The sequence below is a fragment of the Melospiza georgiana genome, chromosome W (assembly GCF_028018845.1).
Source record: "Melospiza georgiana isolate bMelGeo1 chromosome W, bMelGeo1.pri, whole genome shotgun sequence".
NCBI classification, from domain to species: domain Eukaryota; kingdom Metazoa; phylum Chordata; class Aves; order Passeriformes; family Passerellidae; genus Melospiza; species Melospiza georgiana.
Genome location: NC_080464.1, coordinates 18,242 through 90,330, shown reverse-complemented (window position 1 = coordinate 90,330; position 72,089 = coordinate 18,242).

The window sequence follows — 72,089 nt, the reverse complement described above, 5'->3', positions numbered from 1 at the left end:
TTTAGCTGAAGTTTCTGAGATCAAGAAATGTAGTTTCTCTTGTGAATAGATCAGGACATGCCAGAGATGTGCAGCCATCTTATCTACAGCATTTTTTGTAAAATATATGAAAGAAATTAGTTCTAATTACCACACTGAGATTCACTAGAATCTTAGCACTAAATGTTAATTTATTTGATAAGGCCTCAGTATACTTCCTTAAGAACAACGTGTCCTGGAATTAGAAAATATCTGTGATATAGACCTGCAGCAATAACTTCAGACCTTTCCAGTGATCCTCTCGGTATGAGATATTAAACATGATATCTATAATATCTGTTCTATTGCGTCTTCTTCAGCTCTGCTTTATTTATCCATTAGGTATGCCAGGCTGCCATTAAAAAAAATAAATTGAATGCCAAATAGATGCTTCTTTTCAAGTTAAGGATACATTGCTGATCAATCTCAGTCTAAGCTAGTGACAGCTTGTGGCATATAGTTTGTAGTTTCAAAGAAATAGATGGACTTTAAATATTTGGTGTCCTTTCTTTAGTAAAAATATTTGAATGTCCATATCTAGGCATATCTTCCTTGACCACTGTGAGGTTACTGCAGTATGTCAGTCTTATTTCCCAGGAAATAAATATGGTTCAGTAGCACACATTTATTCATGTGGGTCAAATTCTTGATCTCAGAGTTTGTATTGGGCAGTACTTCAACAGTGTTTTGCAACAGTCTGATTGTCTTGACTGTATTGTTTTGCATCTTTGTTTATTGCAAAGAAATTATGTTGCTGACAATTATCTGTCCACCTCCCGTAATCTGAATATTATTGTGCAGTACTCTTTTCTGCTAGAAATGTGTAAGTAGATGAACAAGATACATTAGGAACCTCCTAGATGTAGTGTTTTTATGCACTACTTAAACATCATTTTCTGAGCTGCTCCCTATTGTGTTGGATTTGCACAGCCTGGTTTTTAATAGCGGGGGGCCCACAGAGGTGACTTCTGTGAGAAACTGCTAGAAGCTTCCACCATGTCTGGCAGAGCCAATCCCTGATGGCTCTGAAGATGGACATGCTGCTGGCCAAGGCTGGGCCAGTTAGAGATGTTGGTAATGCCTCTATGATAACATATTTAAGAAGAAAATCAAAACAAAGAAGGGCACTGTTAATTCCAGCTAGAGAAGAGGAGGAGGTGAGAACATGTGAGGGAAACAACATGGAGACACCAAAGTCAGTGGAGAAGGAGGAAGAGGTGCTCCAGGTGCTGGAGCCAAGATTCCTCTGCAGGCTGTGGTGAGGACCATGGTAAAGCAGGTTGTCCCCCTGCAGCACATGGGGATCCAGGTTTGGGACAAATTTGGAAGGGAACTTCCAAAGGGATGATTCCCTAAAGGGCAAAATTTTGTGACCCTTCCCCCCACCTGTTTGGGAGATAAACCTCCTTCAAGAAAAGTGGAAAAAACTGTTTATTTAACAAGCAGAGTATTCATAAACATGAGAAAATGAATAATATTAAACAATCGAACCTCTCGTTGTGAAGAGATGGCAAATTCACAGAGAGGTCTTTTTGTGGGGTGTAGCTCAGCAAGCTCAGTCTCTTATCAGTCCCTCCTGTGCTGGAAAATGCCGCATCCTGGGCCCTGGTGGGCCACAGGTGTGAGCTCCCGGTGTTTTTCTGGGTTTTCGGTCCAAAGCAGGACTGAACAGTTCCAAGAAAAAGAAAAGCCACAGTCTGGGAAACTTCTCTGCCTCACTAGCTAAAAAAACTAACAAAAAGCAAAACAGCTTACTCCTGCTGTCCATGCTGCAGACAACACAGTCCGCGAGAAAGAATATGGGAGAGCAAGTGCAGTTTCTGCAGATGAACTTCTCCCTTCGCTCTCAAAACCAGTCTTAAAGGCAAAGAATCACAGCTTCACTAGGTTGGAAGAGACCTTCAAGATCAAATCCAACCTATGCCCTAACACCACTTCACAGAATCACAGAATCACAGAATCAACTAAACCATGGCCCTGATTGCTACATCCAGTCTTTTTTTAAACACATCCAGGGATGGTGACTTCACCACCTCCCTGGGCAAACCATTACAATACTTTATCACACTTTCTGTAAAAAACTTTTTCTTAATATCCAACCTATATTTCTTTTGATGCAGCTTAAGACTGTCCTCTCATTCTGTCAGTTGGAGAAAGGCATCAACCCTCACCTGACTACAACCACCTTTCAGGAAGTTGTAGAGAGTGATAAGGTCACCTCTGAGTCTCCTTTTCTCCAGGGTAAACAACCCCAGCTCCCTCAGTCATTCCTCATAGGACTTGTGTTCCAAGCCCCTCACCTGCCTTGTTGCCCTCCTCTGGACATGCTCAAGTGTCTCAACGCTCTTCCTAAACTGAGGGGCCCAGAACTGGACACAGTACTCAAGGTGCAGCCTCACCAGTGCCAAGTACAAGGGAAGAACTGATGCCTTGAGAAGGCTGACCTAGAACAGAGGCTAGACAGAGTTAAAGAATAAAGTAGATATTTATTCAAAGACCTTAATGGATACACCTTGAGCAGTACAAGAGCCTGTCCAGATCTACACCCAAGATGAACCCAAAATGGTCACAAAAATGGATGACCAGTCACAAGGTCTCACACCCCTATAAGTTTTGGTCCATTTGCATATTAGAGTTAATTGTCCAATTACAGCTTTAGGTTATGAAGTTCCATCCTCCTTGTTTTTCTTTCTTCAATTCACTGTTGTTTATACTTTTTGGGCCTGGAGCTTGTAACGGTTGTCCTTGGTCAAGGTAGAAAAGGATTGTTTTGTCCACCTACCCTGTGAAAAGAACTTGCCAACACCCAACATGAAGCCCAGAGCTACACACCAAAGCAGCACAGAATCTGAAAAACATGAAATCTAAAACTTAAGGCATCAGAATTACTTCCCTGATCCTGCTGGCCACACTATTCCTGATACAGGCCAAGATGCCATTGGCCTTCTTGGCCACCAGGGCACACAGCTGGCTCACGTTCAGCCAGCTGCTGACCAGTACCCCCAGGTCCCTTTCTGCCTGGGCACTGTCCAGCCACACCATCCCCAACTGATAGCATTGCAGGGGGTTATTGTGGCCAAAATGCAGGACTAGGACCTTGGACTTATTAAATGACATCTTATTGGATTTTGCTTATCCATCCAACTGTTCCAGGTCTCTTTGCAGAGCCCTCCTACCTTCCAACAGATCAACACATGCTCTCAGCTTAGTGTCATCTGCAAATTTACTAATGAAAGACTCAATACCCTCATCCATATCATCAATAAAAATCTTGAACAGAACTGGCCCCAGCACAGACCCCTGAGGGACACCACCGCTGACTGGCCACCAAGTGGATGCAGCACCGTTCACCACCACCCTCTGGGCCTGGCCATCCAGCCAGTTCTTAATCCAGCAAAGAGTGCACCTGTCCAAGCTTTTCCAGGAGTGTGCTGTGGGAGACAGTGTCAAAGGCTTTGCTGAAGTCCAAATAGACAACATCCACAGCCTTTCCCACATCCGCCAGGCGGGTCACCTGGTCATAAAAGGAGACTAGGTTGGTCAAACACAACCTACCCCTCCTAAACCCATGTTGGCTGGGTCTAATACCCTGGCCATCCTGTAAGTGCTGCATAATGACACTCAATATAAACTGCTCTATTACCTTACCAGGTACTGAGGTCAGGCTAACTGGCCTATAGTTACCAGGATCCTCCTTCCCAGTCTTTTTGTGAATGGGTGCCACATTGGCCAGCTTCCAGTCATCTGGAACCTCACCAGTGAGCCAGGACTGTTGGCAAATGATGGAGAGCGTCTTCACAAGCTAATCTTCCAGCTCCTTCATCATCCTGGGATGGATCCCATCTGGTCCCATAGATTTATGAACATCCAAGTGGCTCAGCAGTTCTCTGACTGCCTCCTCCTGGATAACAGAGGGACCATTCTGCTTCCTAACACCATCTACCAACCCAGGAGGACAGCTGTCCTGAGGACAAGCTGTCTTCCCACTAAAGACAGAGGCAAAGAAGGCATTAAGCACTTCTGCCTTCACATCTGCAGTTACTAAGTTCCCTCCCACATCCAATAGAGAACAAAGGTTGGTCTTACCCTTCTTTTTACTATTAATATATTTGTAAAAACATTTTTTATTATCCTTTACAAAAGCTACCAAATAAATTCTAACTGATCTTTGGCCTTTCTAATTTTTTTGCCTACATGCCCTAGTGTTGGAAAAGAAATGAAATTTAGCAAAATATTTAATTATAGTGAGTTGTGTGTGAACTGGTTTGTTAAAAAGTAGTTTTGTAGCCGTTGAAAGTGTGTGTTGGGTTTTGTGTGTTACCTAGCAGGTAGTCTTAGGGATTTAATAAATAATTAAACTAGCGCAGGAAAGTAAGAATGCTAACCTGTCTAGAGGCAGCATACAATGCTCTTAGAATAAGATAAGCAGAGGATTAATGATCTTGTTTGTGAACCAAGGAATGTATCACAAGGGGTCTGTGACCAGGCAAGGGGAACGGAGGACTGTTTCTTGGAGGCTAGGCAAGGGGAACGGGAAACTGTTTCTTGGAGACTTTGTTGTGAATCTCATGTATAAGAGGGAAGCATCCATACGTGAATTTGGGGGCTCGGACTTTAGGGACGTGAGTCCCCCAGTTCCCCGGGCCCTTAATAAAGCACCCACAAAACTTATCCGAGTTTTGTGTCATTTATCAATCGGGCAACACTAGCAACCCCCTTAAATAATTCCTTAGAGACCTGACCCTCCTTCCAAAGACGATACATACTCTTTGTATTCCTAAGTTCCTTCAAAACCTTGTTGCCCATCCAAGCTGGATGTTTGCCTCACCAATTCATCTTTTGGCACACAGGGACAGTCTGTTCCTGTGCCCTCAAGATCTCTGTTTTGAAGCACGCCCACCTACTGGGCTCCTTTGTTTTTAAGGGCTGCTTCCCAAGGAACTCTCTGAATAAGTCTCCTAAATAGGCCAAAGTCTGCCCTCTGGAAGTCAAATGTAAAAGTATTATTGGTGTTCCTCCTCATTTCAACAAATATCAAGATTTATAATGTCATGATCACTATGCCCCAAGCAGCCTCCAACTGCCACATCTCCCACCAGCCCATCTCTATTTGCAAACAACAGGTCTAACATAGTCCCTCCCCTGGTGGGCTCCCTCACCAGCTGCAACAAAAAGTTGTCCTCCACACACTCTTAAAACTTCCTGGACTGCCTCTTTTCTGCTGTATTAAGTTCCTAGCAGATGTCTGGTAGGTTAAAATCACCTACAAGAACAAGGGCTAGTGATCCTGAAACATTCTCCAGCTGCTTGTAGAATAAGTTGTCCACTTCTTCTTCCTGGTTGGGTGGTTGCTAACAGACTCCCAGTAGGATATCAGCGTTGCTGGCCTTCCCCTTAATTCTCACCCATAGGCATTCAACTTCACCATCACTCGTTTCAATACCCATGGCACCAAAGCCTCCCTAATATAAATTCAATATCCGGCATAAGCAGAACAGATGATTGCGGTACAAGCATCATAAAGTCACCCTAGGACAACAGGGGATACAGAGGTCCACCTGCAGCCCATGGAGGAGGTGCCTATGTCAGAGTGGGTAGATGCCTGGAGGAGGCTGTAATCCAGTGGAAGACCTGGTGGAGAGAGGGGGCCCTTGCTTCCAAGCTGGAGCAGCCTGTCCTTGGAGGACTGCACCCCATGGAAGAGTGACCCATGTTGCAGCAGTTTTGGGAGGACTGCTGCTCATGAGATTGGAACCATGCTGGAGAAGTTCACGGAGAACTGTGTCCTGTGAGAAGGGACTCCACAGCATATCAGTGGAAGGACTGGTCTCCCAGAGCAGCAGAAGAAAACCTCGGGTGACAAACTGACCAAAACCCCCATGCCCTGTTTCCTGCACTGTTGGGGGGAAGGAGGGAGGGGTTGTGGAAAGAAAAGGTGTTTTTAAGGGCTTATTTTACTTCTCATTATCCTCCTCTGATTCTGTTAGTAATAAATTCACTTTGTACCTCGAAGTTGAGCCTGTTTTGCCCTTGGAATGTTTTCTTCCAGTCCTTATCTCACCTCATGAACCATTCATTACTTTTTTCTCTCCTTTGTCCAGCTGTGGCAGGGGAGGGTGAGTGAGTGACTTTCGTGGGTGACTGGCTTTTGGCCAGTGTCAAACCACGACACCTATGAAAATTAAACTTGCACATATTTGCAATTTCTTCATGTCTCCCATTCCTTCTGAACATATTGGCCAGTTTTATGCAGATATGGAGGAATAGGAGAGTGAAAATTGAAAATTTCTGGCTAGGTAAAGGAGAGACATCTGAGTTGGTGATGATAATTCCAAAGTTGGAGCACTGTCAAATATTATATACAGTTGTCAGCCTGTCAGTCAGCATTGCTAGAGTTTTCAGAAGAATAACCAAAATATTTGCTTTATTTTAAGGGAGTAGCATAAAAGACAGAGAGGGGAAAGATACTTGAGTATATTTGGATGTACCGACTGCTTAGGGCACAAAGGACATGTCTGAATGAACTCTGAAAAAAAAAATCTGGATATCCCTAGAAGGAGCAGAAGATTTCCCCTTTGGCTATGTTCAATTAATCAATACCAATTCAGTTTTTAATTGTGGTCTTTCAAATTTTTGATTTTTGAGTGTCTGTTAATGGGTTAGTACTAAAAGAAATGAGAGACAATTGCATCTATGGTTCTTTAGTGCCTTTTGTCCAGCTATTCTGCTACTGTAAATGGGGAAGACTTCCTCACTTGGCAGTTATTGTTTTCTAGGAGGTTCAGATATATCTCCTGAATAAGCAGATTGTCTGTCACAAAATTCATTCTATGTTGAAAAATTGTCAGGGGGACAGAATATCTGCTGAAATGTAGGTATCTTTGTTCTAGTCTTGTTAAAGCATGAAGAAATTATCTTTTTAAAGAAGTTAACATATAATAATATGATTCCCCTGCAGTGGTTTTTTTGGTGTTTTTTTTTTTTGGTTTGTTATGGTGGGGTTTTTTTCTTTAAATACCGGTAATATTTTGTAGGTGAACTGTCTTTTGTGCATTTACCACCTTAAATGTTTAAGAAACCGCTGTGCTCAACTAGGAACTGAATAGGGATTGTTGGCTTTTCTACAGAAGTCTTTCAAACATTTTTTGCACCAGTTGTCTATAAGTGTCATAAAAAAAATAAACTTATTGATCAGAACAATCTGTCAATGCATATATTCATTTCAGTTTAAATGTTTAACAGATTCCAAAGACAGATTTTCAAATCAGTGAAAATTAATTTACTCAGATCTTCATGGTATGTTACTAGTACATCAGAATGCTTTGGGAACGGAGAAAACAAATGTAGATATACATGCTACACTGGTTAGCAATAGTGTGTTTTGATTGTTAGTCTTTGTAATCACTGTATGTGGATAATATGTAGTAAGTTAGGGAACTCCAGTTTTGTGGAAATTGCTGCAAAGAAAGGTGTGGATTTTGGTCAGAAATCTTGTGTTTAAAAAACCCCAATATACTGAGTTCTCAAATCTATAAAACTCTGATAGAAACTACTGTTAATTAAGCAAAATATATTGTTAATCACAGTAATTTTTAAAAAGTGTCACTCAGTGGTTATTGCGGTTTAAGTCCAGATGGCAACTAATGTTTTTTCTCATGTTTTCATTGCAAATATATTTGATTTTTTGCTGCTTTGTAAATCCCTGGTATTTTGATGGTGTTAGGTTGGTGATTGTTATGTCACTGTTCTGACTCTTAGTAAGGAATATTACATGCAGAAGGGAGCAGCAGAGAGTATAGGAAGGAAGAAATTTTACCAGTCTTTTGCAAGTCATGAGCCCTGATATGTTTACAAAGCCAGGGACTGGAGCATTGGTTTTGAATATTTGATACCGCTCACATCACTTCTGGGGTGTGTGGTTTCAGTAGGAAAGGTTTGGGGCCAGAAGCCTGAAGGGGGCCATCTTGCCTTGTAGTCTTCGGGGAGAAGGTATCGGGGACAGTTTAGCAGACCTAGCTCCTCTTAGCCATTGGTGGTCCCTTTCCCATTCCTCCGAGCTATGGCTTTTGTGGTTTGGTGCTGAAGGACAGTGATGGCGAGCCCAAGACTGGGCTCCGAGAAAAAGAAACAGTGAGACAGTGCCAGTGGCCCATAGCAGAGCCCAGCTGACCCTTGTGAAGCCCAAGCCTCAGTGGAGCCCAGCCAAGACATGTGGAGGCCAAGCTGCAGTCACTACTGCCATGGGATTGGTTGCCATTTTCCCTTTGTTTGGAGATCATGTCAAGTGCTGTCTTTGAAGAGTGTTCTTCTTTGTTCCCAGTGGTACATTCCTCTTTCTGGGTAGGGCATCTTCTTTTTGTGTATTTTTTGCTATTGATGTCAGTGTTGCTATTTGTGATTTTAGTAAATTGGTATTTTAATTTATAATCTCTCCATATTGTCCCTTCATTGTCGGAGGGGGTGGGGGAAAGGGGAGTGACTTTTTTAGAGTTTAGTTTCCCTGTTGGTTCTCAAAACCAGCACATCAATTAGCATCTCAATGTGGGGCATGAGAGAGAAGGTAAAATAACAATTGTGGTCAAAGCATTTGTGTATTAGGTCCAGAACTCCCTGGTTACCATGTTTCTTGGTCTGTTCATATGGGTGTTGCTCCTATCCTGTATACATTTCCATATGTGCTCTTCATGATAACATTTGTCAACATAGGGAGAGGGATCAGGATTGCTCTGGTAATGTACTGTGTGATGTTGATTTATGACATGATAACATCAAGGGCAATGAGGGCTATTTGGGATGTGTATTTAGTGTTGTTTGCCTGTACTGGCCTTGGCTGCTATCTCTGGGGATTCATTAATAATTGTACCCAGCCTGTTGGGGGAACAGGAGAGGATTGTTTCTCCCAGCCTTCCATGTCCTTCTCCTCCTTCAGATCTGCTACAACAGTTTTTGAGAATGTTGAATTCCCTCTGGATTTAAAGGACAGCATAATCTTGTTGTTAGTTCTGCTATGTCTCCTCTGTATGGTCTACACCATGTTTAGAGACAGGACAAAGATTTGCAGGGAGGTTGTCCAGAGACCTGCCCTGGGGGGTGGATAGTCATGAGTGGCATGGAATGTGAGAGTACACAAGCCAGTATTTGGAGGACTTCTCCAGAGGTTTTGAAGTTCACTCCTGAACAACAACAGGACGCTGTTAAAGTGATAAAACGTGTGAAGGAAAAATGCTGTGGCAATTTCAGAGGTGTGAAGTTATGCAATGTGCTGGGCCCTGACCACTGCCTACCAGACACTGCTTGTTATGGTAAAGCACCTTCAGGAGAGGGTAAGGAAACCAGATCAACAAGCACTGTGGCCACTCAAACTGCAGCTGAACCAGAGGGACAGTCCAAGCCAGTAGTAGTTGCCCCTATTCAGAAGAGGAAATCCAAGACCAAATCAGTTTGCGTAGTGAGGGATGAAGAGGATGCAGGACCCTCACAACCAGTGGAAGAGAAAGGGCCAGAAATAATCACCCAATCCCTATCCTTGTGTGAATTGCACAGTATGCAGAAAGATTTCAGCCACTAGACAAGTGAGTCCTTATTGACCTGGCTGCTCTGATTCTGGGATGCTGTGGCCAAAAATATAAACCTCGTTGGTAGTGATGTCAAGCAACTGGGATCCCTGTCCCAGGATGTGGGTATTGATGAGGGCGTTGGGAGAAGACCAGAACCTCTAAACCTCTGTAGGTGACTCCTGTCAAGTGTGAAGGAAAGATTCCTTTGCAAGGAAGACCTTTCAGTGTGGCAAGGCTAGTAGGACACCATGGAGCAATGTATCCAGTGTCTGAGAGAATTAGCCATGCTGGAGACAATTTATTAAGATGACAAGCAGTTCCCTACTAATCCAGATGGTGTCCAATGTACATCACAGATGTGGCTAAAATTTGTACAGAATGCGTCAACATCATATGCCAGCCAATAAACTATGATGGCATGGAAGGAGGGAGAAGACTAAGTGGGAACTTTGGTTGGCAAACTCCTGATAGACAAAGAGACTATCACCATCGTGTTGTGGGCCCACATCTAGTCCATAGGTGAAACTGCTTGAGGATTTCTGGGAATTAAAAGAAGAAAGTTTAAGAGGGATACCAAAAACTTAAGAGAGGAGCTTAGAGAGGAAATTTTCCATGCCCCACCAGTACAGACAAGAGTCTCTGCTATTAGGAGCAGGCACCCCCCACCAATGGAGAGAGGGTCCACTCCATGAGGTAATCTCTAGTTTTACCTGCATGACCATGGAGAAAACGTGGAGGTGGGATGGACAACCCACCTCTGCCCTAGCAGCATGGCTACGTGAGTTGAAAGGAGGAACGACTACCACAGGAAACTTGTCAAGAACAAATGCTGCTCTGGTCTATTGTGGGCAAGTCCCTAGGCAGAATGGAAGGGATGATGTTATGTCTGATCCTCTTGAAGGGACCTGCAAATCATATTTACAAGAAGTGACTGAGTACCGTGACCAGAACTAGAGTGGTCCTGCCTCCAGCCAGGAGAAGGAAAGGGACAATCAAGTCTATTGGACTATGTGGATCTGATGGTCTGGTACATCAGACTGTCTTGATTTAAAAGACAGCTGTCTGCCAAGGAAGGTGGGAACCTTCCTGGGATGGAAAATATGGCCCCCTTCCCTCCAAATTATTATAACTTTGAAATTACGGGGCTTTCAGGCAAAGATATGGGAAAAAGAATAACAGTTCTTTACTAATATGTATACGTATAACAAGACAAACAACAACAATGGCAACAACAACAAAGAAAACAGAAGCCAAATAACAGCCTTCTCTCGGCCATCAAGCACTTTCCCCTTTTGTGTAGTTATAACCAAAGCTGACAGGGGCACTGTTGGCTCCCAGCCAGGCAGAGCCAGTGCAATTATTCCCCTGCAGATGCAGGGGGCGCTGTGGCATGAGCTCAGCTGCCTCTCCACTGGCAATGGCAACTCAGGCAATAGGGGAGAGGGGAGGTCACTCCCTTTTGCAAAATTCACGGGAAGGAGCCAGTCTCAGTACCACTCTGGGTGGTGAAATGGACTGTAGCAGCAACTTTGGAGTGGTGGGCTGGAACAGCAGAGGCGAGCACATCCAGGGTGGCAAACAAAGTGCAGCAAAAAGCCCCAAAGCCGTGGCAGGAGCAGCGGAGGTCCAGCTGGACGTGGGATGTCAAGTTAAAGTGTAGCAAAAAACCCAAAGCAGCAGCAAAAAACCCAAAGCAGCAGCAGAAAACAGCAGGGCTGGGCAGTAGCAGCTGGACTCCCGCAAACATCCGGGAGATGCTCGCTCTAGAGATGGGAAGGGGGTTGGGGTCCTGGGTTTCCCCTGAGGCACTTGAGCAGATAGTGAAGGTCCCTCCCAGTGAGATCAGGTGTAGATAAGGTCCCAGTTCAATGATCCCTCTTGTGAGCAGAAGCTAACCCATGATAAGGAGAAGCAATAAAGGGCAAAACTCCACAGTGGCAGCGAATCTTCTGGGTAGCAGCAGTCTGGCACCAAAACCACACCTGTCTCCCTTCTGATCCCGTGAGAGTGAGAGAGGACTGAGCCCAGCCCCCTGGCCCCCAGCCCAGTCTCATGGTATTTGCATTTCCCAAAAGAAAACCCCCCAGCTAAGAGACTGTAGCAAACTGAACCCCTTTCCCCTTCCTCTCCATCTTGGCCACATCTTTTGTCTCTCTTAAGTACCTGTCATTCCCATCTCTTGGGCAACAAATGGGAGAAAAAATCTCTGAAAGAAAGAGAAAATAAAGGAAAAAATCCTAACCTCCAACACAGATGCACTGAATGAGAAGATAAGGCTTTAGCTGACACTTGCACACAATGTACCCTGATGCCATCTAGACATGTAGGGGCAGAATCTCTATTTCTGGGGTGACAGGTGTGTCGCTATTGAGTAAATGACTGATCAGAAGGCTGGTTGACATAATAATGTGCCGTATACTTGGAACTGCTCCTTTTTGTAAGCTGTTCCAGTCCAGGTAGATTTGATTGGTCATTTAGTTAATACATTTCACCTGATTGGCTAATTAACAAGACACCGTTCTTATAAACAATCTTTGAGAAAAACAAGAAAACAGAGAGTAGGAAAACACCACCTGTAAGTTGTTTATAATAATAAGTTCTCATTGTTTATCTTCAACTCCCTAAAGTCTCACAAGCTGATTCTGGGAAAACTTATCTAGTTTTCTTGCTCTCTGACCAGGCTGTCACATCCACAGGTCCCCCTTTTGGTTTAAAGGAGGAGGCAGTGTTTGTAATCCTCCGTGGGACCCCTTGCAGAAAGGAGAACAAACAAAGCTCCAGAGGTTCCTCTAACAGTTGCTAGTTATCAATCAGAACCTCAATCAGATGCCATTTTGAAATGGTCCGAAAGATCAAATCTTGTGATTCCCTCTTACAAGAAATACACTATTAATCTTAAAATCAGTTACCTATTCTAATACCATATCAATACTAATTCTAATATAGTAACAACTTATCGCTGGTTTGTTCAAAGAACTGACAGTCTTGTCAATAGTCCTTTTCTAGAAACAAGGAAAGGGTAGAATGTTCATTCCCTACTCATGGAGGGGTCATCTGATTGATGGACGGCATCTTGATCATCGTTCAGAGTTTGCCTCTCAGCCACAATCTGTTTTTGGTGTTGCAAATCAGGGCAGATACACCTCGCAGGTACCCATCATACTCCAGTACCTGTGGAAACACATGCATACCCATGGCCCCAAGTGATAAGGTTGTACAGGCCCTCCCACTTATTAGTGGCTAGGTTCCGTATCCAGACTTTCACTCAAGGCAGGTGCATCTCACCTGAAGGGTGCAACAAGAGAAAATGATTTAGACTGACAGGATTCACTGAATTCTGTGGCACTGTAAGATGATTGATTGTATGTAGAGCTTTTTCCAATTGACTGTATGGGGTTTCTCCAGGAATTCCCCTTTTTTATTTGTCCAGAACAAGCTTTAAGGTACCATGAGCACATTCAACAATGGCCTGGTCTGTTGGAGAGTGAAGGATACCAAGTTTGTGTGACACTCCCCATAAGTGTAAAAACTGCCATGTCTTCTGCAAGACATAGGTGGGGCCATTGTCAGTTTTCACACAAGAAGGTATTCCCAAGATTGCAAAAGCCATCCTCCAATGGGCAATTACATCACGACCCTTTTCTCCAGTGTGAGCAGAGGCACACATGGCAGAGGAGAAGGTGTCAATAGACACTGGCACATACTTAAGTTGGCCAAATTCAGCGATGTTAGTGACATCTGTTTGCCAAAGCTGCAAGGCCTTTAGGCCTCTGGGGTTGACCCCCACTGGTAAAGGTGCAGCAAGTCCATGACAGTGCAAGAACTGACAGTGTCACAAGCCTCAGTTGGCGTTAAGTGAAATTGTTTCTGCAGGGTATGTGCACTTTGATGGAAAAAATCTTGTGACGCTTTGGCTTGTGCAATCTTGTCAGGCTAAGGCACTATCCATGCAGGGTTAGCTAACCTGTCTGCCCTGGCATTACCTTCTGCTATGAAACCTGGCAACTTGGTGTGACTCCGAATGTTCAAGATATAATACGAATGAACTCGGGCCTGAATTGCACTCCACAAGGTTCTCAATAACTGAAACAAAATTGCATTATTGACTTCCTTCAGAAGTGAACAATCCAAACGTTTGGTTATGTCTGCAACATAGGCAGAATCAGTGACCAAATTAAGAGGCACCTGAGAAAATTTATGGAATGCCATGGCAACGGCCTTTAACTCAACCAGTTGGGCCAAGCCTGACTCATGGCCCTCCAACATTTGCCATCCAGATTCATCCTTCCAAGTAACAATGGCTTTCCCCATTTTTCCGGAACCATCACTGAAGACAGTGGGTCCTTGCACTGACACTCAGCTGCTTTTTGGCCGCAACGACAGATTGGTTGTTTTTGCCAACTGCAATAACTTGTGACTGGGCATATGATAGGCAATCTGCCCTGAAAAGTTTTGCAGTGCACTTTGCAAAGGAGCACTGTTAGCAAAGCTCCATTCAAAGACTTCCCGCTCTATTGGAAGAATAATTTTTGAGGGATCAGCTGCTATTAATTGCAAACACTGTTGATGGCATTTGATTATCAAATGAATGATTAATTCAAACAATGTGGGTGCTTTTTTGGTTGATGGGGCAAGAAGACTCATTCCAAAATGTGCAAAGGATCAAACCATTTGTCACTCCATTGGCCAATGATACCCATAGGATAAAAATCTGGATTGGTAATGAAAGCAGTGACAAGCAGAAACAGCCTTTTGGACCTCCACCAGTGCTTGTCTCACCTCAGGAGTCAATTTTCGAGGTGATCTCAGGTCAGGGTCCCCCTTTAGAGTATCATACAGTGGGGACAGTTGTTTCTTGGTGAGTCTCAAGTAAGGACTCAACCAATTGATGATACCCATCAATTTCTGGGCATTGTTCAAGGTCTTAATAGCATCCAAGAATTGCACCTCCTGATGCTGAATGGTTCAGTCAAGAATTTTGACTCCCAGATATTTCCAAGGAGGGTGCTGTTGAATCTTCTCCAGAGCCCCCTGCAGCCCATAAAAATACAGATCAGCAAACAGCTGAGGCTGTATGCTCAGCAACTCATCCTGGGTGGGTGCTGCCACCAGGATGTCGTCCATGTAATGATAACAACATGCATCAGGAAACTGCTTGTGGACTCCGAACAAGGCCTGAGCCACATACTACTGACAGATAGTTGGGCTATTGTGACAGCCCAGTGGCAAAACTTTCCATTGATATCTCTGCACAGGTTTGGCATTGTTGATTGAAGGCACTGTGAAGGCAAACTTTGGTTTGTCATCAGGATGCAAAGGAATTGTGAAAAAACAATCCTTCAAATCAATAATCAAGATTTCCCATCCCACGAGGAGCATGGTGGGTGAGGGCAGACAATGCTGCAGTGCCATCATGCTTTCCATCACTGCATTAATTTTTGGAGGTCCTGTAAGAGCCTCCATTTCCCAGATTTTTTCTTTATCACAAAGACAGGAGTATTTCAAGGACTAGTAAAAGGCTCAACGTGTCCCTGTTGAAGTTTTTCCTTGTGGAAGGGGCTAACAGTGGGCCTGTTAGCTAAAGGAGCGAGAAGAAGCTGAGAAGCAAGAAGAAGCTGATAAGGAGCTCTCTCCAAGGCTGTAACCAAGGAGACTGAAAGAAGAAAGATAAGAGAACTTTGCAGCTGGACGAAGCATTTTTAGAAAGTTAGTTGAAGTCACTGTAACTTTTCTCCAATAGTGTTATGTTGACTTATTGTGGCCAATAGTTAGGGTAGAAGAAGCATAAACAATTGGAAAGTGTATAAAAGGTCAGTCATGTTCAATAAAAAAGAGTTGCCATCTGAGACTGCTTGTGGTCTCTGCTTTGTGTCGTGACCGCCTCGACAGCGACAGTTCCTGAACCAATTCACAAAGGGTGACCAATTTTTCTTTTGTCAGGGGCCACTGGTGTACCCAAATGGGTTTGTCCACCAGCCACCATAAAGGCAGCGTACCATATTTTTCGCCCTTTAGTGCAGTGGGCCCAATTAAAAATATGTCCCAATTCGTACCCCCCAGGCTGCCAACACATCCGGCCCCCAAAGACTGATCAGAGCTGCAGTGACATAGGGCCGAACTGCAGCTGTCTGCCCATCCATGTTTTTGACCAGCACAGACCGTTTGCTTACAAAGGTCTGCGCTGCACCCCTCCAACCCTTGGATCGCCGACTCTACGGAAGCCAAAGGCCATGTAGCAGGCCACACAGAGAAGGACATGACTGTCACATCCACCCCTGTGTCAATCAAACCTTGAAGCCAGGTCTCTGGCAGGCAGGCACCCGGTAGGGTCAAGGTACAAACCATCTGGGGTTACTGAGCAGAAATATCTGCAGACCAGAAGACTTGTAGCAGTTCCATTGATTCAAAGCCACCATTCCCATGAGTCCACTGCCCAGTCCTGGGGACACATGGCAATTGGAGAGATGCTGCTGGTGCAACAGTCACTGTTGCTGTCGTCTGCGCAGGCACCATGGAGAAGGGGGATGAAGCTGGTGGGGGGTGTGACGTTGGCTGGATCAAATAAATGCTCACTGGCAGGCGCCGATGATGGATGTGGCCAGTACAGCTGTGCAGGCTCCATAGCTGACGACAAGGGAGCTGACAGAGTGACCGGTACGGCTGTGGCGACTGTTGATGACGGAGGTGGTTCCACCCTCACCCACAGTGCGGGGGGAGGGGGGGCAGCTCCTGCCGGCCATGAAAGAGTCAGTCCCCAGCTTGCAGAGGGGGAGGAAGGCGGGGCTGGCAGTCGAGGCCAAGTAGTTTGTGGGGCAGCGCAAGGCTGTCCCACTGTGCAGGGCGAGGCTGGCCGAAACACAGACATGTCCACTGCTTCCCGGGGAGCAGAGACGGGCATCATCGGCAGCTGGAGTGGGGCCAGTTGTCGCAGCAGCACACCAGCCATTCTTTGAGAGGCAGGGGAAAAGCCGATCCGCTGGGCATGGTGGCTACAGTTCTGGCACTGCCAGTCGTGCTAGAGAGGCTGAAAGTGGCACAAACAAGGAGAGGCTGTCCCCCGGGTGTGTCCAGGACGTGGCTATTGTACTCGACAGTGCCAGTTTTGCCGGAGGAGGATATGTTGGCCTCACAGAGTCATAGGGATGATGATATTTCAGCAGAACATAATCTCTAGGAAAGAGATAGGTTCCGCGGGGGGTCCCCACGCCCACTGTCAGTCCGCATGGAGCCGGAGAAAAGCCGACAGCCACCCAGTCCTCCGATCCTCCCCCCAGGGTATTGGCACCCCCAAAGGCAACATTGTCGCCCTCTGAGACCCCCATTTCCAAATCGTTTTCCCTCTAGGTGTGGCCTTGAGAGATACAGAACAAAAGTCCCCATACAGGTATGAGTCAAGGTACAGCAGAATCCCCTATAGTAACTTCGTCCAAGAGCCAGTAGCCCAATGCCTCCCACAATTGTGGACTAAAAGCAGTCTCTATATCTACTGGAAAGTCATGAGATTTGGCCCAGGCAAGTAGAGCTCAGAGTGACTCATGTGACACAGAGACTCCAACAAAGGAAATTATGTCCTTCCACACAGAAATGATTGCACGTTCTTCCCTAGAGAGGTGACTCCCCATTGTGAAAACACTGGCCCCCAACCTCCAGCAAGAGGTACTGACTGTCCACTTTGCTGGGGAATTTGTTCCCACCTGAGCTTTTAAGCTATCAGGGCAAAACTGTGTTCCCAGTCCTTTCCAGGAGGATGTGGGGAAAGGTCGTTACCTCTCCGGGGAAACAGAGGGTGTCCAGACGCGGATGGGTTGCGTGGGCGCCGCGGGGTACCGGAGGAGTTCCAGCAGGGTTCCAAGGCGTCCCTTTGTCTGTCCAGCAATCCACGAAGGGCTGACCGATGCAATACATGGCATGGTCACCAGATGTTGTTATTGAGTAAGAAATGGCACAGACTCATTAGAAAGCTGATTGGCATAGTAACGCGCCATATATTTGGAACTGCTCCTTTTTATAAGCTGTTCCGATCCAGGTAGATTTGATTGGTCATTTAGTTAATATATTTCACCTGATTGGCTAATTAACAAGACACCATTCTTATAAACAATCTGAGAAAGACAAGAAAACAGAGAGTAGGAAAACACTACCTGCAGGTTGTTTATAATAATAAGCTATCACTGTTTATCTTCAACTCCCTAAAGTCTCTCAGGCCAATTCTGGGAAAACTTATCTAGTTTTCTTGCTCTCTGACGAGGCTGCCACATCCACACAGGGAAATCCCAACAACTGACTGTACTTACAGTTGAAGTAAGCCCAACCAGGAAACAGTGGCAAAAACACCCCCTTGTGACTGGTCCAGAGGCTCCATGTATCCTTGGCATAGATTACCTCTGGAGCAGGTATTTCAAAGACCAAAAAGGAGATCATTGGGCTTTAAGGATAACTGCTGAGGACACAGAAGCAACACAGTTGAATACCGTACCTGGCCTCTCAGAAGACCCTTCTGCTGTGGGAGTGTTGAAGGTTGATGAACAACAGGTACTGATTGCTGCCACATCGGCAATACCACACCAACCAGGACTCCATGATTCCCATCCATTGGATGATTTGTGAACTGGAGAGCCAAAGAGTGGTCAGCAAGACTTGCTCACCCTTTAATAGCCCCATATGGCCTGTGCGTAAATCTAATGGAGAGTGGAGACTGACAGTGGACTATCAAGGCCTGAGCCGAGTCACACCACCACTGAATGCTGCCATACCAAACATGCTGGAGCTTCAGTACAAGCTGGAGTCCAAGGCAGCAAAGTAGTGCCACCACTGACATTGCTAATGCATTTTTCTCCATTCCTGTAGCAGCAGAATGCAGGCCACAATTTGGTTTCACTTGGAGCAGTGTCCAGTACATCTGGAACCAACTTTCCCCGGGGGTGGAAGCACAGCCCCACCATTTGCCATGGACTGATCCAGGCTGCACTGGAAAAGGGTGAGGCTCCAGAACACTTAAAGTTCACTGATGACATCATCGTATAGGGAAACATGGTAGAGGAAGTTTTTGAGAAAAGCAGAGGAGATAATCCCCATCTTCCTGAAGGCTGGTTTTGCCAAAAAGCAAAGTAAGGTCCAGGGACTTGCCTAGGAAATCCAGTTTTTAGGAGTAAAATGGCAAGATGGATGCCATCAGATTTCAATGGATGTGGTCAACAAAATAGCAGCTATGTCCCCACTAACCAGCAAGAAGGAAACACAGGCTTCCCTAGGCACTGTGGGTTTTTGGAGGATGCATCTTCCAGATTACAGTCAGATTGTAATCCCTCTCTATCATGTGTGTTGGAGGTTAAAATTTTTCCTTTTTTTTCTTTTTTTTTCTCTCAGTGAATTTTGTCCCATTTGTTGCCTAAGAGATGGGAACAACCAATACTTACGCAACAAAAGAAGTGGCCAAGGTTGGGGGAAGGGTGCAGCTGGCTGCAGCCTCTTAGCTTGAAGGCTTTCTCTTGGGAAGTGCAGAGATACCACAAGATTTTGCCTGGGGGGTCAGGGGGCTGGCTTCAACTCCTCCCTCTCTCGCTCTGGGGATTGGAGTGGAGAGGTGCGGTTTTGCTTCCAGACTGTTGCTGCCCAGAGGATTCACTGCCACTGCAGAGTTTTCTTCCTGCACGGCTTCTGCTTACTGTGGGTGAGCTTCCACTTGCAAGAGCAGCTGTTTAACTGGGACACGTGAGCTGTTTAACAGCTCGTGCCACAGCACCCCCTGCAGCCATGGGGGAATAATCGCACCTGCCCTGCCTGGCCAAGAGCCAACAGTGCCCCTGCCATCTGTGGTCATAACTACACCAAAGAGGAAAGTGCTTGACAGCCAAGAGCCGGCTGTTAATGGGTTTCTGTTTTCTTTGTTGTTGGTGCTGTTGTTGTTTGTTTGCCTTGTGGTACACTTATATTCTAGTAAAGAACTGTTGGGGTCTAGGATTTTTCCTTCTGTTTCTTTCTCTCGGGGAATTTTCTCACATTTTGTTGCTAAGGAACAATAACACCCGGGTATTTAAGAGACAAAAGAAGTTGCCACAGCTCAGGGGAGGGGTGCATCTGGCTATTCTCTCTCTTTACCTGGGGGTTTCTCTGGGAAGGGCAGAGATACTGCAAGAATTGGGTTGGGAAAAGGGGTTGGGTGCAGCTCTTAGCTCTCTTCCTGTGCTCTCGGCATTTGGAAGGGAGAGAGGCTGCAGTCGCTGTGGGGAGAATTCTTCACTACTGCAGGGTTCCATCTCCTGCTGCCTTTCTTCTACCGTGAATGGAGCTCTGCAGCTGTTGCACTGGGACCTTATTAACACTACCTCACCAAACAGGGGGACCCATCACCATCTGCTCGGGTGCCTCAGGGGAAACCCCGGGATCCATGAGCCCCTTTCCCCCCATAAGGGAGCCTCTCTGCCATGTTCAGGAGCCGGGCTGCCCCTGCCCAGCCCCCTGCCATTTCTTTACCACTGCTTCAGTTTTTCTGCTACGCTGTAGCCCTTCACCCCCTGCCTGCCGGGATGTCCCACGGTTCCAGCTACAGCTGCGGAGTTTCTGATGCATCTCATCTGCCACCCTGGAATTTTGCTCATTCCTGCCATTCCAGCTTGCTGCTTCTGAAGGTCTTGCTGGGGCACGCGGATCGACTGCCCCTGGGGGTTTGTAAAGCAAGTTTTTTTCCATTCCTTCCTGTCTCAGTCAAGCCGCCATAAGCCGCATGCTCATCAAGCTCACACTGGAGCCCCTCCTGCAGCCGTGGGGCAATCATTGTACCTGCCCTGCCCCTCAGGAGCCTGCCAGCACCCCTGCCGGCTCTGACCATAACTACACTAAAGGGAAATTGCTTAAAGAGCAGACTGTTTATTGGGTTTTCTAATTTTTTTCCTTTTGTTTGTTGTTGCTGCCACTGTTGTTGTTTGTTTGCCTTGTTATACATACACATACTAGTAAAGAACTGTTATTCCTTTTTACATATCTTTGCCTGAAAACCCCATAATTTCAAAGTTATAAGAATTTGGAGGGAAGGAGGTCACATTTCCCATTCTAAGGGAGGTTCCCACCTTCCTAGGCAGACAGTTGTCCTTCAAACCAGGACAATATGACATGAAAGAAGAATGATTTCAAGTTGGACCCTGAATAACAACAAGCTTTTGAACAAATCAAACAGGAGATTGTTCATGCAGCAGCCCTTGGGCCAGTCAGGACAGAACAAGATGTGAAAAATGTACTCTACACCACAGCAAGGGAGAATGATCCTTCCTGGAGCCTCTGGCAAAGTACCTGGGAAGACTTGAGGATGAACCCTGGGATTCTGGAGCCCAGGATACAAAGGATCTGAGGCCTGTTACACCCCAACTGGAAAGGAGATCCCAAAAGCTTATGAAGGGGTTCAAGCTGCCTCAGATGTGATTGGCACTAAAGCACAGCTCCTCCTGGCACCTTTACTGACAGTGCTGGCCTGGATGTTCAAAGGAAAGGTCCCTTGCACATCATTCCACTAATGCCACATGGAGCAAGTGGATCGCTCTCATCACACATTGAGCTCGGATGGGAAATCCCAAGCACCCAGGGATCTTGGACATCATCATGAATTGGCATGAAGGCAAAAATTTTGGACTCATATCAGAAGAGAAAGAGGAACAGGTGACACATGCATAGAAGGCCCCACCATATAACCAGCTACCAGAAAATGAAAAGCTATATACTCTCTTCACAGATGGTTCCTGCTACATATTGTAAGGATACTTCGAAAAAGGAAAGCTGCCATATGGAGTCCCACATAATGACTCATAGAAGCTATTGAGGGACAAGTTGGATCAAGTAAAGTTGCAGAGCAGATAGACATCCAGCTGTCTTTAGATATCGCTGAAAGAGAGAAATGGCTAACACTCTACATTGATTCCTGGATGGTAGCAAATGCTCTTTTGAGGTGGCTGGAAGAATGGAAAAAGACCAATTGGTAGCATAGAGGGAAACCCATCTAGACTGCTGAATTCTGGTAAGACCTCACTGCCCAGGTAGAGAAGTTAAGTGTGAAAATATGTCATGTAGTTGCACACATACCTAAATGCTGGGCTACTGAAGAACATCTCAGCAATGGACAGATAGATAAAGTTGCCAAGATTAAAGTATTGCAGGTAGATCTTGATTGGCAACACAAGGGAGATACATTTCCGGCTTGATGGGCCCATGACATCTCAGGTCATCAGAAAAGAGCTGCAACATAGAGATGGGCTCATTTTTGAGGGGTGGACTTAACCATGGACGCTATTTCCCAGGTTATCCATAACTGTGAAACATGTGCTGCAATCAAGGAGGCTGAGCAGGTAAATCCCCAGTGGTATGGTGGTGGATGATGGTCAAAATATGGGAAGGCTTTGCAGACTGATTGCATCACACTCCCGCTAACCTGCTAAGGCAAGCAGTCTGTTCTGACAGTGGTGGAAACGACCACTGGATGGCTGGAGACATACCCTGTGCCTCACACCACTTCCCAGAACACCATCCTGGGCCCTGAGAAACAAGTCCTGTGGTGACATGGCAGCCCTGCAAGAATTGAGTCCGACAGTGGGACTCATTTCAAAAATAGCCTCATAGACACCTGGGCCAAAGAACATGGCATTGAGTGGATGTATCACATTCTGTATCATGCACCAGCCTCTGGGAAAATTGGACAATGTAATGGACTACTAAAAACCACATTGAAAGCAATTGGTGGTGGGACCTTCAAAAAAATGGGCAACTTTTCTACTCATAACAATGGGGACACAGGTCCTGTGAGGAGCCTGCTTCAGTGCGGGCTTCCCACAGAGTCACGGCCACCTTCAGGCATCCACCTACTCTGGCATGAGTCTCCTCTGCAGGTGGATCTCTGCTCCTTCGTGAATTTCCACGGGCTGCAGGGACACAGCTGCTTCACCATGGTCTGCACCACACGCCGCAGGGGAGTCTTTGCTCTGGTGCCTGGAGCACCTCCTCCCACTATTTCTCCATTGACCTCAGTGTCTGCAGAGCTGTTCCTCTCACATATTATTGCTCTGCTCTTGTCTGGATGCAATTACTTCTGAGGCATAACTTTTTTTTTCCTTCTTAAATATGTTACCCCAGAGGCGTTACTACCATCTTTTATTGGCTTGGCCTTGGCCAGTGTGGGGGGGTCTGTCTTGGAGACAGCTGACATTGTCTGTGTCAGACATGGGGGAAGCTTCCAGCAGCTTCTCACAGAAGCCACTCCTGTAGCCCCCCCACTACCAAAACCTTGCCATGCAAACCTAATACTCCCTTGCAGCATCCTTCTGGACAAGTTGTCCAACTGTGGGATGAGCAGGTTCATGATGCACTGGGTGAAGAACTGGCTGAAGGGCAGGGTTCAAAGGGCTGCAGTGAATGATGCTACATCTGGCAGATGACCAGTCACTAGCAGTGTTCCTCAGGGCTCAATTCTAGGGCCAGTTCTGTTCAATATATTTATCAATGATCTGCAGGCAGGAGTTGAATGCACCATTTGTTATGAACAAAAATTCTGCCAATTTTTTTTGTGAGAAAAAGGTTACCACCGTTGCTGCTGGGGTGCTGCTTGTGTTATGGCAATTACAGGTCGTTGTTGTTAATAGTTGTGTTTGTATTAGTAAAAGCCCTAGCTAGGGCCGAGTCAATGGCTCTTCTCTGAGACAGTGAAGGGTGGGGACCTCCCGAACAGTGAGGAGAAGAGACTTTGGGGGGGGTATGCAAAATAAGTCCAAGGACCAGCATGCCACGAGAAGCTACTGCTTCTAGCTTGCTAAAAAAGACCCCAAAATAACGAGCCACCTAAGGGTTGAGAGATTGGAGTGATGTCTGGACGTCAGGAATGGAGTGCTGAGCCCGCAGAGATGCGGAACACCTTCGTAGTCCCTCTCACCCTGAGCACGGGACTCATCCCGACGACCGGGAGCAGGACAAGAGAGGCGGCAGGTGTAACATCGGAAGGGGTCACCACACCCTAAAGGCTCCAATGAGGAGCAGACCTCCAGCTCTGCCCCTAGTGGACAAAGCTGCGAATATCCTCCTCCGCCTCGTCGCCTTGGGAGAAACGACGGGAAGCTGCAGACCCGTCCGAACTGCCCAATCCTGAGCTGATCACTTTTAATAAAGGCATTAAAAGGAGAAAAAGTCTTCTGCCCTGTTTATTTCACCATTAGCAGCTTTGCTGATGATACCAAACTGGGAAATGCTGTTGACTCTCTTGAGGGACAAGAGGCCTTGCAGAAGGATCTGGATAGATTGGAGCATTGTGCTACGATTACTGGAATGAAATTTAACAAATCAGAATGCCGGATTCTGCACCTGAGACAGAGAAATGCCGGGCACAAGTATAAATTGGGAGAGGAGAGGCTGGACAACAGCCCTGCAGAAAGGGATCTGAGGGTACTTGTGACGGTGTTCACAGGGGTTCTTGGATGAGGGAAGAGACAAGGATCTGACTCAGTGTTTCAGAAGGCTTGATTTATTATTTTATGATATATATTACATTAAAACAATACTAAAAGAATAGAAGAAAGGATTTAATCAGAATGCTAGCTAAGAATAGAATAGGAAGGAATGATAACAAAGGTTTGTGGCTTGGCTCTCTGTCCGAGCCAGCTGGGCTGTGATTGGCCATTAATTACAAACATCCAATATAGGCCAATCAAAGATCCACCTGTTGCATTCCACAGCAGCAGATAATCAATGTTTACGTTTTGTTCCTGAGGCCTCTCAGCTTCTCAGGAGGAAAAATCCTAAGGAAAGGATTTTCCATAAAAGATGTCTGCGACAGGTACTGGTTGGCAGCAGGCTCAGTATGAGTCAGCAGTGAGCCCTGGCAGCCAAGAGGGCAAACTGTTCTTGAGTGCATGAAACACAAAAGAACCAGCCAGTCAAGAGGTGATTATCCCACTGTATTCAGTGCTAGTATGGCCCCACCTTGAGTGCTGTGTGCAGTTCTCCACCCCACCATTTAGGAAGAATGTGAAGGTCCTTGAATGCATTGAGAGAGCAACCAAGCTGGTGAAAGGGCTGGAAGGCATGTCCTGTGAGGAGTGGCTGAGGACTCTGGGTTTGTCTAGTTTGAAGAAAAGGGGGCTGCAGGGTGACCTCATGGCTCTCTGCAGCTCCCTGAGGAAGGGAAGTGGAGAGGGAGGTGCTGAGCTCTTCTCCCTGGGATCCAGTGACAGTATGCATGGTAACAGTTCACAGCTGTGCCAGGGGAAGTTCAGACTGGACATAAGGAAGCATTTTTTTTTGCCAAGAGGGTGGTCAAACACTGGAATGGGCTTCTCCTAGAGAGGCGGTCAATGCCCCAAGCCTGTCAGTGTTTAAGAGGCATTTGGACAAAGCCATTAACATCCTGCTGTAACTTTTCATCAGCCCTGAAGTGGTCAGGCATTTGAATTAGATGAGTGTTTTATGTTCCTTCCAATTGAATTGTTCTGTTCTATTCTATTGTATTGGGGAGCTCAGAACTGGGCACAGGACTCAGGTGTGGCCTCACCTCCCTCGACTTGGTGGCAACATTGTAACTTTTTCCAGTTTTCACAAAATGAAGTAGTAGAGGAAACAGGTTATATTTCCCTGTCTCTAATGATGTCTTCTCTTTTTCATGGAATCATTAAAGTTGGAAAAAATCTTTAAGATCAAGTCCAACCATCAACCTAGCACCACCATCATGTTCACCATGTTCTAAAATGCCATATCCACATATTTTTGAACACTTTCAGGGATGAGAACTCTACTGTTTTCCTTGTTATAAATTATCAAATCAGGAGCCAAATTTATGAAAAATTTAACAAAGATTTATTAGATCAATAACAAAAATAGAATTTTCGAAAATAAAGGAAAAACCACCACAGCCAAGGCAGCGTCAGCCCAGGGTACAGGTGCTGGGTGACCTAGGGTTCCGGCTGACAAAGAGACAGCGTTTCCCCAGAAGTACACCCCGAGTGCTTCCAGTGGCCAGCTTATATACAGTTTATTCTGCTTGGGGCAGGGATGACCACATATTTCTTTGTGTCCCTTCACATGCAGAGTTGGATCCATTCAGGTGTAGGAACAGACAAAGGCGAATCCAGAGATGCAGATGAATGTCTGAGTGTCCAGGCAGAAGCTGCATTCACATGCAATAGAATGATACTAGTTCCTGAGTACTGCAATGAAATCATGTCCAGGTGCAGGTCGTGTGAGCTCCTCAAGATATTCCAGGAAGGTCCAGATGCTATCTCCCAAAAGTGAGAGCCAGTGGAAATACTCTGTAATAGCCCGGGACCATCCCATTCATACAGTAACAGACCTGATATCATCTTAACGCTGTCCGGGAACTGGTTACAATAAGAATAGAACTCTGTTCCCAGCCAGAGTGGTCAGAAGGATAACTTTGGCTCTTTACAATATTTTATACACATATATGTTATGAACAAAAACTCGGTTAATATTTTTTTTATGAGAAAAAGTTTCAAAAAGGCAGCCAGACCACTGGCCCTGCCCAAGTTCTGTGTGTTTTGTTATTGTAATCACGGGTCGTTGTCGTTAATGGTTGTTTTTGTATTAGTAAAAGCCCTGGCTGGGGCGAGGTAATGGCCCTTCTCCTGGGTGGGGACCTTGCCCGAAGCTAAGTTTTACCTTTCTCAGAATAGGGAAGACACCTGAGAAGGTGGGGGGGGGTTATGCAAAGTGACTCGCAAGACCAGAATGCTTTGTGGGACCCCCATCTCCAAACTCATGGAGAAACCCCAAAAACAATGAGCCACCTAAGAGTTGAGAGACTGGAGTGATGTCTGGATGTGAGGAGCAGAGCGCTGGGCCTGCAGAGATGCGGGAAACCTTCATCGTTCCTCACCCTGTCTTCGAGATCCCCCGGGCCAGGACTGGGGGGGTCTGGAGACCCGGACCGAGGTAACATCTGACGGGGACATCACGCCGTAAAGGCTCCCACGAGGACTGGATTTCCCCCAGCTCTGCCCCTAGTGGACAGAGCTGTGCATATCCTCCTCCTCTGAGTCGCCTTGGGAGAGACGACGACGCTGCAGACCGTCGAGCCGCCCAATCCTGAGCTGATCACTTTTTAGTAAAGGCATTACACAGGAGAAGAAGTCTCCTGGCCCTTTTTGCTTATTTCAATATATATATCTACTTCTGTGGCATGAATTATCTCTACCATATACTACATCCTGGACAGCCTTTTCCAATGCTTTGTGAAATAAACAGGGCCAGGAGACTTCTTCTCCTTTTTAATGCCTTTATTAAAAGTGATCAGCTCAGGATTGGGCAGCTCGGCGGGGCTGCAGTCTCCCGTCGTCTCTCCCAGAGCGACTCAGAAGAGGAGGATAAGCGCAGCTCTGTCCACTAGGGGCAGAGCTGGGGAATCACGTCCTCGTGGGAGCCTTTAGGGCGTGGTGTTCCCATCAGATGTTGATTTTGCTGGCTGTCTTAGCAGGCCCTCATCTCTGGGGATGACTCCTATGGTCAGGGTGAGAGGGGCTCCGAAGGTGTTCAGCATCTCTGCAGGCTCAGCACTTGGGTCCTCACGTCCAGACATCACTCCAGTCTCTCAACTCTTATTTGGCTCATTGTTTTTGGGGTTTTCTCAGTACATTCGGAGCGGGGGACCCACACAGCATGCTGGTCCTGGAGTCACTTTGCATAACCCCCCCCTCCAGGTCTCTTCTCCTCACTGTTCCGGACGGTCTCCACCGGTTACTGTCTCAGAGAAGGGCCATTACCTCGCCCTAGCCAGGGCTTTTACTAATACAAAAACAACCATTAACAACAATGACCCGTAATTACCATAATACAGGCAGCAGCCCAGCAGTAGTGGTAACTTTTTTCTCACAGAAAAAAATCAACTGAATTTTTGTTCATAACACTTTGCAACCCTCTCAGTGAAAAAAAAATTTTCTAATATCCGATCTAAACCTCCTCTGGTGGAACTTGAGTCTGTTTCCTCTCATCCTGTCACTTGTTACCTGGGAGAACAGACTGACCCCTGCTTTGCTACAACCTTTTTTCAGGTAGTCGTAGAGAGTGATAAGGTCCTCCTGAGTCTCCTTTTCTCTAGGCTGAGCCCACCAAGCTCCCTCAGCTTCTCCTCATCAGACTTGTGCTTCAGACCCTTCCCCGGCTCTGTTGCCTTCTCTGGACATGTTCCAGCACTTCATTGTCTTTCTTGCAGTGAGGGGCTCAAAACTGAACACAGTACTTGAGTGCCAAGTACAGGGGAAGAAACACTTCCCTAGTCCTGCTGGCTGCACTATTTCTGATGCAAGCCAGGATGCCATTGTCATTCTTGGACACCTGGTCACACGCTGGCTCATGTTCAGACATTGTCAATCATCACCCCCAGGTCCTTTTTTGCCAGGCAGTTTTCCAGCCACTCTTCCTCTAGCCTGTAGCACTGCAGGGGGTTGTTGTGACCCAAGTGCAGGACCTGCAGGACCTGGCACTTGGCCTTGTTGAAGCTCATACAATTGCCCTTGGCCCATTAATCCAGCCTGTCTAGATCCCTCTGTAAAGCCTTCCTACCCTCCAGCAGACCAACACTCCTGCCTGACATGGTGTTACCTGTGAACTTACTGAGGGTACACTTGATCCCTTCCTCCAGGTCATCAATGAAGATATTAAACAGGACTGGCCCTAATACTGAGCCCTGGGGAACACTACTAGTGACCAGCTGCCAACTGGATGTAGCACTATTCACCACCACTCTCCAGGCCTGGCCATCTAGCCAGTTTTTTACAGAGCTGAGATTACACCTGTCCACACCATAAGCAGCCAATTTCTCCAGGAGAATACTGTGGGAAACAGTGTCAAAGGCTTTACTGAAGTCCAGGCAGACAACATTCACAGTCTTTCTCTCATCCTCTAAGTGGGTCACCTGGTCATAGAGGGCGATCAGGTTGGTCAAGCAGGACCTGCCTTTCATAAACCCATGCTGGCTGGGCCTCATTCCATGGTTGTTCTGAACGTGCCGTATTATGGCAGTCAAGATGGTCTGCTCCATGACCTTCCCTGACATCAAGGTCAGGTTGACAGGCCAGTACTTCCCTGGATCCTCTTTCTGAAATTCCTTCTAGATTGACATCATGTCACAGTAGAGACGGAAAAGATACTTATTTCTTCATATGCAATAGCCAATCTTTATTCTTCATAGCTCATATTTATATGGTTTTCTAAAGGCATCGTATTTAATTCTAATTGATTAGTAACTTATGGCAATTCAGTTCATTGGTTAGTAGTTGCTAGTATATGTGTCCATGGAAAACTTTCCTCTCTAACGATGTTTACATTCTTGTCTCCTAAATAGAAGATGTTTCACGGGGGTAAAGTCTTTCTTCTCACAGGTGCAAATTCCTTTCTCACAGGAACTTACCAGGCTAGCTGTCAGCTGTGCTTAGTTGAAGTAGCAGGCCTGAACCATGATTTTACAAGGTTAACGAGGCTTTTATTTTATAAGGCTTTACCTATATGCAACAATTGCTAATTCACAGTCACCTGGAACCTCCCTGGTTGACCAGGACTGAATGATTGACGAAATGATTGAAAGTGACTTGGTGAGCTCTTCTGCCAACTCCCTCAGTACCCCTGAGTGGATCCCATCTGGCTCCATAGACTTGTGGGTGTCTAAGTGGCACAACAGGTCACTGACCATTCTCTCCTGGATTATGGGCACTTCATTCACCTCCCTGTCTCTGACTTCCAGCTCAGGGGGTGAGTACTGTCCTGGTTTAGGGCAAATTTTGGCAGGAAACCTCCAAAGGGGTTTCCTCTAAAAAGCAGATTTCAGCAGTCCCTCCCTCAAACAGTTCGAGAGAAAAATCTGCTTGGAGAAAAGTGGAAAAGACTGTTTATTTAACAAGCAAAGTTTATTGAATTCGCAAACATGAAAACATGAATAATATTGAACCATAAAACCTCTCATTGCTCTGAAGAGATGGTAGATTCAGAGAGAGTCCTTTTTGTGGGTGTGTCTTGGCTCAGTTCTTTCTCAGTCCCTCCAGGGCTCGGGTCTCTCTCTGGGGCTTGGATTTGGTGTCCCAGCTGCAATACAGCTTGGGGGCCCCCTGGGTGATAGCACTGGTGTTCCTGGACTGAACAATAGCTGAACAGTTAAAAAAAAACCTTCTGTCCTCAGCTAGGTAGAAAAAACTAACTAAAAGCAAAGGAGAGCTCCCTCCTGCTGTCTGTGCTGCAGACATCACAGTCCATGTGAAAAAAATTCTGGGGGAGTAAAATGAAGCTTCTGATACTTCTTCCCCCTCCCCCCCTCCCTTCGCCCTCTCTGTCTCTCTGGGCCTAGCTTAAAGCTACAGGACCCATTTCTGGGCAAGAGAACAGAGGATGGGGATACCATCATCATAAAGTCACCCCAGGACGAGTATCCTGAGGACAATTGATCTTTGTATTAAAGACTGAGGCAAAGAAGACATTAAGTACCTTGGCCTTGTCTTCATCCTTTGTCACTATGTTTCTCCCCACATCCAAAAAAGGATGGAAACTCTTCTTGGCCCTCCTTTTGTTGCTGATGTATTTGTAGAAACACTTTTTTTGTTTGAAGTGGCAGTTCTGCCGGCCCCCCTCCTTGCTTCTCTGAGAATTGAAAACTCCTTGATTCATCTTGATTTCCTGGTTGATGTTTCTCCATGTGAACAAGTGATAACACTGTTCTATTAGTCATGATTTTCCTTTTTTTTTCTCTCGAAAATTACAGAATATATCTTCTCTGAGTACATTTTTTAAAAATAATTTGAAAATCATTGATAGTGGTCAGCTTTATAAGTAATTGCAAGTGAAAATTAGTTTCCATTTTGCCTCTGGGACACATGAAAATTTTTAAAAAGAGGTGAGTATTTAAGAATAGTTCAGACCCTAGGTTCTGAGGCAGTCGGTTTATTTCAGCTTGAGCTGGTGCCTCCAGAGAAGGACCCTGACAAAGAAATTCTTTATACCTTCATAGTCTGTGCCCCCCAATCTTCACATGCCCTGCACACTCCTCTTGGTCCAATGGCAATTTATTGTCTGGGGTCTTCTAGAACTTCATTGGATTCTTTCTCCATGTCCATGTGGCCAGGCCATTAAACTGCTGTTATCTTCTAGCTTGAGCCAGCCTTGAGGTCCTCCAGGGTCTCAACTCTTATCTGAAGGCATCCAGTCTTTCTTTGTTTCCTCCCCTGCATAGCCATTCATGTTGACAGAGTTCATTTAGAGTTCACCTATGCCAAGCTTTGAGCAGGGCCCACTTGTGCTAAGTTGTGAGAAAGTTACAATTAAACCATAGAATCACAGAATGATAGAATATACTGAGTTGGAAGGGACCCACAAGGATCATCAATTCCAACTCCTGGCCCCGCACAGGACACCCCAAAAATCAGACAATGTGCCTGAGAGTATTTTCCAAATGCTTCTTGAACTTTGGCAGACTTAGTGCAGTGGCCACTTCCCTGGGGAGCCTGTTTCAGTGCTCAACCACCCTCTGGGTGAAGAATCTTTTCCTAATATCCAACATAAACCTCCTCTCATTCAGCTTCATGCTGTTTCCTCAAGTCCTGTCACTTGTCACAGAGAGATCAGCGCCTGCCCTTTCACTTCCCCTTGTGAGGAAGTTGTAGACTGCAATGTCTCCCCTCAGTCTCCTCCAGGCAGAACAGACCAAGTGACCTCAGCTGCTCCCCATACAGCTGCCCCTCCAGACTCTTCACCATTCTTGGGGCCCTCCTTTGGATGCGCTCTAATAGTTTAAATGTCTTTCTTATATGGTAGTGCCACTTAAACCTATACAATTAATTTCTAATATTTTTAATATTGTATAAGTAAATTTATTTTAATCCTCAGTGGTGAGGAAAGCAATTCAGAACTAGAACAAATAATAAATACCTTATTGATATCATTAACAATTCATAAATATTTCTGAGTTACAGCTGATGGGAATTTTCAATGAGATAAATAAAATAGGCATGTTGAACACAAGCTAAAAAAGGCTGATGTTCTAGGCAAACAGTTTTTATTTTAATTTGTGGAAATAGCAAGATTATAAAAATTTTGAAAAACTTCTTGTGTTTGCTATGCTGTAGACTTTGAAAATCACTTTTTCTCTACCAAAAATAATCATTGAGTTTTGTTGTCCGTGTAATATTGGGATTCTCCTGTATTTCTTTTTGTCTTTTAGGAATATTAAGTCCACAAAAAGAACATTTTGATTTATTAGCAACAAATAATGAAACAAAAAAATACAAAACCAAAAAGGACTATTATAAACAACTCTGATCTGCATAAATTTGGTCATCAGGATGTTCTGCATTAACTTCACTTTCAAATATCTCTTAAAATTTCCATTGACAGAACACTTATACTTTTGAATATCTTTTCCCATATATTTCTTCCTTCACTTCTAAGAGAACTGTACTGCCTTGTGTTTTTTACCATTACCTCTTTCAGAATTTCCCTAATAAATGTTTGCTCTGTATTCCAGCCCTGTTCTCTTCCTGGTTTTCTGGTGCAGATCTAAGTATTTGACATGAGCTATTTAGTTAACACTGGTAATACAAAATTTTAAATATTTATTTCAAAATAAGTATAACAGTCATTACTGATAAGAGGAAGATATTTAAATGAGGCAATTGCTTTGTTACCTTTTTATGTGGTTTACATATAGCTTTAAATAGGAATCTAATGGCTTGAATCAGTTATTTAGTGGTGAAATTTTGTTATGAAACTTCACTGTTTTGATATGCCCCTGAACATTTTTGTAGGTCATCCTAGGTTTTCTGTTAATAGTGACTTTAAAAGTCTTGGATCAGGTTGGATGCGTGACATTTGATACTTTTTTTTACTAATCTATAGGCAGCAGTTAAATTGAAAAAAGCTACAGATACCTATAAACTGTATGTGGAGAAATATGTGGCAGTTAAATCTGCTTTTGAACAGAAGATGAAAGAAACTGCACAGGTAAGTGCTATATGAAATGACTTTTCTTTAGAATAAATTAATATCTTCTATTTTACCTCTCTGATGATATCTGAAATTAAAGCTTTTGAAAAATTGGTTCAAGATAGAATGATCTCCATTAGAAATTGATACGAACAATAATGTCAAAAGTAATATGTTTGAAGGGCAAACATTGATCATGTATGTTGTGATGAGTGTCCTTGAATGACACAGTTGAACACTAGTACTCTGAACGACTTTTTTATGAAGAAAACTTTTGAAAGTATTGTAGATACATTGAGATCATGTGGGAAATCTTGTGAATTGCTGGAGAGATAAATTCATTCATAGGAGTTTAAAAACTGAGATCCATCACGTTTTCATTATCATTCTGGCAAAACACTTCAGTAACAGCTTGTGAAAATGATTTTCTAGGGTTTATGTGAGGTGATCAAAAGCACATATACTCAAATTTTTGTTTCGTTTTTTTTTTTTAAAGCTGTTTTAATCTGTATTTCAGAGGATATCAAGTTCTCTGTATGATTTAATGTCCTGTTGCTTGTTATGTTTTAAAATTTCTTTTTCAGATTTGTTGATTTTGTTGATTACCTTGCTCTGGAAGTTACTGAACCCTCACTGAAATAGATCCTGTGAATACTTCTGATTCACTTCAGAGCAAATTCAGTCAGGTTGATTTAAATCTTTATTTTGTCTCAAAAATGCTGCCTGCTATCTATTCCTTACCTAACAAGAAAGAGATTGTGTTTATAGCAGTTGCCTCACTGCTCTCCTAAACAATAAGATAAAATTACCAAATATTACTTTAATAGATTGGCATTGCTAAAATTGCACTTCAAACTTTTCTATAACAAGCAAGAAAGCTGTGAATAATGAACAGGAGTTTTTGTTTAGAACTGACAGGAGATAAACATGAAGAGTATTTGTGTGGAAGGGGCTAGCAGCGGGTCTGTTAGCTAAAGGAGCGAGAAGTAAGAAGAAGAAGAAGCTGATAAGGAGCTTTCTCCAAGGCCGTAACCAAGGAGATCAAGAGAAGGAAGATAAGAACATTCTGCAGCTGGATGAAGCATTTTTAGAAAGTTAGGTGGAGTCAGAGTAACTTTTCACCAATGGCATGGTATTGAATTATTGTGGCCAATAGCTAAGGTAGAGGAAGGGTAAACAACTGGAAAGTGTATAAAAGATCAGCCATTTTCATTAATAAACTGTTGCCAAGTGTTACCAACTGAGACTGCTTGTGGTCTCTGCTTTATGTCGTGACCGCCTCGACTGCGACATTTTGGTGACCCCGACGTGATAAGAACATAGTCGGTGGGGGCCCATACGGGGTCCTAGCAATTGGCAACCATGACCCACTGGGACGTAGTGGGGGAGGCGGCGTTGGTGCAGCTGAGAGTGGCAGGTGGAAGCCACAGGGAGGCCTGGACCCGATTCCCTCCAATCAAGACACCTGGAAGCAGGTGAGCCACCAACTAGTAATAATGGGACAAAATTTATCTAAAGAGGAAGAAAGTGTTCTGTCTACATGGAAAGTTTTGTTAAGAAATAAGGGAATTAATACATCAGACTATGAGCTTCGTAATATATTGCTGTGGGCTAAATCACAGAATTTTGGCACTGATCTCAACACAGCATTTAGTGTTAAGGCATGGAAGAAAGTCAGGGAGAGACTATGGCAAGTTATTCGAGCAGGAGATAAAACAGCTGTTGATTTAGCAGTAACCTGGAACTCGCTCTTTGAGGCTTTAAAGGAATGGAGAATAGAGAGAGAAACGGAGCAAGATGCGGACAAAGAGTCGGGGCTGATATCTGACGGGGGGGCTGAGGTAGAAGGGGGGTCTAATGGGGAACTTGGTGAAGAAAGTTTGGATGCCATGGGAGTTACCTGGCATGCTGCCAGAGCTTCTGGGAAAGCTGCCAAGGCTTCTGGGAAAGCTGCCAAAACTTCTGGGCAACCTACCCTAGCCTCTTCTTATCAGACTCCTAAGCCTCCTTATCTCACACCTGCACAGCAGCTCGAGATGGTGCCTGTATATACTACACCGCTACGCCAGTTAGCTGAAATGTCTTTAGCAGAGAGAAAGGTCCAGCCATCTGCCCCCCCGCTTCCCTCCTCTCTGGTCCAGCCGTCTGCCCCCCCGCTCCCCTCTGAGTAGCTTGAACAACCTGCAAGGCCGTATCCTCCTTTACCTGACAGTGACAGCAACAGTGAGTTAAGTGATGAGTCGCCCGCAGTAACACCTGAGTTGGGGCAGGGAGCTCTGGTCTCTTCATCTCCTAAGAGCTCTAGTCTTACTGCCCCATGGACTTTGCCTCCATGCCAAGTCACTGTGCTTCCCCAACAACCACAACAGCAAATGCGGGCCTTCCCAGCCCTGCAAAGCTACCCATTTGCGAACAATTCTCAGGGGCAACAAGCGGGTCCGCAGGGATTGATATACCCACCGCTGACACAGTAACCATTTTAACAAAAGAAATATGTCAAGTGCCTCTTGATGCCTATGGTCCGATAGGACGGGGATTGAGTGCGTTTTTGATAGGGAGATCAAGTACTACACTTAGAGGTATTCATGTGCATCTAGGGCTTATTGATGCTGATTATTTAGGGCAGATTCATGCTATGGTATCCATTGATGACCCTCCTGTCACTATTCAGAAAGGAACTTGCATTGCTCAGCTTGTACCTTTTGTGAGTTCTGTTCCAAATGCAGTGGATCGAAGTCGCGGCACAGGAAGCTTTGGATCGACAGGAGTACCTCAAGTGTTTTGGACTGAGAAAGTAACAGAGAGCCGTCCAGAAAAGACATGCACTCTCACCGCCAGTGGATGTCATCCAGGAACTATATCAGTAACAGGTTTGATTGACACTGGAGCAGATGTCACAATACTCTCACAACTTTGCTGGCCTCAATCGTGGCCTCTCACTCATGCAAGTTTTGGACTCCTCGGGTAGGGTGGTGCTACAACAGGTGGCCTGTCAGCCATTGTAATTAATGTGAAACATCCTGATGGCCAACAAGCTAACATCAGACCCTATGTTGCCAATGCTCCTCAAAGTTTGTGGGGACGAGATTGTTTATCTCAATGGGGTGTCAAAATTACTACGGATTTTTAATGGGGGCCACTGTGTTGCAGGGCAATGAACGTCCAGTTGTACCCCTGACATGGTTGACAGATAAGCCTGTCCGGGTTCGCCAGTGGCCCCTGACTACTGAAAAGCTTACTGCCCTGCAAGAATTAGTTACAGAACAATTACAAGCAGGACACATTGAGGAATCATTCAGTCCCTGGAACACCCCCGTTTTTGTAATAAAAAAGAAATCGGGAAAATGGAGACTTTTACATGATTTACGGCAGATAAATGCTGTAATGGCAACAATGGGAGCCTTGCAACGAGGCCTTCCTACACCCACGATGATTCCACAAGAATGGCAAATAGTTGTCATAGATCTAAAAGATTGTTTCTTCACTATTCCATTGGCTGAGCAGGACAAAGAAAAATTCGCTTTTACGGTGCCTTCTATAAATCATGCTGAACCTGATAAAAGATATCAATGGAAGGTACTCCCACAAGGCATGAAAAATTCGCCAACTATTTGTCAATGGTTTGTGGCACAGGCCTTGTCAAAAGTGAGGGAGCAATTTAAAAACTGCTACTGCTATCATTACATGGATGATATCTTGTTGGCATCTGACAACAAACAACAGTTGTCAGCTCTTAAACAATGTGCTGTGACAAATTTGAAAGACTTTGGCTTGATTATTGCTCCAGAGAAAGTGCAGGAACACATGCCTTGGAAATATCTAGGTATGTTGGTGACCAACACTCAAGTTATGCCTCAACCTGTAAAGTTAGACATTGATGTTAAAACTGCTACTGATGTACAGAAATTGGTTGGTTTAATAGGTTGGATTCGATCATATTTAGGCATAACTAATCATCAGATGCAACCATTGTTTGATCTGCTGTCAGGCATCACTTCCTCCACTGATGAGAGGCAATTGACCTCAGTGGCAAAAAAGACCCTAGAAGAAGTTGAATTAGCCCTAGCACACAAATTTGTTAACAGGATAGATCCCTCTGTTGGTGTTCAATTGTTTATTTTGAAAGACCATGAAATACCATGTGGAATACTGTGTCAATGGAATGATAATTGGGAAGATCAATTGCATATTCTGGAATGGATATTTTTATCTTTCAGATCTTGGAAAACAGCTCCAGGACTTTATGAGCTCTTTGCAGATATTATCATCAAGGGTCGCAGGCGTTGTCATGAGATTTTGGGACAGGACCCTATGACCATTGTGATACCTGTGCAACAGTGGTATTTTGAATGGTGCTTTCAAAATAATCATGAATTGCAATCTGCCTTATCTTGTTTTACAGGCCAAATCTCGTATCACTTGCCTTCTCATCCTGTTCTAACACTGACTAAAGAGATTCCTTTTGAAGGCAAGCAAATTTGTTCTCCTGTTCCAGTGGAAGGTATAACGGTTTTTACAGATGGGTCCGGGAAAACCGGAAAAGCAGCTGTGGCTTGGAGAAAGGATGATCACTGGGAATATCAGACAGTGATTCAGCAGGGATCTCCTCAACTGGTTGAACTTTCTGCTGTTCTTTTGGCTTTTACTTTGTTTCCTGGTTCTGTAAACATAGTTACTGATTCAGTTTATGTTGCAAATTTGGTTAAGCATTTAGATCAAGCAGTGTTGTATAATATTCAAGAGAAACCATTGTTTACTATATTAGTGAAGTTGTGGACAGTTATTGGTGCTCGAAAACATTCTTACTTTATCATGCACATTCGCAGCCATACATCATTACCGGGATTTTTTGCTGAAGGCAATGCCTATGTAGACTCTTTAGTAGCTGCTGCTGCAATCAAAACTGTACCCAATGTGTTGCAGCAGGCAATTTTATCCCATCAATTTTTTCATCAGAGTGCTCAAGCTTTACAGCAGCAATTCAAATTGTCTACTGTCGAAGCAAAATCTATTCTTTCCTCTTGTCCCGACTGTCATATGACTCATGTCACTCAGTATTATGGTACCAACCCTAGAGGTCTTTCTGCGTTAGAAGAATGGCAAACTGATGTTACAAAAATGCCAGAATTTGGTCGCTTTAAGTATGTTCATGTTACAGTTGATACTTTTTCTCACGCAATGGTTGCTTCAGCATTCACAGGAGAGAAAACTCGAGATGCTATTCATCATTTTTATCATGCCTTTTCTATTCTAGGTGTTCCATGTCATCAGATAACGGCCCAGCATATGCTTCGCGGAAAATGCAAGCATTCTTTCATGCTTGGGGCATTGAGTATTCAACAGGTATTCCACATGTCCCCACGGGCCAAGCAATTATTGAAAGAGCTCACGGACTTCTTAAACGTCAGGTTCAAAAACAAAAAGGGGGAATGCAACAGGAGTCACCTCAAGTGAGATTAGATAAAGCTGTTTATGTGTTAAACTTCTTGCGTCCCCTACCTGACTCCCAGTTATCTCCAATCTTTTGCCATTTTTCTTCTTTGAATTCTAAGCAACCAAATTTCCATAGAAATGTCAAGGTATGGGTCAAGGATTTGATTACTGGTATATGGTCTGGTCCAGTGGAACTGGTGAACTGGGGAAGGGGTTATGCTTGTGTTTTGACAGATAATGGTCCTCGATGGGTTCCTGCTCGCTGTGTTAAACCTTACCTAGAGCGTGCAGGAAAGGACAGGATCGATGGCTCCGCAGCTGAAACAGAACGTGCGGATGACACTGGCTAAGACCATACATCAGTACTTAAAGATGGATGAAGGAAGAATGGGAATTTTGTTGATGGTTGTGATTGTGATTTTGTGTGTCCCCTCTCTGCTTGGGTTTTTGCAAAGGGCCCTGCAAAAATCCATAGCAGCTGTATTTACAGGTCAAAAACAAAAAAGGGGGAATTGTGGAAGGGGCTAGCAGCGGGTCTGTTAGCTAAAGGAGCGAGAAGTAAGAAGAAGAAGAAGCTGATAAGGAGCTTTCTCCAAGGCCGTAATCAAGGAGATCAAGAGAAGGAAGATAAGAACATTCTGCAGCTGGATGAAGCATTTTTAGAAAGTTAGGTGGAGTCAGAGTAACTTTTCACCAATGGCATTGTATTGAATTATTGTGGCCAATAGCTAAGGTAGAGGAAGGGTAAACAACTGGAAAGCGTATAAAAGATCAGCCATTTTCATTAATAAACTGTTGCCAAGTGTTACCAACTGAGACTGCTTGTGGTCTCTGCTTTGTGTCGTGACCGCCTCGACTGCGACATATTTGAAATAGAATTTATTGTCAGTGAAGGAAAATTTAGGGTATTTCAGCAAGAAAATTAGCTGGGCTTTTCATAATATCTTTAAAATTAATTTGAATAATTCTCTACAACAAAATAATGAAAAAAGTAGCAGGTTCTATGTATCCAGGGACTGAATTCGAAGGTGCTTTTTGTTCAGCTTTATTTCTGTTATTAGGTAGGCATGAATTATTTAAAACAGGCTGAGGTGTAGAGAAAAGAAATCTTTTTACTATACCAGATCTTACAGATGAAAAAATGTGGCCATACTTTTGGGCTGTTTTGTTTTGCAACACAGAAATTATATAAATTTATGTCTCACTGCAAACCACACTTGCATAAATAATCTTAGTTCATTAACTTCAACAACCCTTTTACTCATAATTTAAATTTTCACTTAGTATGATAACAGACACATGGAAACTGAACACCTTCCACAGCTATCCATATTGGAAATGAAAACTGGAATTGTACCAGTCTAAGTCCCAGCTGTGAACTCTGTTTTAAGTATAATGGTGTAACTGCATCTACAGTTTGGTTGCAGGGGAGCTACTTTAAAGATGATGCAAAAATAACACTTGTGAATATCATAGAATGGCCTGGGTTGGAAAGGACCTTAAAGATCATCTAGTTCCAACCCCTTGCCATCAGCAAAAACACCTTGCACAGATCAGGTTGTTCAGAGCCCTGTCCAGCCAGGCCTTGAACACTTCCAGGGATGAGGCATCCACAGCTTCTCTGAGCAACCTGTGCCAGTGCCTCACCACCCTCAGAGTAAAGAATTTTTTCCTAATATCTAATCGAAACCTACTGTCCCTCAGTTTGAAACCATTCTCCTTTGTCCTGTCACTACGTGCTCTTATAAAAAGTCTCTCTCCATCTTTCTTGAAGGCTCCCTTCAGGTACTCAAAGGCCACAATTAGGTCACCCTGAAGCCTTCTCTTCTCCAGGCTGAAAAAAACCCAACTCCCTCAGCCTTTTCTCATAGGAAAGGTGATCCATCCCTCTAATCATCTTGGTGGCCTCCTCTGGACTCCTTCCCACAGGTCCATGTCCTGCCTGTGCTGTGGCTCCCAGAGCTGGATGCAGTACTCCAGGTGGGGTCTCAGAAGAGCAGAGGGGCAGAATCCCTTCACTTGACCGGCTGACCAGGATGCTTTTGATGCACCTCAGGATACGATTGGCTTTCTAGGCTGCAAGCACATATTGTCATTTTGTGTCCAGCCTCTCATCCACCAGCACCACCAAGTCCTTCTTGGCAGGACTGCTCTTGATCCATTCATCCCCCAGCCTGCATGACACCAGGGATTGCCCCAATCCAGGTGCGGCACCAGCACTTCGTCTTGTAGAACCTCATGAGGTTTCTGTAGGTCCAGTTCTTGAGCTTGTCCAGGTCCCTCTGGATGGCATTCTGTCCTTCAGGTGTGTCCGTTGCACCACTTAGCTTGGTGTCATCTGCAAACTTGATGAGGGTGCATTCAGTCCCACTATGTCACTGATGAAGACACTGAATAGCCCTAGCCCTAATATGGGCCCCTGAGGGACACCACTTGTCACTGATGTCCTTCGGGACTCTGAGCCATTGACCACTTCCCTTGATTCATAGAAAAACCCCACAACTCATACAAGTTGTAAAGTAGGTATGTATTTATTGAGTGCTAGGCACATGTGGGATCGCTCTGCAAAGGCATGTGCATCTTCCGAGAATTCAACCCCTCTTTTATCCGCTAAAATGTTGCATATGCATTAAGTTTTGCAATAGGTCCATGCATATTCATATCCTAGCCCAGCCCAGCCCCGCTTCATATTAAAATTAGCTTATCAGTCCTTCTGGGCTTGCGCAAAGCTCTCTGGTAGTCATCTGGTGGTTGCACGGGAGGAAGTAAATGGTCTTCCTCAGGGATGAACTTTTTTACCCCGTCCTTCTATGCATGCTTTTTTGGTCTCTTGGCTGTAGCCCAACCTTAGTGCTGGTTTGCACAGGTTTCAGGGTCCAAGGAGCCTCTCTTATGTCCCTCCAGCTTGGAAGTTCTCATTCCTTTCACCTTGATTGGGCTAAAAGGCTATCCTTATTAGGGCCTTGCATTCCTTTGTTCATCTTCACAGGCCTTTCTGAGCACAGCAAGTTACAGGCTAGGCAAGTTAAACAGCACACTTCATCTAAAACAGCTTTCCTAAATCCGAAATTAATTTCTACTCTAAGTTAATTTCTAACCCCCATGTCTCATCCTCTGGATGCAACCACTTTCTTATCCATCTAACAGTCTACCTTTTGAATTCATCCCTCTCCAATTTAGCGATAATAATGTGGGGGACTGTGTCCAAGGTTTGACAGAAGTCCAGATAAATGACATCTGCACCCCTTCCCTTGTTCACTGACGTAGTCACTCCATCATAGAAGGCCACAGGTTGGTGTGGCAGGTTTTGTCCTTGGTGAAACTGTGCTGGCTGTCCTGAATCACCTCCCCTTCCTCCATATGCCTTAGCAGAGCTTCCAGGAGGATCTGTTCCATGGTCTTCCCAGGCACAGAGGTGATGCTGATGGGTCAGTAGTTCCCAGGATCTTCCTTTCAACCCTTTTTAAAGATGGGTACAATGTTTCCCCTTCTCCAGTCACCTGGGACTTTACCTGACTGCCATGGCTTTTCAGATATCATGGAGAGTGACTTGGCAACTACATCAGCCAATTTTCTGTAGGACTCTGGGATGCATCTCATTGTGTCTCATAGACTTATGCACATTCAGGTTCCTCAGGTGGTCATAAACCTGATCTTCACTTACAGTGGTAGGGACTTGGTTTCCCCAGTCCCCATCCTGCTATGCATCCACTTGAGAAGTGTGGGAAGAGAGGTTACCATCGAAGACTAAGAACAAAAGTTGTTGAGCATCTCCGTCTTTTCCTCATCTTTTGTTGCCAGTTCACTGTGGTGGTGTTCGCAGGGGTCCCAGGATGAGGGAAGAGATGAGAATCTTGACTCCATGTTTCAGAAGGCTGATTTATTATTTTATGATATATATTATATTAAAAGAAAATTATATATTGAAACTATACTAAAAGAATAGAAGAAAGGATTTCATCAGAAAGCTTGAAAGGAATAGAAAAGAATGATTATAAAATCTTGTGACTGACCAGAGTCAGAGACAGCTGGACTGTGATTGGCCATTAATTAAAAACAACCACATGAGACCAATCAAAGATGCACCTGTTACATTCCACAGCAGCAGATAATTATTGTTTGCATTTCATTTCTGAGGCCTCTCAGCTTCTCAGGAGAAAAATCCTAAGGAAAGGATTTTTCATAAAATATGTCTGTGACAGTTCACCAGCATTGGTTTTGGGGGGAGATATGAATTCTTTCACTTTTCTTTTCTAGTTGACATACCTGTAGAAGCCCTTCTTGTTATTTTTTGTGTTCCTTGGCAGATTGAGTTCCAGTTTTGCCTTGGTTTTTGTAACCACATCCCTACACAATCCAACTTCATTTTTATACTCCTTCCAGGTCACCTGTCCTTGTTTCCACTGCCTGCACATTTGTTCCTTTCCCTTTAGTTTGACCAGCAGTTCCCTACTTAGCCATGTTGGTCTCTTGCCTTCCTTGCCCAATTTCTTGCTCCTGGGGATCACAACCTCTAGCGCTCTATGAAAGACTTCCTTAAAGATCTGCCAGCTGTTCCACTCCCTTGTCTCTGAGGGAAGTCTCCTAGGGGATCCTATTGACTATCTCCTTGAAGAACTGAAAGTTTGTTTTCCTAAAAGTCAGGGATCTAACTTTCCTCCTTATGTGACCTTTGTCCCTCAGGACTACAAACTCCACCAAGTGCATGATCACTGCAGCCCAGGCTGCCTCCAGTCGTGACATCCCCAATTAGTTCACTTACATTGGTGACCATCAGATCCAGTATCGCATTCCCTCTGGGAGGGTTGTCTATTACCTGGCTCAAGAAGTTATCCTCCATGCATTCCAGGAGTCTCCTGGATTGCCTACAGCTCTCCTTGCTACTTTCCCAGCAGATGTCAAGGTGGTTGAAGTCCCCTGGCAGGACAAGAGCCTGTGTGCGTGATGCCTCCTGCAGCCAGAGCAAGATGGCTTCATCAATAGGCTCCCCTTGGTCAGGCAGCCTATTGTAGACACTAACCCCTAAGTTCTCTTTGTTGCTTTGGTCTGATTCTTGCCCTCAGGCTTTCAACCTGTTAGTGGCTGTTCTTCAGAGACAACTCTTCACACTCAATCCAGCTGTTGATGTAGAGGGGAACCCCTCCTCCTCTCCTTCCTCCCCTGAACAGCCTGGAGCCATCAATAGCATCACTCCAGTCACAGGATTCATCCCACCAAGTTTCAGTAATGGTAACAAGGTCATAACTTTCTAGCAGTATGGTGGCTTTCAGCTCCTCCTGTTTGTTGTCCATGCCATGTGCATTGGTGTAAAGGCACCTCAGCTAGGCTGTCAGCTGTGTCACTTTCCTAGAGGAACACCCTTTAATTCCTTTGAGATAATTCTCTGGTGTTTCCCTCTTGGCTTCTGTTATGTCAGGTCTCGGGCTCTCCAGCTGGTCAGAGTGACCCTGAGAAACATTAGAAAGTCTCTTTTCCCAGCCTGGCGCTCAAAGAAGGAGTCAGAGCTCTTCAGTTCTTGGTCTCAAGGTTGTTTATTGTATCTTATCTATAAAATTCTTTCTCCTGTCCAACCAAGGTTCCCTCAGCAAGACAGTCCAAGGCACTTTGCCTGCCCCCAGGATGGTGTTATCTTTTTATACTAAAAACTACGTATACAATATTTACAATTACTTTCCAATACCTATCACCTATGTTAGTGAGCTTCCACTCTAAACAAATCTAAAAGTTCCAACATCACAGCAGAAGATGGAGACCAAGAAGAAGAAGGAGAAAGGCTGAACACATCCAGATTGCTCCCTCTTGCCCCCTGAACTCCCATTCTAAAAACCCCAAAAATCTATTTTTTCACCCCATGATAAATTCACTATCATTCTACTTAAACTGTCGTGGCTTGCAGATCTTCATCTAAGGTTGGTAACTTGCTCCATGGGTCATAATCAAAACCACAAGCATCTTGGGCTTTGTGCCAGGGTCTCTGAGTCCCCTGGCAGGGGTCTTGGCCATCCAGGACAGCCAGAGGGATGTCCTGAATTCCGACACTCAGGAGTCCATCTCATCTCCGTAAAACTGCAAGTGTGCTCCAGTGCAGCCAGCACATTTCAGAATCATGGGCAAAGGACTCTCGCTAGCACCCTGTGCCAATCAATCACAACCTAGATTATCCTTATTTGCAGTACATCTCACATTAAATATGCTAATTCTAAAAACAAAATAAGTGAACAGCATGAGCATTCTCAGCTGTTTCGGCACAAAACCAGTTCGCTTAACTTAAATCTGTTTTAGACCATTCAGATAAAGTTTTTTCTGAGGATGCAAACACCTTGACATGCTGGGGCTATATTCTAGGTAATTATGTACCAACATCCTCACTTAACGGTCCTCTTTTCGTAGTTAAACTCCACCAATACTGTTCTATGAATTTTGCATTTTTTCCTTTCTTCTAATTTATTAAATTTCTGACACTGCGTTGCTGCGGTCACAGGGAGATGTTCTCTGGCCGCTCACTCCCCAAGACCGACGCAATCTCAAGAGGGGCCATCCCCAGATTTGTGTGGAGACTCTCTCAGGTGGCTCGCAGCTCCCTGCAGCTGGCGGCTGTGGCGTGGGTGGCATCCCAGCAGCACAGCACGAAGAACCAAGGCAAAGGAATAGGGAGTGATCACTTGTTTGAGTTCCAAGGAAGTTTATTTCCCCAGGGGAGTCAGGGACAAGTGACATCAACTGAGGGCAAAAGAACTGCTTTTAAGGAAGGGAGGGAATAAGGGGAGGACACAACTTTTCACCAATAGGAAGGCATTAGGGCAAGGGTGCAGGGTAAGGGCTATCCAATAGAAGCCAACAAGGAGAAGGAGCAAACCTTACAATCCAATCTTGCTTTGAGGAAGGGATGAAGGACAGGGAACATTCCAGAGCAAAAAGGGTGTGCTATCTTTGACAGAGGAGGGTAAGACAAGGGAACAAGGAATGTACAAGGAGACTGACAGGGGGATTGACATACACTTGGCGGAAAAATCTTGGGGTAAACAACTCAGGACTGAACCATCAGGGAAGCCAAATGGGGTACATGGAACAAACCATTGCAAACTTATAACAAGGAATATTACAGAAGAACAAACTGTAAAATAACAGACTACCACAAATTTCCTGCTATTATCAAAGTGACATGGCTTGTGATATATTTTTTTGAGAAGTTGAAATTAGAAACATGATCTTCCTAATATTAAATCACAGATTACATGAGTTTTTTCTGCAATAAACATGGAAAGATTTTTATTATTAAAGACATAGGAAAGTATAATTCACTTTCTGTTTTAGATATTGGATTTGTCAGAAATTCTTCATGTTGAAAGCTTTTCTGAATAAAACTAGAGTTACATTATACAATTGCTATGCACTTGCTATGAAAGCATCTCATTTGTCAGTTATTGCACCTTTTTCGAAGCTTTTTTTTATAAACACAGTGCAGTCAGTTATTGGAATGAAACAACTGGAATTGCTAAGTTATTCTTTGAAAGTCTTGTCTTAATTAGAACTGAGTGCAGTTGACTAGATAACTGCTGTTGAGCAGTTTTTATATAAAGTTCAAAAATGAGTAATAATTCTTCACATTTTAAAACCTACAGGAAAATGTACCTACTTATAAAAAGGAATAATACTTGCTTATGCTGTGTGTGATGAGTTTAATAAAGAACATATGGATGATTTTTCATTTTTATTGTAGCTTAAAATGCTAAGGATTGACTTGCATTTATTGGGTCATTAACATTACAGATTTGTTTCAGTACATATTTTCAAAATGGCCTGATCTTTCAAAAGTGAAAGTAAACAATTTGGGTAATTATTATAGCTGGTTGTATTATACTACCTAGACAGCTTTAGTCTTTGATCAAACCTGTTTGTGTTATCTCCTGTGCAAGGTCAAGATGGCAAAAGACAAAAAAAATTAAAAATCTCTGAATGGCTGGCTGTTTTGATATACACTACAGAGAAGAGTTTAAAGTAGAATATTTTGCAGAGTTTTATGGAGACCTCAAACCAAACATGAAGGAAGTGGCATTGACATAATCTCAAAAGTTGACTTTGAGTTTAGGTAAAAATTAGGTAGTTGTGGTTTAACTCCAGCTGGCAACTAGGCACCATGCAGCTACTCGCTCTCTCTCCTCCCTCCCTGGTGGAACGGTGAGAAGAATTGAAAAAAGGTAAAAAACCTATGTTGAGATAAGAACCATTCAATAATTGAAAAAAGTAAAATATTCCATACCATATTATTATTGTTATATCCCTTTGGCCAGTTCGAGTCAGCTGTCCTGGCTGTGCTCCCTCCCAACTTCTTGTGCAGCTCCCCACTGGCAGAGCATGAGACACCGAAAAGCCCTTGTCTCAGGGTAAGCACTGCTCAGCAACAACCAAAATGTCAGTGTATTATCAGCATTATTCTCACACTGAATCCAAAACTTGGCACTGTACTGTTGGTTTCTCTGGGTCTGGATTGAAGGCACTTGAGGTGGTAGTTCATGTTCGGACTCAGGTGTTTTCTTAGCAGTAAAAGAGTCTCACAACAATGAGTTCAGCAGCTTTTCATTAGAAGGCACAACATGGCTAAGAATCTCTTGTTACAAGGTCTTTTCAGACTAAACTATCCAATTAAGAACTGACATCTAGATTATTTTCCCTTCTAACCCAATAACTGATCCCAAGGAGCCCTCAATGCGGACTTCTCTGCTCAATTACAAAATGCCACCCAAACCCACGAAGAAGAAGGAAGAAGAAACTCAAGACGACACCCTGTGCCCTCCATCTTGCTTCTATCCACAACATACTAAAACCCCCAAGACCTAAATTTCTCACCAAGTGATACACCTACACTACTCTCTATAATCTATTTCATACTTTTGTGGATTCTAGTCTATCTTGAAGTCTAGGAAACTTTCTCCATGAATGAGGGTCAAAGTCAGTGCTTCCCTGGGGGTCAGGAGGTCAGGACACCTCAGAGCAGATGGAGAAATATTCCTGGTGCTCTGGGTTTCCACACTGTACCAGCTACTGAGAAGAAATGAACTCTTATCCCAGATGAAATCAGGACAGTAGTGAAAATAGGCTGCAACATCACATTGTGTACAGATGTTGACACCCTGATAGTGGTTGAAAGTAGATATTAGAGAGATGGGCCATAGATAGCTTTGAAAGTAAAATAATATAGCTTATGTAATCAAGCAGTCAGTAAAAGAAATAACATCCTAGAATAGGCTACAGAGGATGAACACTTGAGAAAAAAAAAATTATCTGCTTGATTGATGGCTGGAGAGAAGCATATAAGTATGACAAAAGAAAGAAAGACTGAGAGCTTAGAAGAGAAATTTGATTTGTTTGTATGAAGTGGTACTTGTTTGTGAATCAAGAGTACCAGGAGGCATGAAATGTGAAGAGATGATCTTCAGAAAACCCTGGAAAAGTTGGAGAGAAGATTAAGTGGTGCTCCAAAGTTTGGACAGTTACAGAAGTAGGACGATAACTGTTGTTATCTGTCATGGTTTGATGCTGGCACAATGCCAGTGCCCCCATGAAAATATATGCTCCCTGGTGTCTGTTGTGAGATGTGACCAGGAATAAGCAAAGCAGGCTCCCACTTAGAAATACAGAAATCTTTATTAACCAAACTACAACAATAAGTAAAAAGAAACACGTAGGTGTTGCCAGGCTTGCAAGGGTTCCTCAGGTGTTGCCTTCTGGACCAAGGCAGGCGACCTGGTTCTGAGGTACAGCTCGACAGCCCTCTCTCTAGGGCCGTTCGGGCCAATGACATACGCAGACACCAATGTGGTGGACGGTCAAAAGGCATTTATTACTTCTTCTCATGGGGTCTTATAGTCTTAGGGGTCTCTACGTCAAAAAGGGGTTTGTCCTTCTTACCTAGGGTTAGTAGGGGATGGAAAAGTACTGGGTAAGGGATGGAAAGTTACTGGCTTCAGTGGGGCAACATTCCTATTGTTAGTGGGACCACATTCCTATGTTAATTTCTTATCTATGAGTACCTGAGGGTCTTATTTATGGGGAACCGAAGGTCCTAGCTTCCCGTGACATCGCGAAATCTTCCGCAGCGCCTCTTCCCTAGCTACCACACTCAGGGATGAAGAGACAGACGAGAATCTTGACCTCATGTTCAGAAGGCTGATTTATTATTTTTATGATATATGTTACATTAAGACTATACTAAAAGGAATAGAGAGAAAAGTCTCAGAAGCTGCTAAGCTAAGAATAGAAAAAAGGAATGAATCAACAAAGGAGCTCTCTCTGATTCTCTCAGAGAGAGCTTGGTCTCTGATTGGCCCTTAATTGTAAACATGCAACATGGGTCAATCACAGGTGCACCTGTTGCATTCCACAGCAGCAGATAACCATTGTTTACATTCTTTCTCTGGGGCCTCAGCTTCCCAGAAGAGGGAAAAATCCTAAAGAAAGGATTTTTCACAAAAGATGTCTGTGACACACAGGGAAAATGAAAACTTTCCCAAAACGTTTCCTCCTCCTCCCACCAAATTTCCAATACATCTATCCCCCAAAATCACCAACTCTCGGTCCATCACCACCCTTTAGGTAACCAATTCTCAGTTCATCAAGAGGAGAGGAGTCCTTCTTGTGCCATAGGCTTCCCCAGGAAACACAGTTGAAACATCATGTGTTTCCATGTCACTAGTGGCACTGCCCGGAGAACATCTGCCATCGTGACCTCTTCCTTTCATGTCCAGTGCTCTCACTACTGAACACGGACCAGAGCTGCTTCTAGGGTCGTCTTTTTAAGGATACTTTGTCCTGTTCCAAAAAAGCACAGTCTCTCACCTTTGGGACACCTGTCCCCCCCAAATTTCACCCCCTGGGGCCGAGGGGTACCAACACTGAAGCCTCTTGGTTCTGAGCCATCGCCTCCCCCTGGATGCAGTCTCTGTGTCACAAGGAAACATGGTTCTGTCCATGGCTATAACAATAAGAGTCCAGCAAAAGCTACTCCATCATCTCTTCCCACCTAAGATTCTTCTCTACTCTTCTGGCATCTCTCACTTACACAAACCTTAAACATACTTGCCCATTTCTTCCTCTATTTCATCTCTATCTCTTTTCTAGGAAAGGTTAATGTTCTGTAAAGTTTTCATTGTCCAAAAAAAAGGGTTAAAAGCTTGGGCTCTGCCTGCCTGGAGACTCCCACAGTGGCCGGACACCTTCTCGCTGCACCCCCCCTTCTTCTCCTTCTCGGCTATACTGCCAGCACATGTTATCAAGTTTCAAGGTAGCAGTCACAGGCTGTACTCTCTCTCTCTCCTGGGGGAGGCTGCCAGATACCTCCTGGTGCTTCTCCCACCCTTCCATGCCGGGGCCTCTTCACCTCCCATCTCTGTCCAAAGCCCCGGCCTACCTCACCTGGCCTCATGGCTACCCCTCCCCTGCCCAGGAGCAGCAGCTGGACAGGGGAGAGATCTGAACTCTTTCCCCGTCAAAACCCAAGTGAACTTCCCACGGGAGTGCTCTGCTTTTTAACCCCTGTGTTCTCAGAGGCGTGTCCAGTATCCTCAGTGGCCACACCAGGTGCCAATATTAAAATCTGAACACCTATTGGTGACCACAGCATATCCCAAAAAACCTACTTCCTCTCAAACCATGACATCATCTTATTGCAAAAGTCCCATACATTCTCAGTGATTCCTCATGGTCACCTCCTTGCAGCACTGACTCCTTCGTCTTCACAAAGCAACCAACAAACTCCAACTCTCTCCTCACCTGCAAGAATCACTCACCCACCTAACCGACTCTTTTGTAGCACTGGTCTTCTTATTGGACACAGCTGTGGCCTATTAAGGGCAGGCCTGTTCCTACTCTTTGGTGATTAGTACAGCTGCAACTCCTCAGGTGTGAAACTACCTTCTGCACTATTTTCTTACATTCTATCCCTCCACAGATAACTAGGAAAGAGCTAGAGTAAAACATGGATTTTGAGATGATTATGGTTTACTGTTGGGAAGGATGACCTTTTTAGTTCTGATCTTTGACTAGGAAAGGGTCATTAGAGGCATTGGAAATTATTTTAAAATGGGTGTCAGGTGAAAGCCTGGGTAAGGTCAAACAGGAGGGCAAATTTATTTGTTCAGTTGGTTAGAGCATGGTGTTAATAACACCAAGGTTGCAGGTTTGATCCCTGTATGGGCCATTCACTTCAGAGTAGGACTTGATAATCCTTGTGCATCCTTTCCAACTCAGAATATTCTGTGATCCTGAATTCCAGACAAACTGCAAAGCTTTTATACTGTGAGTTTAAAGATCAAACAAAACAATTGCACTTAAAGAAGCAAAGGATATTGATTTAACTGAAGAAATATAAAGCATGTGTATATTGTGAGCACGAAAAGAAGGTGATGAGGAGTTGCAAAACAGATTCAGAAATAGGATTTCTGGAGTTAGATAAATAAACTAAACCCTTCAGATATGAAAAAAAGTTATGTTGTTTTGTTATTAACATAATTCAATCCTATTTTCTTTTGGTAGAAATAAGTCCGGATAGGTGAAGGTTTAAAGAGTAAATAGAAAAGTTGGATAATGCCTCTAAAAGGTTACTAGAAAGTATGTTATTTCATAACTATGAATTCTGCACCTCCTTTTCTTAAACATTGTCATTACCGTGATCAAAATCTGAAAAAAATGGTTTTCTGTTTATTATATTTCTTAAAATGTAAGGTTTAGTTTTTCAGTAATTATTTTCATTATGAATAACTGTTTGTATTGGTTTACAGAAATTTCAAGACATTGAAGAAACACACCTTCTTCATATGAAAGAGATTATAGAATCATTGTCAAATAGTATAAAAGAAATTCATTTGCAAATAGGAGAGGTAATTTTTATATTATCATTTGTTTGGATCATGCTACATATATTTGTTAACTCTTAAATGGAACATTTCTTACTGTGTTTGTGGTAATTACAGGATCATATCTTTTAAATTATTGTAGATTTTAAAACCAGTATCAGTAGGAGATAGACAAAAATGATCTACAGCATTCAAAAGACTTTGAAGCAGATTTGGTTCTTTTTACCACAGATATCAAACATTATGCAAGTATTGAGCTTGTTTATGAGCTGTTTGAAGGAGATTGAAACATCTACTAAATTGCTGGTTTGGTCTTTTGTGATGTTTCTATATGTGTATTTTCTTTTTTTATTCAAGCTTCTCTGATTTTTTTTATTAAATGGGTCATGCTCTAATTTTGTTCATTGTATTGCAAATCTTTTTAATATCTAAATTCAACATAACCTGAATCTTTTATTGATTCCTGGTGTAGTTATAAGTTCAGTATCACAAATTTTACAGAATAAGGCTGAATAATTGTTACATTTTGTGTAAACCAAAAATAATATATCAGTTGACAATTTTGAATTCTTTCCCTAGATAATAATTAGCACCCATTTTGCACATTTCAGGATACTTGTGCTTTTCTTTAACTAAAACTTGAAATTATATAATTCTGAAAACTTCCAATTTTTATATGCTTTGGTTTTTATGAGCAAAAGACCTTCAGTAACAGTACTGAAAGAATCTTTTCTAGTGTTCTTTCTCTAGATGCAAGTTGGTTTAATTAATAATATTTATAAGTAGTCCTTAATTTTTGATGTTCTGAAATGTAGGTTGATTTGTATATACCTAATTTGAGTCATTGTTTTCCTTGACTTGGAGGTTTTCTGCTAATGAATGGTAGTTGCAAGGGAGATGCTATTTATTTCTAAAACATGTACATACTGCCTTGCTGGAAAATCTTCTTATTAACCATGTGGTTGTTCCTTTGTCAGACTAAAAACCATTACAAGGGTAATGCTTTTACTCAAGCAGGTGGGAATTGTGAGAATACAGTGGTAATAGTTTACACCCTTAAGTGGTGCTGGCTTAAGAGACATTGTAGTGGGAGATGTTGCGGACAAATTCAGGAAATTATGGATTACAAAAAGTGGTTTAGATAGAAGAAATGGAAGTAAATCTTAAATGCATCATCAAGCTGTATTCTTTCATTCTTCATTTGCATCTGTATCTTAAATACCTTTTCTAATACTGAAGCAAAGAAGGGATTTATCAACACAATTTCATATAGTCCTACAAATGGTTTTGGTTTGAAGGAACTTCAAATATCATCTAGTTCCAGCTCCCTGCTATGAACAAAAAGAACTTCCACTCGACAGGGTTGCTCCATGTGGGATCTCAGCACCTCAGGACTGATGTGCCGAGTCACCAAGACCACCCTTGGGGGGCTCGGAGGTCCTGGAATGTTGCCAGAAGTGTCTGGTGGCTTGACTTTGATCCTGCACGGGAGACGACACCTGTATGAGGATGGGAGGATTTCACTGGGATAAATGGTGAAGGGATAAGTTAATTAGAGTGTGAGACACAGGGTTTAGAATTTCTGTACAGGGGGGTCTAGAGAAGTAAGATGGAGGAATTGGGGCATTTCTTCTTCTTCTTCTTCTTCTTAGCCTCCATCTTCTGTGGTGATGGTGGCACTTTGGGATTGGTTCTTACTAAAAGTGCACTGGTCAATAAGGGTAAAAGGTATTGGGGAAAATAGGTAAATATTGTATACGTAATTTTGAGTATAAAGATAAGTGACCGCCCCGGGGGCTCTCAGTGTGCTCATGGCTGACGTGCTGTGCAGACCTCTGTCGGGCCGAGAGAAAATCTTTTAGATAAAAAACTAATAAACACTGAAGACCGAGAAAAAACCTGAAGCCTCTTTTTGTCCTTTGGAGCGCGGGCTGCCCAAGGCCATCCCCGAGCCTTTCCAGGCCATAAAACAGCCGAGAAACCAGCAGCTCCAAGCCCTATCCTGCCTGGCCTTGAACACTTCCAGGAATGGGGCATCCACAGCTTCTCTGGGCAACCCATGCCAGGGCCTCACCACCCTCACAGCAAAGAATTTTTTCCTAATATCTAATCTAAACCTGCCCTCTGGCAGTTTGAAGCCATTTCCCCTTGTCCTGTACCTACAGGCCTTTGTGAAATGTCCCTGTCCAGCTCTTTTGTAGTCCCTTTAGGTACTGGAAGGTGATATAAGGTCTCCTCAAAGCCTTCTCTTCTCCAGGCTGAACAGCCCCAACTCTCTCAGTCTGTTTTCATAGCAGAGGAGCTCCAGCCCTCTGATCATCTTTGTGGCCTCCTCTGGACTTGCTCCAACAGGTCCGTGTTTTTCTTGTGATGGGGACCCCAGAACTGGATGCAGTGCTCAGGTAGGGTTTCACCAGAGCAGAGTAGAGGGGCAGAATCCCTTCCGTTGACCTGTTGACCAAGCTGCTTTGAACGCGGCGGCCCAGGTGTCATGAATGAGTGTTTTAAAATCACTTAATCACCAGCAAAGGTATCAGTAAAAATATTAAATATAAAAGCAACAGAACAACAAAGTTCATTGGCAAGGTTCACTCTGCTACTTACTAGATGGTTATGGCACCCCCAGGAAAAGCAACAAGCAAAAAATTCAGTCAATCAATCTAAACCAAAAGAAACCAAAAAATATCTATGTGGAGGGGTGTGTGTGAGAGAGACAAAAGGATAGAAAGGGTAAGGATAAAAAGAAATACAGCCTGTGATGGTTTGACACTGGCACAATGCCAGTGCTCCTATAAGAATACTCTCTCTCTGGTGTCTGCTGTGAGATGTGACTAGGAATAAGCAAAACAGGCTCCTACTTATAAATAAAGAAAATTTTATTAACTAAACTACAAGAAAATAACTAAACTACAAGGAAAGGAAAAAAACACACAAGGAAAATGCAAACCTTACAAAAGCATTTTCTCCCTTCCCCCCACTCAATTTCCTAATACAATACATTCTCCCAAATCAGCAACTCTCAGTCTGACACTACTTTTTAGAATACTTAATCTTCAGTTCATTAAGAGTGAGGAGTCTTTTTTGTACCATAGGCTTCCCCCGGAAACACCATTGAGACCTCTTGTGTTTCCTGTCACAGGTGGCACCGCCTGGAGCTCTTTTGCTATCGTGGCATCTTCCTTCCATGCCCAGTGCTCTCACCACTGTGCATGGACCAGAGCTGCTTCTAGGGTTCCCCTTTTAAGGATGCTTTGTTCAGTTCCAACAAAGAGCACAGTCTCTCATTTTTGGGACACCTGTGTCCTCCAAATTTCACCCCCTGGGGCTGAGGGGTCTCAAAACCAGAAATCTTCTCTTCTACTGAAGAGCGAGGGCACCAACCACCCTCCTCACCCGTTGTCTCTGTTCATGCACTCTTACACATAAAATCGCTGCACTCCCTTGGCTCTGAGCAATTGCCTCCCCCTAAATGCAGTCTCTGTGTCACAGGGAAAAAAAAAATGGTTCTGTCTATGGCTATACAAGAAAAGTTCAGCCAAAAGGCCACTCCGTCATCTCTTCCTCCACTCAAGAGTCTTCTCCCCTCATGGCCCATCCTCTCTTATCTCATCTCTTATCTTTCTTCTCATTCAGCTCTAGGAGGATCAGCATTTGCAAGGTTTCTATCATGCAAGAAAAGGGTCAAAAATTTCAGTCTCTGCTTGTCTTGAGCTCTGGAACTCTCACGCTGCCCTGCTGGGCACCTTCTCGCCGCACCCCCCTCCTTCTCCTTCTCAGCCGGCTGCTATCAAATTCAGATGCTGGCTCTCCTCTCTCTCTCTCTCTCCTGGGGGGGGGGGTGGGGGGGGTGGCTGCCTGATGTCTCTTGGTGCTCCTCCACCCTTCCATCTTTAAGGGCCTCTTCACTTCTCATCTCTGTCTAGGCCCAAGCCTACCGCATGACTGCCCCTCCCCGGCCCAGCAGCAGCAGCTGAACGGGGGAGGGAGATCCGACCTCTTTCCCGCCGAAGTCTTAAGAGGGCTTTCCAGAGGAGCAGCTCTGCTTTTTAACCCCTGTGTTCTCAGAGGCATGTCTAAATGTCTCAATGGCCACATCAGGTGCCAATATTAAAATCTGAGCACCCATTGGTTTGACTACAGCATCTCAGAATTCCCATTTCCCAGTCAAACCACCACACAGCCTACCAGTCCAACAGCACTTAACAGCATTTAAACTTAACAGTACTTAAGTTAAACAATTTACTAAAGGATTCATATAGGATTTACTATACCGCAACAGTACCTTACTTACAGGCCTAACTTACAAATCTAAAGTACTTAATTTCAGAGAGCAGTGTTTCTCCCACATTTGCTATAGCATATGCACACTTACATGCACACAGATATAAAGAGTCTGTACAAGGTACCTGTGAAAAATACCTCTCAAAGGTAGTGAAATACTGACTTCTCAATGGGAGAAGGGTCGAGGGAGGCCTTATCACTCTCTGTAACTACCTGAAAGGAGGTTGTAGTCAGGTGGGGGTCAGTCTCTTCTCCCAGGCAACCACTGATAGAATGAGAGGACACAGTCTTAAGCTGCGTCAGGGGAAGTTTAGGTTAGATGTCAGGAAAAAATTCTTCACTGAAAGAGTGATTGGGCACTGGAATCATCTGCCAAAGGAGGTGGTGGAGTCACAGTCCCTGGACATGTTACAAAAAAAGACTGGAGACGGCACTCAGTGCCATAGTTTAGTTGATGAGGAGGTGTTAGGTCATAGGTTGGGCTTGATGATTTCAAAGGTCTTTTCCAACCTAGTTCATTCTGTGATTCTGTATCAGCCCAGGATTCATCATTGTTCAGTGATCCTCCAAGTATAGCTAACTTAAGAGTTCACTAGCTCTCAGAGGTCCCACTCAGGGAGGTTGCTCGTTGCAGCTGCTGCAGGCCAGGAGAGCTCAAAAGGTTTTACTTTGGACTGCTGTTTATAGGGTTGCAAGAGAGTGGGCTTTAGTCATAACAATGTTTCATCCTGGCCGCACTTCAAGTCATAAACTTTCTTTGTAAGTGTGAGAACAAAAGTATAGTTCCACTTGGGTTGTTATTCAGGCAAAAAAATTTCCAAAGCTGTTCATTAAGGAAACTCCAGAAGCCCATTAGCCAGCACTAGTTCCTAGGAGCAGACAGTGTTTCTGATAAGCTCAAGAGGAGCTAAGCACAGGTCCTGTTTATCAAGGCTGAGGCCCAATGAGCATTTCTCACATCATGGCGGGGAGAGGGGGGAAGATGCACCACCATAAGCTACCCTGTGACTAAAGTCAAGTTCTCTTGCCCCACAAAGTGGTGATATGGTCACCTCTTGCCTCTTTGCCTATAAACAGAGATTTAATTTTCTCCCAATTATAAATTCAGGCACATTTTCTATCAAGTCATGCACATTTTCTTTTTTTACTTCTTTGAACATGATGGAACAATATTATAAATGCAAGGAGGTCTGTGTGACAGTGTTACCTATCTAGCCAGTATCCATACTAACGTACAGGACAATATTCAACAATGAGCATAATATCTCCAAATATCAACAAGATTACAATAGAGTGTAACATTAGATCTAGAATTCCTGTTGTGGTTGGTGAACACCTGAACAAAATGTCCCACTTGTGATGTTCTCCATCTCTCATCACTCTTTCCAAGACATGGCATGTCACTTCTGTATTGTGATGTGTGGCAGCAGCTCTCTGGCTACAGAGAACAGCACCCAACTTTCCCAGGCATTGCCTGAGAAAGGCTGTGAGAAGATCAGAGAAAAGAATGATAAATAAGTATTATCCTAACTTGCTGCGCCTGTTGTTGTGAACATGTGGAATGTGTTATGGAGATTTGTTTACCAAAGGGTGGTTTCTTAATTAGCCAATGGTGATGGTGTTTGGATTGGAGGACCAATTAGGTCCAGGTGTATTGTAACTGCCTATAAAAGCAATGGGTTTCTTAATAATGATATAATATAATAATGAGATTGATCAGCCTTCTGTGAATCATGGAGTCTATGCTAATTATTACCAGTTCGGGGACGCCTTGCAACGACAGTGATGAACAGTGATTAGGGTTCTGTGTCCATTGTTTCAGACATGTTTCACCAGTTGGCACGGGTTGCTGTGCTCCAGTAATTTTTTCACTAGTGTAAGGTTCATTCCAATGGGGGGAAATAAATCTTCATAGGATCTGTAGGTAGATTGCAGTAATTCATGGGTTGTGACAGGAGCTGAAAAGCTGAAGTTGCATCCCCTAATTCTGGAAAAATTGCAAACACATGTTTGAGTGATTGCCCATTTCTATAGTGGTGTGGTCTATAAGTATGGAATCACAAATAGTTCTCATATAAACACAGCCTTTTCCAATGTACACAAGCACAGTTTCAAGGATTTCATCACAGTGTATTTCAAAATGACAAACATTTTGTTCAGTGTCAAGACAAATGTCTTGGGCCTTAATTTTACTTTCACAAATAAATCCCTGTTCTTGCACAACACATGCATCAACGTCAACAGTTTGCCACTTGTTCCCATTTTTTGGGGGCCATATTCAATGTTGTATTGGATAGAGTATAGTTCCATGGTGATTTAACCCCAGTGCAACTATTGAGTATATAGGATATAACAAAGCACTGCATATTGTTAAAACAAAAGCCATGGCTTTACTGTTGGTAGGGTTATAGGTGACGTTAACTAGATGCCACCAGGATTAAAATTCTCTTTCAATTTTTTTTTGTATTGTTCCAGATTATCTTATGAATTTCAGTGGGCAGTGCACCTTCATAGCCCTCCCTTATAATTGCTGCTGCAGTAAATTATATCCACAATTGAGCTTGAATGCAGTTGAGAGCATAAGAAGTATTGGTGTGAGCTGTACTGAGAGCATTCACTATCAGCTGGTGATCCTTTCCATCAGTTCTTTCCAAGTGAGGTTATATATATGATGAGCCATTGATTAGATCCTAATGACAATAAGGAAGACTGTAATGGATATTTTAATTGGTATAGGTCACTTGTTACTGAGTTTATTTTGTTTGCTAGGACTTCAGCAGCCATGCTATTTAATACTCCTAATCCTGTCCCCAGGATATTAGTCACATCTCTCCTTGCTCATTTTCGACAGGTGAAGGCGCGTCCATGCAACCATGCCAACCACCCTGCATAGGATTTAGACAGGAATACTGAGCAGGCAGGTTTGATTGCAGAGATTGATCTGCATTGATAATTCCACTTGTTTGATGGACCATTGTTACGGTCCAGTTTAAAAGTTATTTGAAATGTCTCTGCCTGAATTAAGGTGCAAATGAGACCATATAACAAAGTCAATAGTATGGGTTTTATTTAACAGTAAATATGAGAGAGCAAGAAAAAAAAAAAAAAAAAAGCAAAAGAAAGAAGTAGAAAAGAGGTGGGGGGACAGAGACAGATTAAAGAAAATACCACCACTCCATGGATCCCAGTGATGCTCCATTGATCCTCTCCAGCTTGTCTTGGTGGTGAAGGTCCCCCAAAAAGCATAGAATCCAATGGATTAATATATGCTCAGGCCAGGTGGGAATGCCCAGGTACCTTCCCTGGGGAAGGGGGAGAGCAGTTTGACACAGTGTCTTGCAGCAGACTCTGAATCTGTTGCATCACTTTGCGTCACGTGCAATGCTGTGGTCCAAGGCCCCAGGAATAAGTTTTGGGAGCACTTTGGGGGCTCTGATGGATTATAACACCCCATCAGCTGCCTCTCATGTGAATGCCCCGTGGATGAGGCCTGTGGGGTTGGGGGTTTCACAGCTGGGCTGATTTGTGTAAGGGAGGATGGGTGTTCAGTGCCTCTGACCAGAGGTTATGCCACACACCTGAAACCTCCTGCCCCCCGCCCTCGATTGGGGGGCAGTCTGTGTAAACCTGGCCTTTGTGGGCTGTGGTCTCCCCTACCCCAAACCCAGCCAGGAAAGATTCTCTGCTGCCTTTGACTTTCTTGTGGATGCATTCCTTTCCCTCAGTCTTGTTTGTTTCTCCCTAGACCTGAGATGATTGAACAATAGTGTCCCCTTTATCTTATCTAGGCCGCTTAACTCACAGTCCAAAGTTCCAGACAGACATCTTCAAGGAGGGGGTGTATCCACGATGGAGAGAGGCAGGGAGACTGAGTTGTGGTGGTTAGAATCCGAATTTATTGTGGACTACATATGCTTTTATACTATTCTAAGAAGGCTAGTAGGTTTTTACTACAATGATTGGGTTAATCATCACATAAACAAACATACATTTTGCAATATCTCTTGCTTGCGGAAGTTGATGTAATTTTCTTTTCAATCAGTCAGTCTGATTTAATCTTCAGATAGTCTTGATTCAATCTTCAAAGCTGTTCTCACCAAGACATCCTGATTATCAAATCTCTTATGCTAATCAGGTCCAAAGTCTAACAGGGGTGGGCTTCTGTGGTTGTAGCTTCTTTATACATTTTTTTGCTACAATGGGCAAGACTCCTTTATTACAATGTTTAAGGCATGAACCATTTCAGTCTCTGACAACCATGAAGGTGTAAAGAACACTCGCTGACCTGAATTTTTGATGGCATAGGGTTCAATTTTTGAAATTTGTGGAGATAAGGTTTCGCCAATCTTATCAGGAGCCTGGGAGGTAGTGGCATGCATTGTGACAGTTAAATTAGTTTGTGTCTTGCCAATATACATTAGCCCAGTTACAGCTGTGGATATGTTATACTTTCACATGCTACTACTTCCCTTTCCATATTTTGTTTCAATGTAATGCTCACAGAGCAGCCACTGGTCATGTAACATCTGTTTCTCAAAGAAGGTATATTGGAAACTGAGTAAGTAAATTTCCCCTTCAGTGGTTGGAGGTTGTGTTTCACAAATTATAGTGAAATTTCCCTCTGCCAAATTCATGTCATTAGATGGAGCTCCTAAATTTGTACAATTATGGCTTGTTTCATTAGCAATTGTCATTGAAATGCATTCAGGCTCAAGTGTGGCTACAACTGTTACTATAGTGACCATTACAGATCAGAAAACTGAGGATCTCTATCCCGTGGGTTGGCTTGGTGATGTATGTGCTCAGCCTGGTTCATTCTGATGCGGATTTCTTCTGTGAGAAGAATAAGCAGTCCTTTGATCTTCAGTGGAGATGTGCTGGCATCATACCCAGTATTATTTTTTGAAAAAGGGAAATAAAACAAGTCTTGGCAAGATTTTCCCAGACAGGTTACCCCATTTAAAGGAAGGAAAAGTCCACCATGCACTAATTCTATGTTTTTTTATCACTGTTGTCAGTAGCTTCTCAAGCAAGTGGGCCATGAGGTTTAGTCAGGGTCATAGGCACAGTTTCAGTTTGTGGTAATTTTACCATAACAGGTTGTCCTGGTTGTAGTGCTGTCAGATGTTCTCCTTTGATGAAAGGTGGAGCACTTTATTTGGATTTTACAAAGAATGCTTGGCTCACAGGGCTCCCTGTAGATCCATACTGATTATTTAATTGCTGAAGTATTCTGGGAATTCCAGCATCCCATCCACTCATTTGTGGTTTAAGGCTCTTTCTCAATAGGCCATTAGCTCTTTCTATGATTCCATTTGACTGGGGATAATATAGGGTGTGAAATACTCATTGGATTCCTTCCTCTTTGGCCTACTGGTGTACCTCCTTATAGGAGAAATGTGAGCCATTATCACTTTAGATGGTATCAGGAGTAGGTAGACTTGAGAACCCAGATGACAGTCCCATCTGACCATTGGCCTTTTCAGTCTTTTGGCATTTAGCTGCCATGAGTAGGCCCAAGACTACTTCCATACCTGTGAGAATGTATCAGTATCCTGCAGAGGGTCTGAGTGGCCCGATGTAGTCAGTTTGCCATGTAGACCATAAAGGTTTGCCTTTACTAATGTGTAGGGGTGGTGCTTTAGCAGGGTGATCTAATTGTAATTTTAATCTACACTGAGGGCATTCTGTAAGAATAGTTTCATAGGTTCTCCTGTTATGGGGCTGTCCTGGTTTATAAGACAGGTGTTTGTTAGGGAAGGCAGAAAAGCGTCCCTTGGAATAGAGAATGTAAACCACCTCCCTCCGAATTATTAGAATTTTGAAATTCAGGGGTTCTTAGGCAAAGATATGGGAATAGGAATAACAGTTCTTTACTCGTATGTATAATAAAGCAAACAAACAACAACTATGGCATTAACAACAAACAGAACCCGGAACCCACTAACAGCCTTTTTGTCTGCAGCACTTTCCCCTTTGGTGTAGTTACAGTCACAGCCAACAGGGGCGCTGACAGGCTCCCAGTGGACAGGGTTGGTGCAGTGATCCCCACATGGCTGCAGGGGGCGCTCCCGCGCGGGCTCGTGGAGCACGTGGTAATGGTTGCTTTGTCCAAGACGGGAAGGGATGGAAAAGAGGCTTTGCTTCACAAACCCCCATTGCAGCCGATCCCGGTGCCCTCAGCAGGACTCTTGGAAGCAGCAGGCCGGAAAGGCAGGAGTGAGCAGAAATCCCGGGGCAGTGAACGAGAATGTCCCAAAACGAAGCGGTAAATAGCTGGAAGCTGCAGGGTGTCCTGGCAGGGCAGGGGGATGCGGGGCGCAGCAGCAGAAGAAAGGTTCCCTGCTAGGTTGTGGTGGTGGTAGCAAAATTCCCCTTCTTTTCAAGCCAGAGATCTGACCGTCCTCGTCCTCAGTAGAAGAAGGCAGCAGGGACAGAGTCTCGCAGTGGTGGCAAATTCAAAATGAAAGGAGTTCCCTCTCCCTGTCTCAAGCACTTAGCCATCAGTTGCCATTACCAACTCAATGGGAAGAAATTCCACAGCTGATAAGGAAAGAACAGGAAAAAAAACCAAAACAAAACAAAAGCAAAACAACCCCCAGCAGGATCCAACCTTTGCTTTGTTGTCCTGGGGTGATGTTATGATGCTTGTATCCCCTTTCATATGTTCTGTGCCTTTAAGACCGGCTCTGAAGAGTGGAAGTTTTGTTCGGGTGTCTCTTATCAGGGACACAGAGACGGGCAGTACATAGGGCTGTTTTGGCTTCTTGCTTTCAGCTTGCTGCTTTGCTTGGTGTCTTTTCTGCTCTTGCTTCTGCTCTCGCTTTTGCTTCTGCTTATTAGCTAGTTTAGCTAAACAGTCCAAATTCCTTCCTGGACTGTTTCTCCTCTCCTGTTTCTGTGACTATCTCGAACCTGCTCTGGACTGGGACCGGGGAACACCGAGGGTTTGCACCGTTCGGCTGCAGCAGCTGCCCCAGCGCCGGAGGGACTGAGAACAGAGCAACCACCCCCGAAAGAGACTTTCTGATTTTGTCATCTTTCTCAGAGCGGTGTCATCTGATATTGTTCATTTTGTGTGCTGGGAGTGCTGTGTCTGTCAAATAAACAGGTTCTTTCCACCTCTCTCCGAGGAATTCTTCCCGAACCAGTTGAGGGGGGGGGGGGGGGGCCGTGTGTGTTTGCTTTCTGGAGGGGCCCTCCTTTGCAGATTCTTTAACAAATTTGCCCTAAACCAGGACATTTGTGCAACAAAATAAAGTGCTTCTGTAGCAGTATGACTTAATTTCTGATGTAACCATTCTCCCAATCAGTACCATTCCTGATTTGAGGAGTCTTCTATCTTTATTTCCTTGATTTTAGTTAATTCCTGCAACTTTCTATTCAAGTTTGTAGCTGGTTTGTTATCCTTGGCATGGGCTTTAATCCTAAACCAGGACACCATCCTGTTCTGAATTATGTTTTTCTGGTTATATTTAATAATAATTGCCAATCTTAAAATCTCCAAAGGGGAGGTCTATTTAATTCCCCATTTAGTGATTCCCATAGGCAGAACCACTGGGTAGCACCAGCCCAAACAGCACAGGAATCCACAGAGATTATTTTTGCTCCATTCTAAGCTGCTCAAACAACTGCTCTTAACTCTCCTACTTGTGTACTACATTCACCTTCTGTTTGTTTGTTTGCGTGGATGTTTGGTGCAACAGCCTTGTATCACCATTGATCGCTTACCCTTTTTGCTGAGGCAACGGTGAACCAAATATCTTCTGTTGGCATCCCCTCAGCAACGGGAGGTACATCTAAAATTGATGAGGGTTTAAAGGTTGTTGTAATGTTGCAATGGATCTGCATTTATACTAATTTATAATTTAGAAACTTTAGTAGGTCCTTCTGTTAATTTCATTCTTTCTGCAACTGTCGTTACGTAGGCATACCATTTCCTGACTAGATTTTTGTGTAACTCCTGGGGGAGCATACTCCTTTTAAAACAGATTCCAGCAAATTTAATGGTCCTCTGGTTTGTATGGGCTGTTCCTGATGTATCTTCGCAGCTTGTTTCACTGCTTAAAGATATAGGTCCATTTTCCCATTCAGAATATTTTGCCGGGCTTGCAAGGGTCTTTCAGGGGTGAAGAGAGAGATGAGAATCCTGTCCCCATGTTCAGAAGGCTGGTTTATTATTTTAAGATATATACTACATTATTACTATGCTAATAGGAATGGAGAGAAAAGTTCAGAAGCTTGCTAAGCTAAGAATAGCAAAAAAAAATGAATAAACAAAGCCCTCTCTGATTCTGTCCCAGAGAGAACTCGGCCTTTGGCCCTTAATTGTACACATGCAACATGGGCCAATAACAGGTGCACCTGTTCCATTCCACAGCAGCAGATAACCATTGTTTACATTCTTTCTCTGAGGCCTCAGCTTCCCAGAAGGGGGAAAAATCCTAAAGAAAGGATTTTTCACAAAAGATGTCTGTGACAAGAATATCTCTATTTTGTCTCTTTAAATTCAGTCAAACTAAATACTAAATGTCTCTTTGGTCCATCAGGGCCAGTTTGAAACAAGTTACAGAAAATACCATGCTCCACAAAACCCCATTCTGCTATAATAGGATCATGGGGGTGTACTGGTCCCAGTGATTGATATGTTTTTACTTGCAGTATTAGGATTTTGACTGCCTCCTCATGTTCTGAATTTCATTCTCACTGTTTTCCTTTTCGTAAAAGTGAATACAGAGGGCAAGCAATGATAGAAAATCCAGGCACATGTTTTCTCCAACAGCCTAAAGTTCCCATTAACTGTTATAATTCTTTCTTTGATTGGGTCATCTGTATTTTGTCGCAGACATTTTTTCACAGAAATCCTTTCTTTCAGATTTCTGTGTCTTCTGGAAGGCAGAGGCCTCAGAAGAGAATGTAAACAATTATTATCAGCTGCTGTGGAATGCAACAGGGGCACCTTGATTGGCTCATGTTCCCATGTTTATAATTGGAGGCCAATCACGGGTGCAAGCTAGGGACTGAGTCCTTGGACACAACTTTGTTATGGATTCTTTCTTTCTATTCTTAGCTTAGGAAGCCTCTGCAAACTTCTCTCTTTATTCTATTTAGCATAGTCATAATGTATTAGATATCATATATCAGTAAATCCAGCCTTCTGATCACAGAAACAAGATTCACTGTCTCTCTCTCACCAGCAGCAACCCCACTCAAGACGCTGTAATAGTATTTGTTCTATTTCTTTTTAAGTGTCTGGAGGAACTGTTGCCAAAAATTTGGTAAAACTAAAAAAACTCAACACCAATCTAACATTAAGAAGCAGTAATTATTTATTCATCTGGATGCATGAGGGGATATCTCCTCTGAAATACCATGCATGCTGAGTACAGGAAACTTCCTGTTTATATACTGTTTTTTACATACATCTTCGTTGATTGTCCCAGAATAAACATATATATGGTAATCATTTCCCCAAAATCATTAACATATTTTCCCTCCCTGCATGCATTCTTCTGTCCTGGGAGTCTCTTTGGTGGGCCCTAGTGGTCGGGGACCCCAAAGATATAGCTGACTGCTTGCTGAACTGGTAAAGTTGGCAGAAACTGGGGCTGGTTGCTTTCCAGTTCTTCTTACACAATGGGCATTGTGAAGTTCCTTGGGCCAGTGGCCTTTGAAGTATAAGCATTGTGTTAGCTCACCAGGTGTAGACAATTTTTCATCAGGCAACATCCTTACCCTTTGAGGCTTGTGAAGCTTGTCTTCTTTTCAAGCCTTCATATGCCTCACTTTGCTTTTTTACTAACATATAAGTTCCTCGCATTGCATGAGCAATAATGTTTATGCATCTTAAAGCATGTATCATAATTACAATTTTTACTATGATCGCAATTATACTTTGCAAAAGTGAGGCCAACCAACCACTCAGAGAAAATGCAAGTTCTTTAAATATTTTATTTAACCAGTTACTTTCTAATTCTGCCCTTTATTCTGTGCTGGATGCAGCATCCGATTTTATCCTATCTGATCATCCAATTTAACAGTCACATTTGGAATGTGCACACAAGTCTTGTTTAAATTCAGGTAACCACATACTCCATGTTCATGTAACAGCAATAGGTCTTAAGCCAATCTATTTTGTAAGGTCATTTTAGTCATGGCTTGCAATTGTTCATTTATTTCAGTGAATCCCAATTGAGTTGCATTTGCTGAAGTTTCCATTTGTATAGTTAAATTGTGTATGGCTGGTCTGTTCCTAAAGGTAGATATTTGAGAAGTAAAGATGGATTCTTAAATCTATCCCATTATAGCTGCCATACTGTAATGTTTGTAAGTTTCATCACATTTAACTTTTCCCCATAGTTGGGTTCCCAATGGTGACTCCTTCCATAAGGGACATGATATTAATACTCCTCGTGTCTGTTGTACTCTTGATTCTCCTAAGGGCAAATGTATGGTCCAAATTCCATTACTTCCTACCCATACTGTGGGTCCTGATGATTTTACCTTGTCCTGCTGACAGTCTATCCTTCTCCAAGTCTCATTGTTAGATAAGACCAGGTGTCATTAAGAAAGGTAGAATAATTTCTACAAACATATCCCAACCTTAAAGCCTGGGCCAAAGTCATGAGCTGCTGTACCTCAGGATTCCTACTAGTGCAAGTGTATATTTGAGTGCAATTCCACTTTTCCTTTCTCCTTGGATCCTTTTGCCTTGATCTTATTAAATCAGGATGTTTTATACAGACCTGTAAGGGGTCCTCTGGGAGGCCTGGACTCCCTTTCCAGTCCAGACACCACGCAGCTGGCTGGATATAATCCCACTGTCCTTTCTGAGGGCTATTCCATATTTCTGGTATTTCACTTCCCTAAGTGGTATTAGTGCAATCTGTCTGCTGATATATATTTCCTGAAGTTGTTTTCAGATCTGGTTTTGAGATATTACAATTCTCAATGGTATTGTTCTTATGTGCCCATTGTAAGGAACATTGTTCTTCCATCCCTGTCCAATTGGCATGGATACTATTTCCTTCCCATGTGTTCCCAAATTTTTGTCAAATTTCTGACTAAAGCTCCCCACAGAACTGGATTTCCTGCAGAGGTTGGTGTTGGCAAGCAAGCTCTTATAGAAGTTACATTCTGTAATCTGCCAAAATCTTGCACTAACTTTAAAACCACATTTCTCTTCCCAGAGATTAACAACATTGTTTCTATTATTATTATGAATATGCAATTATTTATCGTCTTCATCTAGATCCAATAGAAAATCATATCCTATACCTAAAACAATCATATTTATATATTAAAAAATTCCACTGTGTTAGTCAGTTTTGTTTCTACTGTGTTTTTTGTGTGGTTGCTGGTTTTACCCGCATGTGATGAGCCCAGGGTTGAATTCCTTCCATCCTGAATGCAGTGTAGGTTACCAGGAAGACTTGGAAAAGTCATTTCCACTTTTCCTTCAAGGGATCAGAGTTCCAAGTCTTTACATAAACAAAACTCCCAGGTTGGTATGGGTGAACAGGTGTATCCAAAGCAACTGGTCCCAATTGGGTTATAAACCAATGGAATCCAGCAAGAATCTTTCCTAAAGAAATCAAGTATAGATTTAAATTTGTTTCTCCCTTTGAATGTATTTCTCTGGGAATTGATGGTGTTTGACAGGGCCATCCATACTGCAATTCATAGGAACGTAGTTTAGATTTTGACCCTGACTGAATTCTGACTGGCCAAAGAGACAGAGGAAGGATCTGTGGCCATTTAAAAGAGGTTTCCTGGCACATTTCACTAATTTGTTGTCTTGGGGTGATTTTATGATGATACTGTTATAAATGATCAATCGAAAAGCCAAATTATCAAACTGTGAAAGATTTTATTTTCCCCAACCAAAATACGGTCCTCAAAAACCCACAGGCAAAGAGACAGTGTCGAGCCCAGGATCAGCGCTGGGTGAACCTAGATCTGACCTCTATTGCATCAGATCTCCCTCTGTTCACCAAGGCCACTTCCAGCAAGGCTATTTTATACAACTTTTTATGCCTGAGGCAGAGGCGCCCTGAGTTCTTTTGTGATCCTGCATATGCATGAAAGTTTCTTTCACTGTGCAGGGCTGGACAATTGCGGTTTCCTGAGTAGTGGCAGGTGTTGATCGTGTCAGGGGAAGTCACGAATTCAGATGTATCTTTCTGGCGACTTCTGCTATCTCAATCGATGGTATCAGTTGAGCGATGATCACTCTTGAGTCTCTTGATTACTCTGGAGGACAACGATCATTGTGCTGGCCACTCTATTCACGGGTAAACGGGGGTATTGTTCTCCTGCTGCCTTCAGGAATTTCGACATTCCGAAGTAGACATCTGTCTCTGGGCTGCTTGCGGTCAGAGAATCGTTTGGAATTTGCAATCTTATAAAATACATTCTCTCTTTAAGCATGAATTATTTCATAACATATATTACAATACTCTATTCCCTTATCATCTGCTCTATGCCCAGAAATGGCTGCTGTAGTTTTAAGGTGGGTCCGGGGGAGGGGCAGTGATAGTGGAACCCTGGAAAAAGTTAAAGATAGAATCTAAAATGTTAGGCTTTGTTCTTTCCCAGATCAACTGCACCTGCGTAAGCAGTATGATAAATTATATAATTGTTAGATGTGATGATTGTTTAGTAATTAAATGTAATTATTATATAACCATAAGAAGAATAGTGAGAAACTATGTTGGAAATTCAGAGAGGGGCTAAATTTATGTATACAATAGAACAATAGAAGTTTAATAATTAACATGAAAGTTATGTAACGATAGAGTATAAAACATGATCATTTCGGATGTATGGTCGGAGTCAGATTTGGGTTGAATATACCCCGATTCCCAGAGCTCTTAATAAAAAGCACCGCATATAATCGCTCCGTGATTATGCGTTTTTGAACGCTAACAGCAGGAGCCTTGAGGCTCTTGTGCGGGCTTTGTTCAAAGCCTCATTCCTAGGAGCGCTTGGATGTGGTGCAGACTGGCATTACTTTGTTGCTTAGCTAGATTTGTCTTTTGTTAGCTTAGGAAAGAAGGGTTTTATTCCCTTTCCCTGGCCTGTGACAGCAATCCTTCAATGGTTTTTGTTTTTTCTTGAACTGTTCATCTTGGTTTTGGTCCAAGATCAGATAATCCACAGGAGATGGTCAGCCCGGACCATGGGAGCTGCTTTGCTTGGCCCCGGACCTTGGCAAAAGCTGAACCAATGAGAGAAAGGACCCCAAAATTGTAGTATATGATAGGGATAATTCATGCTAGTAATGTATAAAATATTGTAAGATCCAAACTATGTCTTTTGACCACCCCAGCCGGGAGCAGTGTCTTATTCATATTCATCTAGTTCCTGGATGATGTTGAGATAGCATCGGGTTCTTTAATGTAAGAATGGAAACTTCCTGGGTCATAATCATCGGCTTCCCTGGGTTGCCAGGACCACTCAAGAGTGATTATCGCCTCGAAGATTATATCTAGCACTATGATTAATGGTGCCACCCTGTTACATGTGAATACTGACTTCCCCAAAGTTCTCTGACAACATCTAGACACCTGGACTGGACTTTTGTCTACCTCTGCATATGTATAGCCCCAGTTCTGCGTGTGAAGAGACACAAAGAACATTCGGTCATCTCTGCCTAAGGCAGAATAAACTGTATAAGAACTCGCTGCACAAAGCAGCATTTGTGAACAGGGGAGACTCTGACACCCGGAGGTCAGATCTGTGTTCACCCAGCACCGAACCCGGGCTCGATGCTGCCCTTGGCTGTGGTGGTTTTTTGACGATCGAAATTCGGTCTCGCTGACAATTTAATAAATCATTGCTAAATTTTCTTATAAGTTTGGCTCTTGATTTGATCATTTATAACAAAAATCCACCAGCTTCATCTGCTGTGAGGAGGAGACCAATGCCAGAGGTTCAACAGGTTCCCATCTGTTTTGCCCAAGCTGCTGCATGAACTTTTTCCCTCCCTGTGACAAAAGCCGGGCACCATTTGGTTCCCCCTGCCACACAGCCAGTCAGTTTGTTTCTTCTCCTGGCATTTTGGGTTTTTTGTTCTGCTGTGTGTGTGGGGGGGGGGGGGTGAGGTTCTGACAGTTCAATATCTAGCATTTATTCTTTTTTTTTCCTGTGCTATGCAGGCACTTTGTTAATAAATAGTTGGGGTTTTTTTCACTTTCACCCACTGGTATTAATTTTTCTCACTGGCAGAAAAAAAGATTGCTGAAGCCCTTTTTCTTTAGAGGAAATGCTCATTCCAGATCATTTTCTCCTAAATTTGTCTCTACACTGTGACATTTGTTGTTTCAAAGTCTGATTCATCCTTTCCACTTTTCCACTTGACTGTGATGGCCAAGGGGTAAGTCCCATTTTATACCCAGGGTTTTGCTCAGCTCTCCCGATTCTCAGTGGCTTGTAGTATTTTTGCTAAGCATTGATCCTTACCGTCATAATTAGGCTTAAATACAGATGTGTAAAGTTGTTTATGTGGTACTAACGCTAGGATGCCTTTTTCAGCTACTCCTCAATCTGCTTTGTCTGCCATTTTGTTTCCCAACATAACAATAGTTTGTCCAGATTGACGTGCTTTGCATTGCATCACTGCCACCTCCTTTGGTTTTTGAATTTCTTCCAAAAGTTGTAAAATTTCTTCTTTGCATTTAATAGATGATCCTTGAGCTGATAGATGTCCCTTTTCCTTCCATATAGCTCCATGGGCATGAATCACACCAAATGCATATCTAGAATCAGTCCAAATATTCACTCTTTTGTCTGCTGCCAAATTCAATGCTTGTTTTAGTGCTATTATCTCTGCTTTTTGGGATGATGTATTAATTGGTAAAGATCAAGCTTGTAATAGACAGCAGTCACCACTGCATATCCTGCCATTCATCTTTGGTCTTTTATGAAAATGCTGCCATCTGTAATTAATTCTTAACCAGGATTCTCTATTCGTTTATCCCACAAATCAGTTCTGCTGGAATATACCTGTTCAATAGTTTGGAGACAATCATGTGTCAGGGCTCCCTCATCCACTGCCTTTGGATCAAGAAACACGGCTGGATTAGTGGCTGCTGTTGTCTTCAATTCCATGTCATCCTGTTCTAAAAGCACAACTTGGTATTTAAGCATCCTGCTGGGGGATAGCAAATGGCCCCCGTTTTGCTCTAATATAGATCTCACCATGTGAGGGACAAAAAGAGTTATATGCTGTCCATTCATGAGCTTCCTAGCCTCTTTGATCAGTAGAACAATTGCAGCAATCACTCACAAGCATACTGGCCATCCTTTGCTCACATTGCCCAGCTGTTTAGAGAAATAGCCCACAGGTCTCCTCCAGATTCCCAGCTTTTGTGTCAGGACTCCCAGGGCTAAATGTTGTCTCTCATGTACAAACAGTTCAAAGGGCTTAGTTAAATCAGGAAACCATAATGCAGGTGCTGTCATTAATGCCTTTTCCAGTTCTCAGAAGGCAGTTTGGGACTCAGGAGTCCACACTAATTGTCCTCCCTTTGGCTCTTTTAGCGGTTCATAAAGAAGCTTTACTAAAAGTCCATAGTTTAATATCCGCAACCAGCACCACCTGACCACTCCTAGAAAGCCTCATAATTCTCAGATGTTCTCAGGTTCTGGAGTTTGGCAGATTGCTTCTTTTCTGTCAAGGCCCAGAATTCTCTGTCTTTGAGTGATCCCCAAGCCCAAACAGCTCACAGTTGCCTTTCCTATTTGAGCTTTTCTTTTAATTACTGTGTAACTATTCTGTCACAGAAAGTTCAACAGACTTATGGTTATTTGTAGGCATTGGTTTTGTATCTCTGCTGTTATAAATGATCAGCGAGAAAGCCAAATTAATAATAATAGTGAAAGATTTTATTTTCATGACCAAAAATGTGGTCTTCAATAGCCACAGTCAAAGAGACAGCAACACGCCGGGGATCAGTTCTGGGTGAACCTAGATCTGACCTCTATCGCATCAGACCTCCCTCTGTTCACAAATGCCTTCTCCGGCGGGGCTGTTTTATACATTTTTTTCTGCCTGAGGCAGAGGTGCCCTGATTTCCTTTGTCACCCCACATATGCATGAAAGTTTCTTTTTACTCTACAGGGCAGGGCAATTGCTGTTTCTTGGGAGGTGGCAGGCATTGATCATGTCAGGAGAAGTTGGGTATTCAGATGTATGTTCTTGACAACTTCGTTATCTTGATTGATGATACTTATGAAGTGATGATCGTTCTTGGGTGTTCCCGGGTGGTTCCAAGAGAAGCCCATCTCCCCACCGGCCATGTCCTTTTGCTTGCTAACGAGGCATTCTTTCCTGATGCCACCAGGAGTTTCGCAACTTCTATGTGGTAATCTGTCTCTGGGCTGTTTGTGGTCTGAGGTTCATTGGATTTTTGTTACATGTATGATTTATTTTACAATTTTTATTTTATACATTTTCCACACAAGCATGAATTACTTTACATCACATATTACATCTGCTGTCAGTAGAATGTCATCCACATACTGTAAAACTTCTCCTTCAGTGTTATTTTCTTTCATTGTTCTAAATTTTGCTAGTTGTTTTCCATATATCGCTGGACTATTCTTAATTCCCTGTGGTAGGATGGTCCAGGTTAACTGGCCTTTGCATCCAGAGGTGAGACTTTCCCATTGAAAAGCAAATATTGCTTGACATTTTTCCTCCAAGGGTATGCAGAAGAAGGCATCCTGAAAATCAATCACTGTAAACCATTTATATTCCTCTTTCAGTGCTGTCAAGAGTGTGTATGGATTCGCTACTACTGGATTAAAATCGGATACTTTTTATAAATGGCCCTTAAATCTTGCACTAACCTATATTCTCCATTTTGCTTTTTAACTGGTAATATTGGTGTGTTATATTCTGATTCACAGTCCTTCAAAACCCCATATTCTAAAAATTTTTCTATAAGTTTCTCCAACCCCTTCCTTGCTTCCCATTTAATAGAGATTTTCTTTGGCCCTCCTT